Raw genomic sequence first — 72,089 nt, forward strand, 5'->3', positions numbered from 1 at the left:
TTTATGCATCTTTAGGCGTGAGGTCGTAGTTATTTATTCATATACTTGGGCCCGAGGCCGTAGCTTGTGCACATATATATTGTTCCTGAGGCCGTAATTTATCAGATAAACAGGTTGTTCATCATTCAGAAGAGGGAGTATTCATATTCTTACTTCCTTTTTTCAGTTATGAGTTATCAATTATCATTTCAGTTATCAGTTATCAATGAAGTTTCAGTTTCAGCAGTTATAATTTTAGTTAGTTATTTGTTCTCTATTATCAACTTAGTTTCAGTTTCAGTAGTTATCATTCTAGTTAGTTATCTGTTCTCTATTATCAGCTCAATTTCAATTTCAACATTTATAGTTTTTTCTTTCAGTTGCTTTATATACCAGTGCAATTCAAATGTACTGGCGTCCCTTTTGCCCGGGGCCTACATCTCACGATACATGCAATGATTTACAGGTAGTTGATGATTCAGAGCACTAGGATTCTCGTACCAGCCATTTGGTGAGCCTTAGTTCTTTTGGGGCATTATCATTACTTTAGAGTCTTTTAGTATTTTTAGACAGTCAGTGTTTTCAGTACTTTATTAGGAGCTTTATAGACTAGAGTAATAGTTAGACAAAGTCGCATGCTTTTCATATTAAGCTATGTTGGCTACAAATATGTTTCAGAATTGTATTAGTATTTCCACAGTTTGATTTATATCATCCAGATCTTAAGTATATCAATATGTGTTAGTTTATCTTCTGCATTCAGTATGTTATGATATCACATGTTGATTCAGCCAGCCAATTAGTTCGCTCGGTCGCATGTAGTCAGGCACCGAGTGCCGTGTTACATCCTGGCCCAGGTTCGGGGTCTGACACCTATTATTGAGGAGCATGGCAAGGTGCCTTCAGCGGAGCCGACCCCAACGGATTTCATGTCCGCATCAGGATTCCAGGAGGTCATGGGCCATATGTTGCGGTTCATGGATTCTATGACGCAGGCTGGTTTATTTCCAGCAGACCTAGACACATCTCAAGCGAAAGGGGGAGCATAGACCCCGACCCCTCATGCTCCAGGACATCCATCTGTCATATATCAAATCCCGGGTACACTACCCATAGGCGAAGCTCAGCCAATTGTAGCGGCTATACCAGAGCCCAGACCAGCCACGGCCGGCGAGCCATAGAAGCTATTAGATAGATGGACCAGGCTACATCCTCCTACCTTTAGAGGTGAGCGACATGAGGACCTTCAGGACTCAGAGGCGGATCCAGAAATTTAACTTTATGGGTTCAAGATTTAGACTCTAGGATATACCTCAAGGTACTATACAATAATAACTGAATGAAATACGAACAATGATATTTAATATATATGTAACAAGTATCGAACCATCTAACATAATATATATTCAATAAATATCACCATTACAATTGTACCCGACAGGTTGTCATGTTTTAAAAACGATCAATAATCGCATCATTAGGTACACTTTCAAATACTTCATCTTCTATATAATAAACTAAACAGTCATTCAAAAATTCATCACCAATTCTGCTACGCAAGTCATTTTTGATGTACTTTATTGAAGAAAAAGCTCTTTCTACCGTTGCAGTAGCGACATGCAATATCAGACTTAACTTCACAAGCAAAAACACAAGTCTCCAAGTCTTGTACAAATCTATTTCAACTAGTGTTTCTGAAAGATCTCTAAGTCCTTTCAAGTTAGAGAAATCATTGTCTTCTTTCACAAAGAGAATATAGTCTTTCACAAGTTAGAGAAATCATTGTCTTCTTTCACAAAGAGAATATAGTTATCAAGCTCGTAACTGAGATCTTCAAGTTTTGAACCACTAAACTCATGAGGATAAAGTGTAGCAAGTTTCATAATTCTGTCTTTATCATAATTTGCAAAAGAATTATCCGGACTCAAACTAGCTATACCAAGAAGTAGATTACTATTCACTGCATCAAAATGACTGTTAAGCTCCGAAAGTTACAAATCAATAACAGTATTAAAAATTTCGACATGCAAATGATGAGAATATGTAACACTTGAACTCCTACGCTTTGACTTTCCAAGATGATAGTTCTTATCCATTTCAGGGATCACAATATCATGCTTGGAACAAAATGAAGAGGCGTTATCTATCAAAGATTCCCATTTAAATTCTCTCATCACTTGCAATTGCCTCTTGGCGAAACCAACAAGCTTCATAGCATTTACAATATCCTGATCTTTTCTTTGCAAAGCTATATTCAAATCATTTATGATTGCTAATAATTTTAACATCAAATGCATCATATGCACAAACTCAAAAGATCTTATGTCATTCACTAGACTTTTTGTCACTGATCTCTCGAGATAATTTGCACCCTCACTTGCAAGAAACTCAAGTACATTAATGATTGACGAGAATAATGCAATAAAGTTACACACTGTCTTAAAATGAGAACCCCATCGGGTATCACCTGGCCTTTGGAGTCCAAGTTCTTGATTTAGTCCACTTCCTGTATGAACTTCACCAAGCACTTGTAGCTCCTCTAGTTGTTTTGCCTGATCCTCTCGTAGCATATCCCTACGCTTAAAAGAACTTCCAATAATATTAAAGACATTAGCAACAATATCAAAAAAATGATCTACATCATAATATTTTTTTGCAACGGCTACAAGAGTCAATTGCAATTGATGGGCAAAGCAATGTATACAATATGCCGAAGGATTATCTTTCAGAACTAAAGTTTTAAGACCACTAATTTCTCCTTACACCATCATAACCTTGTCCCCGTATTTGAGATGGACTCAATGAGTGCTCTAAAAACAAATCATTGATTGCTTTTTGTAATGACGATGAAGTTGTTTTTTTAACATGAACAATACTAAGGAATCGCTCAATAAGTTTTCCCTTTTTGTTGACATACCGCAGAACAAGAGCCATTTGTTCCTTATGAGAGACGTCCTTAGATTCATCAACCAAAATTTCAAAGTAATCTCTATTTAAATCGTCAACTATTGCTTTAATTATTTCTTTCGCACAAGCATTCACGATCTCTTTTTGGATATTTGGAGCAATCATCATGTTATTTTGTGGAGCACTTTGTAGCACAACTTTTTTCACTTCATCATCCCTATCTGCATACCATTGTAAGAGTTCTACAAAGTTTTCTCTTTTAGTAGAAGTTTCACCTTCATCATGGCCCCGGAAAGACATTCCTTGTTTTAAAAGAAATCTTGCCACATCAATCGAAGCATTCAACAGAACTCGATAATCACTTTTAATTTTTTTGGATTGCTTGTCCAAAGAGATTAGAATTGATTGTTCTTGATTAATTAAATCTCTCATCATCTTAAAACACCGATTGTGAAGACTATTCACCTCTCCAATATATGCGTTAAGCCTTTCTGTAGCTTTATTCCAAATTCTAAAACCACTCTTTGTGAAAGAATTCCCAACTTTTCCATGTCCTCCATGCTCATTTTTAAAGAAGTAACAACATAAGCAAAATGCTGCATCAACTTTAACACTATATTCTAACCATCCAGAGTATGAAGTGTTAAACCATTCAAGATTAAATTGACTCATAAATCCACCAAAATCTCTTTTTGGAAAACTATAATTACGAGGTTGACAAGGTCCTTGTTGAATATAATATCTCCTCACTCGGTCAGGTAAATTCGGAGGATACTCTGAAATTTACTTTCTTTCTGCGGGATCAGGTTCAAGATTCAAATTCAATATTTTCTCTTTGTTTGATCCTGCCAAAGGATTGATATTGTCGTGAATAATTGGACTTGGAGAAGAACTCGGCGTAGGAAGACTAGAACCAGAACCAGAACTTTGAGGAGTTGGAATAGCCTTGAAATATTTCGTGATCATATCCACCCTCACTAAAAAAATCCTAAAAATCACAAAAAATAAATTACACTTCAAGGTGTAATTGAAACTTAATCTAACCAAATCGATATTTCAACAACTTAAGTACTTATGAAGTTGGAGTTAATATGATACAATATCTAATTTCTTCAGCACAACAAGAATGGAGTTATTACCTAGGCTTAACTGTCATAGCATGTGCACTCACGAACTTTCTGTTTCAAATTCTTAGAGAGTCGTCCAAAATAAAAGAAAAGAAAAGAAAAGTAAGATTAGTTTAGGAAAGGATTGACTAGTAATTAATATGATATAAAAAGTTAAATTTATCCTTAAAACTCAAATATTGAAGCACAAAACAAATCATAGCAGTTTATCACTAAAATTCACTATCTGTGAGCTAAACATGAGTTTACCAGTTAAAATAAATGAATCCAAAAGAAAGTCTTTAATTAGTGAAGTAATAGAGTAAAACATTTGACCTGTTTCTTATATGGAACCGAAATGCAAGAACCAAGAACACCAGGGGCGAATCTTGTAACTTATAATTAATAAATATTATTGCATTATTATTGAGAAAGAGCAATAGAGGCATACCAGCAAAACTAAAGAAGAGGATTGATTGCAGTTTATGTCCAAGAAGAACTGAAGAAGAGCCTTTGCTTTGATTCTTTTGAAACCCTAGCTTTAAAAATTTGGGAACCGATGAACCTTCTGAAAAGTGGAAGGTTTTGATCTCTTAAAGCTTTGTGAAGACCAACTTTTTTATAATTATTAAAAAGCCCCACAAGTTAATGAAGTACACATTAAAAAATAAAATTAATTAGGTGGGTCCTCGTCTTTTAAGGATAAGAAACGAACCTCTTTAAATGGGAAGGGGCAAAAAAAGCCCATAAGTAACAAAGAAGTCAAATAGTAACTCAAATAAAATTGCAATAAAAATTGTGTACACAGAGATTTGAACTCCAGTCTTCCCTGCAATAAGCGGAACTTTGCCCATCAGTTTTACCACTAAACCCATAGCCTCATTTAGTCTATGGGTTCAAACACTAATATATGATCATATTTTAGTAATTTGCACAGTATATTCCCGGGTTCTGTCGAAAGTTATGGGTTCAATTGAACCCGTATCAATAGCGCTAGATCCGTCCCTGCCAGGCCTTTATTGATTGTTGCAGGGACAGACTGCACAGCATGAGGATATTGGAGTCCCATGGGATGGACTTTACCACCTTTCAGCTGGAGGACAAGGCCCGTAGATGGTGGTAGTCCTATCTTCTCAGTAGACCAACAGGTTCTCCTCCCTTGACTTGGGACCAGTTCATACATCTCTTTCTGGAGAGATATATTCCACCCTCTCAGAGGGAAGAGTTACGGGGTCAGTTCGAGCGGCTCCAACAAGGTCAGATGTTTGTGACCGACTATGAGGCGAGATTCTCTGAGTTATCTCGCCATGTACTTATAATACTCCCCACCGATGCAGAGAGAGTGCGGAGTTTTATTGTGGGTTTGCACTATGGTATCCAGGTCACTATGGCCCGAGAGGTTAAGATGGGGACTCCTTACGAGCAAGTTGTGGAGATAGCTCGGAGGATCGAGGATATTCGTCAGCAGGGCCGAGAGCAGACGCCGAGGGACAAGCGGTTTTGATATTCTTGAGGGTTCAGTGGTGCTCCGTAAGAGGTAAGTTGGTGAAGGGTCAGTTTAGCAGGCCCACATATCCAGACCGAGTGTGTCGCCTTGGGGTGCACCGGTGTTGTTCGTGAAGAAAAAAGATGGGACTATGTGGATGTGCATTGATTACCGCCAGTTGAAAAAAGTTACCATTAAGAACAAGTATCTATTGTCGCATATTGATGATTTATTTGACCAGTTGCAGGGTGCCAGGGTATTCTCTAAGATCGACTTGAGATATAGGTATCATCAGTTGAAGATTCATGATTCGGATGTTCCGAAGACGGCTTTCCGAACTAGATATGGCCACTATGCGTTTCTAGTGATGTCCTTCGGCTTGACCAATGCCCCGAAAACATTTATGGATTTGATGAACCGGGTGTTTAGGTCATATATTGACTCATTTGTCATTGTCTTTATTGATGACATATTGATCTATTTGCGTAGCATGGAGGAGCACGAGTTTGAGAGTTGTGCTCCAGACCTTGCGGGAACATAAGTTATATGTTAAGTTCTCCAAGTGCGAGTTTTGGTTAGATTATGTGGCATTCTTGGGGCATGTTGTATCAGGTGAGGGTATTAAGGTAGATCCCAGGAAGATCGAGGCAGTTCAGAGTTGGCCCCGTCCTACCACAACGACCGAGATCAGGAGATTCTTGGGGTTAGCAGGTTATTATCTCTAGTTTGTGGAGAGTTTCTCATCTATTGCAGCACCTTTGACTAGATTGACTCAGAAGGGTGCTCCGTTTTGATGGTCCGAAGATTGAGAGGCGAGCTTTCAGAAGCTCAAGATCGCATTGACTACAACACCGGTGTTATTGTTGCCTTCCGGTTCAGGGATGTATATTGTGTATTGCAACGCTTCACGCGTTAGCCTGGGTTTTTTATTGATGCAGTAGGGGCGAGTTATTGCATATGCTTCATGTCAGTTGAATCCCCACAAGAAGAATAACCCCGTACACGATTTGGAGTTGGCCGCGATAGTTCATGCTCTCAATATCTGAAGACATTATCTTTATGGGGTGTCCTATGAGGTTTACACTGATCATCGGAGCTTGTAGCATTTGTTCAAGTAGAGGAATCTCAATTTGAGGCAGCACATGTGTCTTGAGTTACTAAAGGACTATGATATTACCATCATTTATCATCCAGGCAAGGCGAATATGGTTGCGGATGCCTTGAGTACAAAGGCTGAGAGTATGGGTAGTTTGGCATTCATTTCAGCAGAGGAGAAGCCATTGGCTTTGGACATTCAGTCCTTGGCTAACAGACTTATGGGTTGGATATTTCCAAGCCCAGTCGAGTTCTTACATGCGTCGTCACTCAGTCTTCATTATTCGAGCATATCAAGGCTCGTCAGTATGACGATCCGTGCTTGTTGGTCCTTAGGGAGACGATACTACAGTGTGGTGCCAAGGAGGTTACTATTAGTAAGGATGATGTTCTGCGACTCCAGGGTCGCCTATGTGTTCCTAATGTCGATGGATTAAGGGAGAAGATTCTGGAAGAGGCACACAGTTTCAGTATTCTATTCATCTAGGTGCTACGAAGATGTATCGCTACCTGAGGCAACTATTGGTGGAGGCGGATGAAAAAGGACATAGTTGAGTATGTAGCGAGGTACCTAAATTTCCAACAAGTTAAGTATGAGCACCAGAGGTTAGGTGGCCTACTTCAGTAAATGGTTACACCTGAGTGGAAATAGGAGCACATTACTATGGACTTCGTAGTTGGGTTGCCGCGAACTTTGAGGTAGTTTGATGCAGTTTGGATCATTATCGACAGGTTGAACAAGTCGGCACACTTTATTCCAGTTGTGACTACATATTCTTCAGAGTGATTGGCCCAGATTTACATTCAAGAGATTGTTCGATTTCATGGTGTGTCTGTTTCTATCATTTCAGATAGAGGCCCTTAGTTCACTTCGCACTTCTGGAGAGCAGTACAAAGCAAGTTGGGTACCCGGGTAGAGCTCAGAGCATGTGTGATTGACTTCGGAGGGCAGTAGGATCGATTCTTGCCTTTGGCCGAGTTTGCTTATAACAACAGTTATCAGTCCAACATTGAGATGGCTCAATTTGAGGCTTTGTATAGTCGGCGATGTCGTTCGTCCATCGGATGGTTTGAGCCCGACGAGGCTAGGTTATATGGTACTGATTTAGTGAAAGATGCCTTGGAGAAAGTAAGTTGATTCATGAGAGATGTTGATACCCAATTTTGCCCTCATATTTTAAAAAAATGTCATATATGCTTCTAAAATATCATTCCTGCATCATCACCAATTTACAAGAGTCATACAAGTATTTTCTATAATTTTTATATTTTTTTAAGCTTTAAAATTAATTTTCTTGCATTTAAATTACTTGAATATATATTAATTACTCTTTCAAATTATTTTGTGATGACTTAATCATCTAAATTTATTATTTTTATCCACATATAGGTTTCATAATATTCTTTACCGTTATATTTATATTTTGGCTATTTACATAATTTTTCAATAATAGCCTATATGTTATGCATAATTATATTTTTTCACATCATTTGTGCAAAATATCATCTTTTTATTTTTATAATGTTAAGCTATTATTTTCAAACACTTTACTGTATGAATAATATTTTATTATGTGTTAATTACTTTTTACAAATTACTTTTGATAAATTGTGTGTACTTAAATTATGGCCTAGCTTTAAAATGAATTTCGGACCAAAATAGGCAGCACATATACCCTAAAACCCTTGGCCCAATTCCCTCTAACCCAGACCAAACGACCCGGTCGGTACCCGTTTAAACGATCCGCCCCGCTTCTCTTCTAATCCTGGTCGTTGATCTCAAATGATCAACAATCCACAACCATTCTCCCATTTTTAATTACCTACCCCAACCCTAATCCTCACATTTCACTCTGCCCAGTCGCCCCTAAACGCTCTCCTCTCCTCTCACACTAAACCCTAGACGCCTCACCCAAATCCTAGCCTGTACCCAAGAGAATATGGAGATCTTCTATACTTCCTTCCCTTTTCTGTACTCACAACGTTTATTTCCCGTTTTCTTGACATTACTCGTTTGGTACTGAGTTATTTATGGAAGCTCATCAACAAGCGTTCATTCGACTCTGATTCTGTATTATTGCCATGTTCTTGACTTGATACATTCACTACCAGGTTATATGGGTTCGATTTACCAAGATCCTCGACCAATCTTTGATTTTCGTCGAACTAGAGTTTGAAATTTCAATTTTTTCTTCTTTATCGGTTCTATTACTGATTGCTTGTGATATGCTTTCCTTATTTTGTGATTGATTAATTATTTTCCATGTTTGCTTGTTCGATTTCCACCACTATATAACCCCTCCCCAATTTTCCCTTTGGACAGACTTTTAATCACCTTAAGAACTACTACTCTCTTATTCCTCCACTCTATATCGTTATGAACTTTGGCTCTTAGCCGCCTGAAATCCAAGGCCACCAGAATTCGACTAATTAACCTTTCTTGGTGCGAGCACTGCCCGGGGTTCATCTGAAACTATTGGGAACTCTAACGCACTAAGACTTTGGATTCTACTTCTCTTTGTTGATGTTTGGAGTATTGTTGATATTGTTCTTCTTATTTTATCTGTTTATCAATTGATAACTGGTAAGTTCCTTGGCCTTTGCAGTTTCATTCTCTTTCGTTTATGTTCATATTCTGTATACTTATGCCACTGAAATTTTTATGAATCAATATGTTCCTATGCCATCTCAGTCGTATTGACCCTAAAATTGTTTTGTGACTCTGAACTTTTCTAGCATTTGAACTTGCTTAAAATTCCCAACTCTGAGATATGTCTATTACATGTGTTTAATATGAAAGATTTTTGGCTCTCTTAAGCTCGTTTAGCCTAGTGCGTTTGTACCTGAATGCTTATATCTGTTGTTTGGCATAAGTTTACTCCCCTACCTTGTTCTGAACTCTTGTGATTAAACCAATTCATGCCTAAAATGTGTTCTAATCCCTATGGAATCATTCATATGTAGCTTGTTATCTTCTTTAATGATCATGTAATTTTTTTATGTCATCACTACTTGAACCTCTAAAAAATAGCATGCCATATTTGCTGTAATTCCATTGTGTGCTCTGCTCGACTCTATGTTGCTATGTGCTGCCCAGGGCTTTCTAGTGTCGATTTTAATGTTTAGCCTCTTCCTATATATGATCAATTAACACTAGGCTTAATAATTACCTATCCTATTAACTTAAGGTTAACTCTTTCATCCATCATGAATCCTAATGTCTGTTTGTCTTGTTAGCTTAAGGTTGACATATTATTTACCTGCTATGAGTTCTTAGAAACTTGTGTTGCAGATAGCATCATCTTGTTAAATATCATGATCAACTAAGTAGGTTTGCCAAATTATGCTACCAGTATGATTGTTATACAAGGCTTTCCTATTAGAATCTTCATAGGAAGATTATATTCCACCTTTTTCATGTGTATGATTCTGTTTGGGCTGTCGTATGCAATTCTTTGAGTAGGTTCTGTTTTGAAACAATATTTGCTGTGGTTTGGTGGTGCCTTATATTGCCCTTATTAATGTTATTTTTTCTGGAATTACTTGCCCGTATGTGTTTTTGGTGCCTGTTAACTTAGCATGGCCCTGTATATTGGCTGAAACTGCAGTTCTTTCAGTTGTGAAAAGTAATTGTTTAAATTACTCCAATGTGTAGTTCTATTGTCTGTTTGGATAATATGGTATCCATTATATTAATTACTGGGATTGTTTGGGCCTGGTATATTGGGCCTACCTTTAGTATTTGGGGGTCTGGAGCACACTGTCTGCACCTGGAGTTTGGCCCACTGTCCGCATAAAGTTCTAAGCATATTTGAAGGCCCAAATATGTTATTGGGTTGTTCTTTATTTGTATTTGAGCCTGTAACCATTCAATATGATATGTAATAATTTGTATAACAAATGATGGGGAGATTAATGAAAGGAGGGGATGGGGCATTCTAATAATTGCATGAAAGGGTAGAAAACTTGCCTAAGGTCTCTGTGTTATATTTGCTATTTCGTTCAGCATGCCTTGTTTGTTATTCCGTTTGGCACGTTGCACACTAATATAAAGCATGCCTATATGTCACGACTCAAACCGATGGGCCGCGACGGGCACCCGGTGCCTTACTCAACCGAGTACCAACGTAACATATCTTTCTTATTACATCATCATATACATGTGACATACGGATCTAATAGGCCAACATGATCATTAATAAACTCAAAACATAGGCCGACAAGGCCGTACAATCCTTCATATACATGACATCTGTCTACAAGCCTCTAAGAATATATAACTGTCATAAAGGTCGGGACAGAGCCCCGCCATACCAAACCATACACATCTAAATCATACTGACCAATCAAGCAACTCCGGAGTGAATGGAGTGCATCAATATCTTCTGCTGAGCTGATCGCCTACTTGGAGGACTCTCGACCTGTCTATCGAGACCTGCGGGCATGAAACATAGCGTCCCCAGGCAAAAGGGATGTCAATACAAATAATGTACCGAGTATGTAAGGAATGAAAACCAGTAAATAATAGACATGAGAGAAACATGGAGTAAAAACTCGACATGTACGTCTGCATAGCTTTGTGAATCATTTAATTTTTTACAATGTCATTCATATGCGTATAAATTTCATACCATGTATAAGTATATGTGTTCATAACATCATCAAGCCTCTGAGGGCATCCCATCATATCATTTCGGCCACTGTGGGCAAATTATTAACGTATACTAGCTGATCGGGTGGTGGTGTGTATATAACGTCGTAACTTTTTTCCACATCCCATATACATATAATATACGCGTATATAACGCCTTCTGGTCATGGGTCAATGTATATGTATAAATGCATGAAATGCATAAGAAATACGTTAATAAGATTTCTCGAATATCATAAAATCAATATGCCTTTCGGACAAACTTTATCAAATACGTATTTTTCTGAGACCCGTGAATAGAGGATATAATAACAATTCACATAGAAAATCAAGAATATAGACACCCCTAGTATTTCTATGAATAGAGTCATTTATGAAAGTTGAGTATTTTTCTCATTTCATTTGTATCATTTGGATCATGCTAAAAAGAAAGAGGGGATAGCCTTAACATACCTGGAGTAGGGAAAACTCAGTATGATATTCTTGAAAAAGGTTGCACCGTACTCCTTTAGAACCGCAAAATTTTACGTTGCTAATAATTCTCGTTGGATATCTTTTGAATGCAAGAATTCACGTTTTTTGTGGGAATTTGCAGAAAATATGTAAGAAGTCACGCTGCTAACATCTCATCTTTTGTGAGTGAGTTTGCTGAATGTTTCTCTGAGCTTTGTAGAGATTTACTAATGAATTAGAGAGGTTTCTTTTTAATAATTGAGTGTGGGACCCACTTAGTAAGACTTTTCCACAAAAATTAATCAAACTTTGGCACTTGCTTTGTGAATAAAGAGTCACTTGCTTGACTATGTCTTGCTGCCACGTTGGGATTCAAGGCTTATCCAAAAGATTTTAATTAATTATCCCTCAACTTCTTAGTTAACTAGGTAATGTCTCATTACCCAATAATTAACCAATTATTCACATAATTACTTAAAATACTATTTACTTTAACACCCCTTATACACCTTACTATCATGGTCATGTGGTACCTTGTATAGCATTAGTCCATAAATACGGGGTATTATAGCTTAAAACCGTATTTTACCCCAAAATGTCAAATTTTGACAAAACTCATTTTCTTTGCTTCTATTACTTTGGTGTACTGCCCATCTAAATATGAGGACTATAGAATTCTAATCTTTAATCAACTATTTCTGTTGTTTTTATTACATTGCCCCGCCTAGAAGATATGTCTATAGGAATAAAGTGTTATAAAATCAAGCTTAATTGTCAATTGTTTGAAATCATGTATATATGATGTTATTGCACGCAGAAGAACTTGTTTATGAGATCAACATTGTTAGTACTAGACTCTCAAAGCTGTCTCACTGCCTAATTATGTAACTGTTAGAGACCATGTCTATAGGACATTAACGTCTGCCTAAGGAGCATGCTTATAAAATCAGCATCAATAATCTGGTAACTCGTATCGCTTTATTACCTCACCAACAATTAGAAAATATGCCTATAGGACTTGCGATGTTTTAACCTGCCTATATACTGCTTGTACAATGCTTGAAATCAGAATCACCTAGAAATTATGCCTACAGGATCTAACAACTCTAATGCGTCTTAACTCTCTAGAATATGTACTGCCTAAACGGCCTGCGTGCATTTGTTGTTTATGTGTGGAGGCTAAACTTGGGCCTTTAATTGTCTTTATGTGAAGTCCTATTTGTTTTGAATGTCGTCTAGTTTTATTATTTTGAGCAACCTAAGCTGAGTCTAGAATTGCATAGTAGTAGGTCCAAAGCCTTTTGGACCATAGGCATGGGACGAGTAGTGAACGCATAGGGTATGATTTAGAATTGAATGAGAGCGCCATTTAAGTAACAACCTCAATATAGTAATTGGGTAGCATGAGATGATAGTCTGTGCCCGCTGAATAATATGAGCAACCTCTACCTTAAGGGAGTTGTGAAGTATTATATATCTTGCACGGGGTGATCCTTTAGGCTAAAAAACTTAGGACCCACCCCCCTTTCTTTATATACTTGTTATTTACACTTAGTCATTTAACATAAATCAATGTAGTTGTATCGTTGTAGTCATTAAGATTTGTACTGATTCTCATGTGTTATAATAAGACTCTTCGACTTCTAAATTTTCCTTTGTTCATTTGATCACCTAACCTAATCACGTAATCCACATAGTTTAAAGTTCGCCCGGGACCCACAGTTGTGGACCTCGAAGAGTGCCTAACACCTTCTCTTTGAGGTAATTTGAGTCCCTACACGATCTTTGGTGGCACAGACTAGTCAAACAGAGTTATTTGCAAATAGGTGCCCTAACGCACCTTAAATTCGTTCGGTGGCGACTCTTATTTTTTAATACCTCCTTTAAAAGATTTGTCATACGTCAAAACCCGGTTTCACAAGAAAATGGGGTGCGACAAGAGACTTCGCACAATACAGTCCAGACAGAAGAGTTACGCGGATTAGAAGGCGCGTGATATAATATTTATGGTGGGCGAGAAGGTTCTCTTGAAGGTCTCGCCGATGAAGGAAATCATAAGGTTCGGGAAGAAGGGCAAGTTGAGCCCAAGGTTTATAGGTCCATTTGAGGTGTTGAGGTGAGTTGGGGAGGTTGCTTATGAGCTTGCTTTACCGCCCAGTCTATCAGGAGTTCATTCGGTTTTCCACGTGTCTATGATCCAGAAGTATAATGCCGACAGGTCGCATGTGTTAGACTACAACACGGTTCAGCTAGATGAGAGTCTAGGTTATGAGGAGGAGCCAGTTGTCATTGTTGACAAGCAGAGTCGCCAGTTGAGGTCAAAGAAAATTTTTGTGAAAAAGGTTCAGTGGAGGGGTCAACTAGTCGAGGAGGCGACTTGGGAGACCAAGTAGGACATGTAGAGCAGATTCCACACCTATTCAGCACTCCAAGTATGATTCTAGACCAATTCGAGGACAAACGTTTGTTTAAGAGGTGGAGAATGTAACGACCCGACCAATCGTTTTGCTTTCTAGATCCCCGTTCCCCTAATTAAAACTCCCCATATGTGCTTTTACTGTTTTATGACTTGCGGGGATGGTTATTTCGGGTTTGAAAGGGTTCGGGTTGAAATTAGAACACTTAGTTCCTTAATAATGGCTTAAAATAGTTAAGTTTGACTTGAATCAACGTTTTGAGTAAACGACCTCGGAACCGGGATTTGACGGTCCCAATAGGTTTGTATGATGATTTTGGACTTGGGCGTATGTTCGGATCAGGTTTCGGATGACCCAGGAGAATTTCGGCTATTATGTTACACTACGCAGTATTACGACGATGTTACACCCCTTAGTAGTGTACGTTGAAATTGCCGTAAGATAATTGACATCAGTTTAAGGACAAGATTATTTTGAGATTATAAGTATTATGTGTTACATTTCGCATTTTCGTACGTTAAAGTTTCATCGTAAGTTAATCGACATAGACTCGGGAATGAGATTATTTTTAAGGTTATAAGTATTTATGCTATTTATAACAGGCGATAAGTAAGTGCCGTAAAGGTTAGAGGGTAAACGAATTAAAGAAAATGAGTTTCGTCGAAGTTTGACATTTTGAGGTAAAATACGGTCCAAGCTATAATACCCGTATTTATGGACTAGTGCCATACAAAGTACCACATGACCATGATAGTAAAGTATATAAAGTGTGTTAAAGATGATTAGTATTTTAAGTAATTTGAGATAATTCTTAATTATGTGGATAATTGGGTAATTATTAATTTTTAGTGGGAGATTAACTAGTTAATTAAAATCTTTGGATAAAGTTTAATGAACCTCACGTGGCAGCAAATGCCTTAGGTAATAGTGACTTTTAGTTCATTAGATTAGGTGTCATAATTAGGGGCTTTTAGGCAAAACTTAACCACATAGTGGGGCCCACAAACCAACAATTGTAAGAGATGTCCTTACCTCATTAAGGTTTGATGCTAAGCTTGCTAAGTAACGAATGACTCAAATAATTCATTTGAAACTTCATAATGCTATAACAGCGTTAATTTGCAAATTCCAAGGGAGCCTGGTACAATCTTTCATACGGATTTTTCCCTCCTTCGATCTCGCCATTACATGTTTTAAAGTGGTATTAGTGTGTTAGAGGGATTGTCAAGAGTTTCGGCTCAGGTATGTTAAGGCTATCCCTTCTTTCATTTTGGCATGATCCATATGATACAACAAAATGAGCAAACGCACAACTTTCACAAATGCCTCTATTCTTAGAAGTACTAGTGATGCCTATGTTCTTGATTTTCCATGTGTCTTATTATTATATCTTCTGTTAATGGGTCTCAGAAAAATATGTAGTTGATAAAATTTATCCTAAGGCATATTGATCTTATGACATGCCGAGAAGTCTTATAAACTTACTTCTTATGCATTTCATTCATTTATACATATACATTGACCCATGACCAAATAACATTATATACATGTATATTATATGTATATGGGATATGGGAAAAGGTTACAACGTTATATACGAACCACCACCTGATCAGCTAGTATACGTTGATGATTTGCCCACAGTGGCCGAGATGATATGATGGGATGCCCTCAGAGGCTTGATGATGTTATGTACGCATATACCTATGCATGGTATGACATTTATACGCATATGCATGACATTATAAATATAAAATGATTCACAGAGCGATTCAGACTTACATGTTGAGTCTTTTACACCATGTTTCTCTCATGTCTTTTATTTACTGATTTTCATTCCTTACATACTCGATACATTATTTGTATTGACGTCCCTTTTGCTGGAGGACGCTGCGTTTCATGCCCGCAGGTCCTGATAGTCGGGTTGAAAGTCCTCCAAGTAGGCTATCAGCTCAGCGGAAGGTGTTAGTGTGCTCCATTTGCTCCGGAGTTGCTTATTTGGTCAGTATGATTTGGATATGTATTGATTAGTATGACGGGGCCCTGTCCCGACCTTTATGGTATTTATCTACTCTTAGAGGCTTGTAGGCATATGTCATGTATATGAAATATTGTATGGCCTTATCGGCCTATGTTCAGTGTACGAGTGATTATTTTGGTCTTATTGGCCCGGACGTCATATGCATAAGTCGGTATATCATGTTGGGTCATCCTATATCGAGTATTCCCTCATGCTTTATTCTAGTCATCTCATGACAGCCTTTTCGGTTCAGTTACCTATAATAGTATAATACTAAAGATACGTTACGTTGGTACTTGGTTGAGTAAGGCACCGAGTGCCCGTCGCGGCCTATTGGTTCGGGTCGTGACAGATTAATATTGAAAGTTGGCGCATTGAAGGTTTTCAAATTCTTTAAATTTGGTTTGGTGTAGGCTTTAGTATTATCAAGGTCCGTTTGGGATTCTAAGCCTAGGAATAGTTTCGTATGGTAATTTATGACTCGCATGCAAAATTTGGTATTATTCTGAGTAGTTTAAGTATGATTCGACGCGTTCAGAGTAAGTTGCAAGAACTTGAAGTTCATAAGTTGATTCGATTCGGTTTGGGGAGCAATTCTTAGTTTTGATGTTGTTTTACGTGTTATGAGGGTTCGAGCGAGCCCGCTTTATGTTTACGAACTTGTTTGTATGTTTGGATGGGGTCCCGGGGGCCTCGGATGCTATTCAGACAATGTGCGGAACATGTTTGAACTTGGAAGAATGGTTGAAGCAGCAGGGGTTCTGGTGCGTTCGCACATACGAAGAATTGGCCGCAGGTGCAAGCTCTCAGAACTCAGAAGTGAGACAATGACCGCAGAAGCGGCCTGGCGTGGGTTGGCCAGTGATAGCAGAAGAGGAGAAGGTACCGCACCAGCGAACTCGCAGGTGCGAGGAATGCAATTGCAGAAGCGGAAAGATGCCAACCAGCTTGGGTTCGCAGGTGCGACCTACTTTTCCATAGAAAGAGAGAATGGCTGGACTGGGAAAGGTCCGCACCTGCGACGATTTGTCCATAGAAGCGGAGCCACAAGTGCGACTGTTTTGTCGCAGGCGCAAAAATCGCTGGGGCAGTGAGGTGCATTTATATCGGACTTAGGTGGGTTTTTATCTCATTTTCATTTGGAGTGGTCGATTGAGGAGCTATTGGAGAGAGATTTTTCACCTATCATCGTGAGGTAAGTAATTACTACTTAATGTGAGTTTAATACACGATTTTTGGTAGATTCTTAACATGTAAATTGTAGAAATTATGGGTTAGTTGAAAAACCTAGGTTTTAATAAAAATGGGATTAAACCACGAAAATGATTATGGTAATTGGGTAGAAATTACATATCTGAGTTCGTGAGGTTATGTGTAACATTTATCTTTGAAACTTTTTAGAATCCGAGCATGTGGTCCCGGAGGGTGAATCTTTAGAATCTTCCACTTTGGGTTGGGTAATTACTCTAGGGGCTAAATTATGAAATTTTGAGCATATATTGATTAATTTATATAATATATGGCTAGTTTCGGATTATTCACCGACTTGAGGCTTTAGAGTGAACTTGTGGGCCGGAAGGCGAGTTACTTGACCATTAATAGAAATTGTGCCTCTTTGTGTTCAGTCTTGTGATAATCGTTAGATTGGATGTTCGTAGAGTATTCTCTCTTCTTGTGGAGTGGGCTGAATGCCTTAGCAGTATAATAGATGCATCTATGGTTCATGCCGGTCGAACCTCGGCAGTGTACACATTATTTTAGATCGGCCGTACGACCTCGACATAAATCGTGCGCGATAATACTCGAAGTCCGATTACAATTGATATTATTTTTATGACTTGATAAATTATAATTTACTTGATGACCCGTAATTGTTGAAGTTAGTATGTGTTAGTGGAGATTTTAAATTTACTTTTAGGTAAAGAATCACTTATTTATTATTTGTTATTGTGATATTATTATTATTATTGATGTATTCCATGCCTATTTAGAATTTTTGTATTTTATTTATTGGCCCATTTTCATGACCCAAATTTCCCTTTGTAGGATGTCGTGACGGCACCTAGTCTTTAAGACTAGGTAAGCCTAACACATACCGAATTAATGGAAGACTGTGACCAACAATTAATAATTATGAAATAGAACCTTATTACACAACTTATGATTCCCAAAATCGGTAGTACAAGTCATAAGCTCTACTGAGTTTACTACAAAAACCCTCTAAATTTAACTGTTTTGAAATAAAGATAAACAGGGCAAATACAATATAGAAGGTGACTCTGAGGCTTGTGAACGTAACAACAGGTTTACTTGAGTTTCCACAGCAAGATCCGTGCAGCTAGCTAGCGATCGACTGACTCCGAATTACCTGGGTCTGCACAAAATGTGCAAAAGTATAGCATGAGTATACAATAGCGGTACCCAGTAAGTATCAAAACTAACCTCAGAGGAGTAGTGACGAGGGACGGTCAAGACACCTACTGGACTAGATAACCTGAACAAGTATAGGTATAGGACTAACATAGTATAATATATCTACAGAACTACGCATAATGACAACAATAATACGGTGCTTGCAATAGGAAATAGAAGCAACAATTTGCAGCGGGACACCATAAGTAATAACATAGTAGAGTAAGCTGGGTATAGTTTAAATCCGGTGAAAAACAAACAAAGGAAAGACAAGTAGCAACTTGATAAGAATAACCGCTTTCGCACCAGGTTTATTCAATAATCACCACGAGGTACCAAACCTCAAAACTCACACAATTCACGAGTCTCAATTCATGAACCCTAATCACTTGGCTTCTTGTGCTCTTATTACAATTGATAACTGCACAGACGACTCACATGTCAATAGAACAAATCTCACATATAAGACAAGTAGATGGGGTACGTACAAATGATCGATAGCTTCAGTATTCATCTTCTTAAAGCGATAGGGTGATAAAGTACGTGTATGCTTGTGCAAGTGTTCTATCACAGTTCGAGCCAACGAATAAGAGTAGAGAAAAAAAATGAACGACACAAAAGGGACGATCCCCACAATTTGCACCAAGTAAAAATCACACAGGTTAGGCATGCCACTACACAAATATCAACAAAAATAATGTCCCCAGGCCATCACAAGTCATCACAAATTAATCCCCGACATAGCCCACCTTGTCTCACCATGTGCGCTATAATAAAGTAAATGCCTGCCTTGTCTCGCCGCACACGCATAATAATGTTTCCACCTTGTCTCGCCATATGCGCAAACCCACATATATAGCCCGCCTTGTCATACCGCATGTGCATATATCAATAGTAACAACAGCACAACAGAAACCTCGTGCAAACGCCAGAACAAAACCTCCCAACAATATCACTTGCCAAAAACACAACATCACAATAGAATGACTTTCACAACACGTGCCCATATTCCTCAACATTTCATCCTAGCAGTGTCAGTACCACAACCGCGCATAGCCCTCGGCTCAACAAACTGAGTACAACAGCAACAACAACAACAATAGCACGAGAATACGACAAGTAAATTAACTCAAGAGCTTTGGATCACAAAGAAGTGGTAGAACAAGCTCACAAAGAATAAACACAATAGGGAATACTAGCCTCAATAAGAATGGCTCAAAAAGGGAAAAATAATATGTGACAAATTATTCTAAATAAGGATGAGGCAACTACGACAAAAGGATAACTAAACTTCATTTATGGTTGAGCAATTACGAAGAGATGCAACAAATTCAATTAAGGATAAGCAACATAAAGATAATCATAACCTCAATTAAGGATAGACAACTACAGAAGAGATAATAATAATTTCAATTAAGGATCAACAATTAGCAAAGGCTAGCATGGCAATCGAAAAAGCAACAACTTCAGTTAAGGCACACAATAGTCAAATAGGCAATAAAGGTTGAACATGAAGCAATTAATTCCAATTAAGACACGTAGAGTGAAACTAGTAAATGGGGAACTTAACATAACAAAACAATTTCATATCTAATGAACATAAGAACTTAAGAGCCCTAAAGGTAAACTTTCCATAAATAAGCCCGAGTACATACTCGTCACCTCGCGTACACGGACTTCACATGACACAATTAGCACCAGAGACTCAATACCTAAGGGGTAGTTTCCCCCACACAAAGTTAGGTAAGATATTTATCTCAAATCACGCTCAGTTAATCAATTATACGGACTTAACCCTTGATTTCTAACTCCGAACGACTTGAATCTAGCCAAAATAATTTCATACTATAATTATAACTATAAGAAACTAATTTAAATAATAAAATAATGATCTTAACTAAGAATTGAAAAATCGCTCCAAAGAGTTGACCCGGGCCCGCATCTCGGAACCCGATAAAATTTATAAAACCCGAACACCTATTCTGATACGAGTTCAACCATACCAAAATTATCAATTTCCGACATCAATTCGTCCTTCAAATCATCATTTGACATTTTGAAAGGTTTCTACAAATTTCCCAAATTTCCAACTTAATTCACTAATTAAATGATGAAAATATCAATGGGTTCATGAAATATAACACGATTCGGGTAAAGAACACTTAACCCAATGAGTTGCTTGAAAAACCCACGAAATATCTCCCAAAACCGAAGTGTCGAACTTAAAGTATGTTAAAAATATCAAACCCTCGACATAAATGGGATTCTGCCCAAGCTTTTCGCATTTGCGAACAGGGATGTCGCATATGCGGCCTCGCATTTGCGAGAAAAGGTCCGCATCTGCGAACACAACTAGCTAGCCCAGTGGTCGCACCTGCGACTTCGTAGAAGCACACAAGAAGCCGCAGATGCGGAGATTTTTGCATTTGTGATCTCTAAGCCGCAAAAGCAACAATCGCACCTGCATTCCCAAACTACGCAAAAGCGAGTTCCCCCAGGCCACAATGATCGTAGAAGCAACCAGGCTCACACAGAAGCGGAGCCGCACCTGCACTCCAAGCACCAAAACCAAACCTGATCACAAACATGAAAATCATCTGAAACTCGTCCGAAACACATCCGGGGACCCCATCCAAGCATACCAACAAGTTCCAAAACACAATGCAGACCTACTCGAGGACTTGAATCACATCAAACAATGCCGAAACTATGAATCGCACCACGAATCAAACTCATAAATTTCCAAGTCTTCTAACTCCCAAAACTCGTGCCGAAACACACAAAATCAACTCAGAATGACGTCAAATTTTACATGCAAGTCCCAAATGAAACAACGGAGCTAATCAAACTCTCAGAATTGAAATCCGTTCCCAATATCAGCAAGGTCAACTCTCGGTCAAACCTTCAATCTTCCAAAAACTTCAACTTTTCAATTTTCACCGAAATGCTTCAAATTACCCTACGGAACTCCAAATCCAAATCCGGACGCACGCCTAAGTCCAAAATCACCATACGAAACTATTGGAACCATAAAACTTCCATTCCGGAGTAGTCTACACAAAAGTCGAATTCCGGTCAACACTTGCTGTTTAAGCTTCTAAAACATGAATCCTTCTTCCACATCAATCCCGAATCATCCGAAGTCCGAAGTCCGAACTCGACTACGCACGCACATCATAACACATAATATGAAGCTGCTCGAGTCCTTCAGCCACGGAACAGAGCGCTAACAATCAAAATAACCGGTTGGGTCGTTACACACATAGTGTTGATGTCGACTCCTCGTCACTGCTTCTTCGAGATTAGACTAGATACTTACTGGGTACATGTTGTTTATGTACTCATGCTATACTTCTGCTCTAATCGTGCAGGATCTGAGACAGGTTTATCTGGCAGTCATTCAGGCGCGCACCCTCGTTACCCCGAGGCATAGTGGTGAGCTGCTCTCTAAATCCGTTCTGTAGCACCCACAGTCTCTCTTTTGTATTTACTTTCTGGCTATCTTATTTCATACAGTAGCATATGTGTTTTGTATTCTTTACTAGTTACTCATACACTTGTGACACTGATTTTTAGGAACATTCTAGTAGACACTTTATGGTTTGAGTATTTATTTCACTGTATTTACCCTCTCATTAGTTTATGCTTCACCTTACTATAATTTCTTACTATAAATTATTAAAAAGGAACAAATACATGAATAGTTCAACGTTGAGCGCCATCATGGCCTATTGGAAAAATTGAGTCGTGACATAAAATCCATGGAATATAATAAAGTCTGGGATCTTGTTGAATTGCCAAAAAATTCTAAAAGAATCGGGTATAGATGGGTCTTTAAGACCAAACGCAATTCAATTGGCAATATTAAACGATATAAAGCTAGACTTATTGCCAAGGGTTATACTCAGAAAGGAAGCATTGATTATAAAAAGACCTTTTCAGTGGCAAAGCCACATGCACCAAAGGGGTGTCAACCGACACCCCTGCGCCGGACAATTACACTGTATAGCTCGGTATTTTTTTTAAAATAGGTATATATACTATATAATGACACCCCTTGACTTCTTGGTTAGTTTAGTTCTTTATATTTTGACTCCCCTTAATGAAAATCCTAGCTCCGCCACTGGACCTTTTCACCAGTCTCAAAGATAAGACTCGTTAAAAATTATTATGGCTTTAGTGGCTTATTATGATTTAGAGTTACACCAAATGGATGTGAAAACTGCCTTTCTTATTGGAGACCTCGAGGAGGAAGTTTATATGGACCAACCAGAGGGTTTCGAAACTAAAGGAATGGTGTGTAAGCTAAAGAAGTCAATATAAGGATTCAAACAAGCCTCACGACAATAGTATATAAAGTTTAATGATACCATAACATCTTTTGGATTTGTGAAAAGTACCGTTGATCAGTGTATATACCAAAAAATCAGTAGGAGCAAGTTTATATTTTTAGTCTTATAAGTTGACGATATTCTACTTGCTGCTAATGATTTAGGCATATTGTGTTTGACTAAAGATTTTCTCTCTAAGAATTTTGAAATGAAAGATATGGGTGAGTCATCCTATGTGATAGGAATAGAAATATTCCGTGATAGATCACAAGGATTATTGGGATTGTTTAAGAAAGTCTATATCGAAAGAGTTCTAAAGTGATTTAATATGAACAATTGTTCAGCAGGAATTGTTCCAATTCAAAAAGGGGACAAATTTAGTCTCACACAATGCCCTAAGAATGGTGTAGAATGAAAAAAAATGGAATCAATTTCTTACTCTTCAATTTTTGGTAGTCTGATGTATGCTCAGACTTGTACAAGACCGGATCTTAGTTTTGCGATCGGAATGCTGGGAAGATATCAGAGTAACCCAGGAATTGATAATTGAAAACAACAACAACAACAATCCAGTAAAATCCCACTAATGGGGTCTAGGAAGGGTAGTGTGTATGCAGACCTTACCCCAACCCCTAAGGAGTAAAGAGGTTATTTCCGAAAGACCTCGGCTCAAGAAAACAAAAAGACAAAAGGACAAAATGAGACAATATTAGTATCACCACAACAATCATAGAAAAAATAAGAATACCATAAAATCCAAAAGAAAGATGCAAGGCAAAAGCGATAGCTAGTAAATAGGTCATGCACTGAAAAGCGAAATAGTAAGACACAACATTGCCACTAGCTATCTTAGATAAAAATCCTACCTGGCTAGTCCCACAATGGTACGAAGTAAGGCAAGATTCAACTACCTCCTAACCTACAACCCTAATACTCGACCTCCACATCTTCCTATTAAGTATGATGTCCTCAAAAATTTGGAGCCTCGCCATATCCTGCCTGATCACCTCTCCCTAATATTTCTTAGGCCGCACTCTACCTCTTCTCGTACCCTCTATAACCAGCCTCTCACACCTCCGTACCAAAGCATCTGGGCTTCTCCTCTGAACATCTCCAAACCATCTAATCCTCGCTTCCCGCATCTTATCATCAATGGGAGCCACGTACACCTTCTCCCGAATATCATCATTCCTAATCTTATCTATCCTAGTGTGCCCGCACATCCACCTCAACATCCTCATTTCTATTACTTTTATCTTTTGGATATGTGAGTTCTTAATGGGCCAACACTTAGTCCCATACATAATGGCCGGTCTAATCACTGCTTTATAGAACTTACCTTTGAGTATCAGTGGCACTCTCTTATCAAACAGGACTCCAGATGCTAACCTCCACTTCATCCATCCTACACCAATACGGTGTGTGACATCCTCGTCGATCTTCCCTCCCCCCTGGATAACCGAACCAAGGTACTTGAAGCTGCCTCTACTCGGGATGACCTGTGATTCAAGCCTCACATCCACGCCCACTTCCACTAGCTCAGCGCTGAACTTACACTCCAAGTATTCAGTCTTCGTCCTGCTCAGCTTGAAACCCTTAGACTCAAGAGCCTGTCTCCAAACCTCCAGCCTCTTGTTAACACAGGCTCGCGACTCATCAATCCGAACTATGTCATCGGCGAATAGCATGCACCATGGCACCTCCCATTGAATATGGTGTGTCAGCGCGTCCATCACCAGGGCGAATAAGAACGGACTGAGCGCAGAACCTTAGTGTAACCCCATTACAACTGAAAAATGCTCAGAGTCGCCTCCTATTATTCTAACTCGAGTCTTAGCCCCATCATACATGTCCTTAATCGGCATAATGTAGGGAACCGACACACCTTTTGCCTCCGGGCATCTCTAGAGAACTTCTATAGGTACCTTGTCATACGCTTTCTCTAGGTCAATAAACACCATATGCAGATCCTTCTTCTTCTCTCTGTACAATTCCACCAACCTCCTAACAAGGTGTATAGCTTCTGTAGTCGAACGACCCGGCATGAACCCAAACTGGTTGTTGGATACAGACATTGTCATCCTTATCCTCGCTTCAACTACCCACTCCCATACTTTCATGGTATGACTCAGTAATTTGATCCCCCTATAATTATTACAACTCTGGATATCACCCTTGTTCTTATGCAATGGAACCACCGTACTCCACCTCTACTCATCCGGCATCCTTTTCGTCTTAAAAATAACATTAAACAACCTAGTCAACCACTCCAAACCTGCTCCCCCCCACACTTCCAAAATTTCACCAGAATCTCGTCTGGCCCGGTCGCTCTTCCCCTGCTCATCTTACACATAACTCCCACTACCTCCTCGACCTCGATATGCCTGTAGTACCCAAAGTCACGGTGACTCTCGGAATGCTCCAATTCGCCTAGCACAATATCCCGATCCCCTTCTTCATTCAGAAGGTTATGAAAGTAAGACTGCCATCTCCTCTTAATCTGGGCATCTTCCATCAATACTATACCATCTTCGTCCTTGATGCATCTCACGTGATCATTGAAAAGCTGCAAAGAAAGTCTTGAGGTACCTGAAAGGAACGAAGGATTACATGCTCATGTATAGGAGATTCAAGCATTTGGAAGTTGTTGGATACTCGGATTCAGATTTCGCTGATGTATTGATACTAGAAAGTTCACGTTTGGTTATTTGTTCCAATTAGCTGAAGGAGCAATATCATGGAAGAGTGCCAAACATTCTGGCATTGCTACATCCACGATGGAAGCAGAATTTGTGGCATGTTTTGAAGCCACAATTCATGCATTATGGCTGCGCAATTTTATTTTAGGACTTGGGGTTATCGATACCATTGCCAAGCTGCTGAAAATTTACTGTGATAATTCTGCAGCAATATTCTTCTCCAAGAATGATAAGTACTCCAAAGGTGCCAAGCATATGGAATTAAAATACTTTACCGTCAAGGAGGAAGCTGAGAAACAAAGCGTGTCACTTGAGCATATTAGAACTGATCTCATGATTGCAGATCCGTTAACGAAAGGTTTACAACCAAACATATTTAAAGAACATGTACATAGAATGGGTCTTGGTTGTATTTATGATTGATGTATTTATGATGTTTTGACACTCTAAGCTCATTTATGTGTTTATGATATACATTAATGATTTCATGTTTCTCATAATGGTGTACACATTATTGTTTTGAGATATTACATGATAATTCTCGATGAGACATTATTGTGGACCATATATTTTATAGTTTATGGACCTGGTACGATGAATTGCTAATATTGTAGTATATGGAAGGGGGTATGTAGATAAAATGTGTATGACTGCCATAACTCACATTTAGTAGCTTATCGTATTATGGTATTTATGATGGACATTATAGAAGAGATTTGTTTATGCGCAACTAATGTTTATATAATTAAATATTAATGTTATGTGATTATAGGGTCAAGTGGGAGAATATTAGATTTCCTAATTATTTTTGTGAACCAATAAATTTAAGGCCCATAATTAATATTTAATGAAAGACAAATCTCGTCCGTCCGATCGATTACTTGATGGACATACCGAATTAAGTGAGAACCTCTGTATATTGGTCTTCCCGTTAAAAAAATGATACGAGACTTGATGTTTTCTTCTTTACACATATCTAAAAAAGACTAACACGTAAACAATTTGGACACTGTTTTCCCAACATTAAAATATTTCGCGGACTTGTATGAAATGAAATCCCTCTGATATTTTAGACTTCCAAATTTTCTTTAAATAAAAAAAAAAATTCGATCGTGACAAAGTTCCCAAAGAAGTTTATAGAAGGCAAGTATTACATAATCCAACAAATACTACTAAAAAATATCCTAAAATATTAAATCATAAAATTCACACAAATAGCAGAATCGAATTCATTGTTTACTTTTACGGTTAGTATACATAGATTGTACAGTGATTAAACATGATTATATATATATATATATATTATACCCGAAATATATATATATATATGTGTATTGTCGGCTATTTTAAGTTTAAGCCACTTGAATAGACGGCTATTTAAGTTAATTAACGGTAAATTAGATTTAAAATAGACAAAGATGATGAAAAATTCCAGACATTACCGTTAGTAATTGGCGCCACTGTTTTCTCGTTCCTTCCATATCCTCCCACTTGCGTACACGCATTCTCATTTTAGTAAACCATCTCATACGTTGATATGGAGAGAAATGTTTTCACATAAAATTACCAATCTAAAGAAATTGTTTTGTTGGGACAAATTCAGTAGCAAAAAATAATTTCCAGTAACAAAATACATAAAATGATTTAATTAAAGAAAAATATTTTATAATACTTTTGCTATGCCAAAACACAAAACAAAGTCATGTTTATCCACTAGTTCCTAGTGACATGCTAGTGTTGTCAAAATATTATATTTACAAATAAAAAAATATTTTTGTCTCATAAATATTGTGAGAGATTTATTTTATACTCTATTACAAATATTACTTTAATTATATAATTTTTTTTAAATAGCGTACAAATATATAAAAAAATATGAAGATTTAAGGGGAATGTTTTTTCTCTTCAAATTTAGATCACTTCCACTTCCAATCTCAAAAGATTCTCTCCTAAATTCTCTGTCTTAACACTGGACAATTTTTTCTTCCCAAAATATCCTCATTTCCACCCAACTGCCACTTCATGGCTACTCTGCAACCTCATCTCCACTTTCCCATTTTTTCTTCACCAAGATTGCTTCTTTTCAAGAACCCCAATTCTGTTTCCTTTTCCAAAAAACTTTTTTTCTCCAAAAGAATTAATGGGTTTTTGAATTATCCAAAATTTGGTGCAAAAGAATTGTTGTGTTGTAATTGTCAAGCTAGTGGTGAGATTATTCCGTTTTCATCAGCTGAAAAGGAGAATGAAAGACCTCCTTTTGATATTAATTTGGCTGTCATTCTTGCTGGTTTTGCTTTTGAAGCTTACACTAATCTTCCAGTAAATTCTCCATCTTTATTTATATATATGTATATTCATTTTTCTATTTATTTATTCAAAAATTGGAAATGGACTAGAATAGTAAGAATGGATGTTGTGAATTCATATAGCGGAATCCAACTATTTTGAAATTGAGGTGTAGTTGATTGATTGGCTGGTTGGTTATGTAAATTTGTGTAAATAAGAATGTTAATATGTATGTAGTTGTTCATTTTTCTGTTTCATTCTTTATTTATAAATTGAAAATGGACTCAAATAGAGTGTATGGATATTGAGAATTAATATAGCAGACTCCAACTAGTTTGGGATTGAGGTGAAGTTTATTGATTGGTTGGTTAATTTATTTTTGTAAATATAGCTATGTGACTGTTGATTGGAAAAGAAAAATGGCTTTTAAAAGTATCTTTCATTGTGGGTTCTTTTCATATTTGGTGTTGTAGAAGTTATAGATGTCATGCTTGTGATGTGTGAATTTTGTGTTGCATTGACCTGCAATTTGAAGGGGTGTGTTGGCGCAACGGTAAGAGTTGACGCCGTGTGACCAGGAGCTCACGAGTTTAAGTCATGGAAACAACTTCTTATAGAAAATGCAAGTTAAGGCTGTATACAGTAGACCCAATGTGGTTTGGCCCTTCCCCTGACAACGGAGCATAGCGAGAGTTTAGTGTACCGGGCTGCCCTTTTTTGTAGCTTGCAATATGTACACCTAAAGTTGTGATCTTTGAGTCTCATTAAATATTTTTTCATTCATATTATTGTTTAAGCATCTTGTTAGGCTGTTGCAATTCTAGTTTGGGAAATAAACATAAATGTTCTTTTCTTGTAGTAGTCTTAACCCCCAAAACTCATGAAAATGAATGAAGGAAATAGTTTTGTCATAACCATATGTAACTTGTAAGGCCATCACTTGTCTAAGTGGATTTTCTTTATATTTGATTTTACTTAGAAGGAAATTAATCTTGCAAGTATACTACAAATCTTGAAATGTTTATGGAGCAAAAAGAAATTAAGCAATTGGATTGTTTTTCTAGTATGATCCATTTTGCTTCTTTTGATATCACTTGAACAGGATAATGTCGGAAAGCGTGAGGTGGATGCAGCTAACTGCAAAACCATATTTCTTTCAGAGTATGTTGTTGGTTCTTATTCAGCTTAGTTTTGCTAATTTTATCCAAATCATCTTAGACAAGACTTCAGTTTATCCAAAATTGCTAATGAGCGTAATATGTCTGTTTCTTTTAAAGGAAGTTGGATTTGGCATGGATCATGATTGGAAGTTCTATCTCATATTTGACAACTATCTTGCAGGTCATTTGTGCGTGAAATTTATGATGGCCAGTTGTTCATAAAGTTAAAGAAAGGTTTCAGTTTTCCTGCTATGGATCCTTGGGTAAGGTATCTGCCTTCTAATATTAGCACATTATCAAAATTCAATTGGGACGTGCCTTACTCTTCTTTCCTTATTAACGGGCTAATTATGCATTTATTTACTTTTCTAACTCCAGCTTTGATTTAATTGCTTAATTTTCTTTCTAAATTTCAGGGAACGAGTGATCCGTACGTGGTGTTACAATTAGATAGTCAAGTTCTGAAAAGCAAGGTGAAATGGGGGTAGGTAGTTGGTCATGTGTTAATGCTGCAATTTTTTCTCTTTTCTATTGAAACTTCTCTAGATCTTCTAGGTTTACTTAACAATGAATCAGGATGCTTTGCTTGTTGTCAATATGTTATTGCCCAAATATTGCATGCATAAGCCGAATGGTAAAGCAGCCAATAAGAGAGTCTAGAAATTGTCTTCTCTTCGGTTTGAGGAACTTGTCAAATCCTTAGTAAAGAGTTATGCTGGATTAAGTAGAATTCAATTGTTTTTCATCCTTAACTCACATTCTTTATTATCTTGAGTCGATCATTCCATCAATCTCTTATTTGATGTTCCATTACAATTAATCCTCTTAATTTGTTATCAAGAAGGCGAAAGGTCTACAATTGCTATTGTTTGTTGGAGAATAAAGCTATCTTTTTTCTTTATTTCAGATTATACACTGTTTGAATCTTGAAACATCATCCAAGAACGGCAACATTGTTAATATTGTGAATTACATTTGCAGGACAAAAGAGCCAACATGGAATGAGGAGTTTGCTTTAAATATTAAGCAGCCGCCCCTGAACGATCTTCAGGTTGATAAATTGAGTTCATCTTTCCTCTCTAATGGTTAATTAAGTAAAGGATAGAATTCCAGAAACTGTAACATTTTGCTTTCGAAATACGACCTCAATTTGCTGCAACTTAGCGCTTTCACATTAAACGACAAAACTTTAATACACAGTATGTGGACTATATGTCAACAGATGAACTATAATCACATATTGCAACACTGAATCTCCTGATGAAAAGCAAGCAGCTATTCTAAGATATGCAATTTGAAAAGCTTTAAGCTTTCTAGATATACCAAGTGGTCTTAGTGTCATTTACAGGTGCTTGCTATGGACACTGCTAAATTAACTGAATCTTCTGATGAAAAGTGAGCAGCTATAGAAGCTTTGTAGGTTTCTCGGTGTTCTTATTTCTCAACTCTGGATCTAATTACTTATTCATAACTATTGTCAGCTTGCAGCTTGGGATGCAAATCTTGTGGCTCCACATAAACGCATGGGGAATGCAGCAGTTAATGTGAAACACCTCTGTGATGGTATGAGCCCAAGAAATGGCTATCATGAAATTGTACTTTAAATAATTGTCTAGATTTCATGCGATCTAAAATATCATTCATGTAAAATAAGGTCCGACTTCCTTTTCAACTTATCCCACCAAAATAGGGAAGTTCTGAGTGCTTCTTCAATATGCATATTGGTTGTGTTTTGATGACTATATTGAAAGTGTCTCGTTGCTCATCAAACAAATTGATAAAGGAAGAAATCCTCTTAAAGGGACAAATTAGTTTTCTATAATTATACCTATGAATTATATCATAACCGATATAAGTGCTGATATAAGGATTAGGCTGGTATACAGATTCCGTTGATGTTTAAATTTGTGAAAATAACAGACATGTGCTTTTCTAGGAGATTCTCATGAACTGCTGGTTGATTTGGAAGGAATGGGCGGTGGTGGGAAGATAGAGATAGAGGTAAGTTGATTTGAATCTGGAGGCACATTCAAGGTTCAAGAGCACTACGACCTTGCTTATGCAATAGGAAGCTACCTAATTTTCAGTTGGTTCATTTTCTTTTGGTTCTTCCCAATTTATCTTCTGTCTCTAGAATTTCTAACTGAATAGGTGGTTTTCTGGATGAACTTGTTGGGACAAAGTAATATCGTTATTTTTCTATTTAATGTTCTCAAAAGTCGGTTCAGCTTAACAGCCACTGCAGAAAGAACAAACTGAATGCTGCTTTTGTAGATTTCTAGCTGGACCTGAAGATTTTCGATTTAGCTGGAATTTCAGATCTTCATTTTCTGAAAATCCATCTAATTATTTTGACAACAGTGGTACTCTAGCTGAATAGTATGTTGGACTAAATTGGATTTACGTAACACTGACTTCAGAATCCTTCTTATATGATACCCGATTTGACCATTGTTGATTCAATTCTCTATTTAACTAGTTGTCCTATTAACATATTACAGATACAGTACAAGAGTTTTGAGAAAATTGAAGAAGAAAAGAAGTGGTGGAGAATCCCAATCATTACAGAATTTTTAAAGAAAAACGGGTTTGAGTCTGCTTTGAAGACAATTCTGGGTTCGGAGACTGTGCAAGCTCGACAATTTGTACAGTTTGCTTTTGGGCAGCTGAAGCTACTAAATGATGAATATAATGATTTGAATAGCAGCATTGAGAATTCTGATGGCCCTATTGCGGAATCAGATGTACTGCCGGGGTCGCAGAAATCACCCAACATTGATGACTCGAGCATGCGTCAAGAATCAGAACGCCCAAATAATTCGGAAGACACCAAAGTTGGTGGTGAGATGGAGATTAATTGTGATGAAAATGGCATGTCCGATGAGCATAATTCTGCTGGCACTAAGGTTTTTCAGAGCTCTCAATCAGATAAGCATTTCTGGAAGAATTTTGCTGACATCGTCAATCAAAATGTTGTTCAAAGACTCGGTCTCCCCGCTCCTGAGAAAATAAAGTGGGATAATCTTGACTTGTTAAATAAGATTGGGTTGCAATCGCGGAAAGTTGCAGATGCAGGCTATGTTGAATCTGGTCTTGCAACTCCTGAAAAGCAGGAAGCTGCTAATGGTAGTGCATCAACTGAACCACCTGTTCTTAACAATATTCAGTCATCCCTTCCAGATATCAAGAAGGTGACACAAGACTTGTTACGTCAAACCGATTCCATTTTGGGAGCATTGATGGTCCTAAACGCCACAGTTTCCCAATTCAACAAAGGCGCAGGTCTTTTCGGAAAGGGTGATGCTAAAGAAGATTCTTCAACCGGAGTGGAAAATGATATCCTTGGATATCCCATGAACAAAGATGGATTAGTGTTGGACGAGAAGAAAGCCGAGGAGATGAGGTCTCTTTTCTCAACAGCAGAGACAGCCATGGAAGCTTGGGCACTGCTAGCTACTTCTTTGGGACATCCGACTTTCATCAAATCTGAATTTGACAAATTGTGCTTCTTAGATAACGAGTCAACTGATACACAGGCATGTTAATATCTGACTGTCTAGGAGCTCTTAGTTTAATATATATATACAATAAAACTTTAATAATGTGAAAATAGAATAGTTTAATCAGGTTTCTTAGATTTCATTTATTTAATCTAAGGAGAAGACTATTCAACTGATTATGGACTCTGTCAGGGCTGCAGGTAGCACTTTGGCGTGATTCAGCAAGGAAACGGTTAGTTGTTGCTTTCAGGGGAACAGAACAAGTAGGTTTTGGTTGGTATTATGCACATCTGTAGAACTTATTGATTTTGCTCGCGCTTGGGGATAACTGGTTGTTCTTTAATCCAGACTAAATGGAAGGATCTTCTGACAGACTTGATGCTAGTTCCTGCAGGGTAATATCCTTACAAGAACAGGCTGGCTTGAGTTTCTTTTTTCTCTACCTTCAACTTCTGGTTCTCTTTACTACTACTATGTTTTTTTTCCTATTACAGTAAACAAAGTATTTTCATCCTTGTCTAAGTTCTCTGAAAGTGTACTTCCATTGAAATACAACTGTCTACTCTGTGGCCCACTTAAAGAAACAATTCATTTTCTTATAAGAATACAGTTGGAAGATAACTATCTGTCCGACACTGTGGAAATAAGTTTGAAATTCATACAGTACTTAAAACAATAAAAAGAATAGCCCAAGCACTTCGTTAATATTGAAAATGAATTATATGTTGCCTCCTTTTCATTATTTGTATGCGGCTAACCTTAAATGGTTGAGAGATCGCCATTTATTTATTTTGTTATCCTTAGTTGCTTCTATGCTGCAGGTTCAATCCTGAAAGGATAGGTGGTGACTTCAAGCAAGAAGTTCAGGTGGCACTCAAATTCTTACTTTACCATCTTAGTGTCTGATTTATGAATGCGCACTTATGTTTAGAATATATCTCATTATCCGAATGACTAGAGTTTGTTTTTGTAGGTTCACAGTGGTTTCCTAAGTGCGTATGACTCAGTTAGGATTAGGCTTATCTCGCTGGTCAAACAAGCAATTGGCTATAGGTAGGTGGCCTGTCAAACGAGATTGTACAATGCTGCATTTTCCTTTATCTCCTCGGATATTGTGAATGAGAGATGAGATGACACAGCTCCTATTTTTGAATGAGGATATTGATCTGATATTTTTGTTATCTCAAGCCATAGACATTTACCTTTAGAATCAGCTCCTTTTCTCCTGCTTTACTTCATAGGTCCTCTCTATTAGCTCTTTATCAGTACAGTGAAGTAAGAATTTGGCAAATATTTGTTTCAAGTCTTTACTAAGTGGACTGGTGGTGTGTGCTTAGTATTACAGTCCGATTCTTAAAATTTGTAAATTCACTTTTGCTTTACCTGAGATGTCTGGGACTGCCTTAATCTTTTCTTCTGTTCTTTCCTTCCTTTCCCCTGGATTTTGTTACTGTTGTTGTACATCTTCCTCTTTGTCTTCTTGATGTTTTCTTCTCTGTTTTTGATGTTCTTGCTTCACTGCTAATCATTGATGTCATTTCACCTATTAAACTGTAAATGTATTTTCCAGAGATGATGATCTTGACCCACCAAATGAATGGAGTGTTTACGTTACTGGTCATAGTCTTGGTGGTGCATTGGCTACTCTTCTCGCTCTTGAACTATCATCAAGTCAACTAGCTAAGTAAGCTCCTTTTTCTTCTTATTTCTGTAGCTTGCTTTCCATCTATTTTGCATTATTTACCACTTACCAACATCTATCCAACGACTTTTATCTTTTTTGTTTGCCGTTGTGTTAGGCGGGGAGCTATCTCTGTGACCATGTACAACTTTGGATCTCCAAGAGTTGGAAACAAAAAGTTCGCTGAAGTTTATAATGAGGTATAATTTACCCTCTCCAGATGTGAAATACTTATGTCGAGACTGTCTATATTCTATATTGCCAATATGGTTTCACCATACGTTTATGGCATCTTTTACCATTCTTTTCTTTTTCTTTTAAAGCTACTCTTACCGGCAACATATAAAGTAAAGAAAAAGAGAAAGTATCACGTATTTGTTGATCAGCTACCTTGAGCTCTTAATGAATCTAAACCATTCTATGTGAAAGAAACATGAAATTTCAGAACTTTTCCTTGATGAATTTTAATTTTTTCATCAATATGGCCCATAGTAAATGTGCTCTCTCTCACTTTTTATTCTGCAAAATGAACATGTTCCTTAATCTTTATATTGTGACCAAAATTTTACATGAAGTTCTCATCAGTCTCGATGCAGAGAACATAGTCCAAATTTTCCTCCAGCGCCAATTGGCAACAAAATTTTCTGATATGGATACAGCAGTTCAGCAATCAAACTTCTTCAGAATTCTCTCTATATGTAGCTGAAACTTTCTGCAGTACATGCAGTTTATATAGAAAGGGAGAGAAAGTGAAAGGGAGAGAAAATGAGCTTTAATAAGTGGATCACCTCTTTGGAGGTTTTCTTCTCAGCTTCTAATATGGCATTATATTCTGGTGTAAACCACTGTCTCGAGAGAGGTGTAATGTCAGGGGTTGGTGTTCATCTAACCTAAAAATTTAACAAGAACCCAAAAGAAAAAAAATTAACATACCAAACCAAGAAGCTGGTTGACATACTCACCTTAACCTAAAAAATAGTGTTTGCCTATAGTTCATGAGAATATTTGCCTGTTTTTCTAATGTAATATGGTGAACTGCTGTAAGTACATTGTTGTAGCACCAAAAACAATTTGACCTTACAAAATCACTTTCCCATGCTTCGGAAATGTACCGAGTTTAATTTTGTTAAAATATTGAGCGACTCTATGTAACCCAGTTTTTTCTTCTACTGCAGAAAGTTAAAGACAGCTGGAGGGTTGTAAATCACAGAGATATAATACCAACAGTTCCTCGGTTGATGGGCTACTGCCATGTTGCTCAACCTATTTATTTGACCGCTGGAGATATGAAAAAGACAATGGTGGGTTGATTCTTTTTCAATCTTTTTAATCTGTCATTTTTACACTATAAAACATCAAAGTTTGTTCGTAATCGATCAACTTCAACCTCAATCGCATCGACAGAATGTTGCCACTGGTAAAGGAGTTATGTTTGTTTTTCCTTTTGTGTCTCAGAAGGTTAGCTTTGTCCTGATAAAATTTATATTTAAGAGAAATGACCAGTGTCACTGTTCAGTATAATATTTACTCAATTACTTGAAGTAATTTTTTGAGAATTCTTCATAGAAAGGTAGTCACTATTGAGAAGTCCTGCGTCATTCTTATTGATTATGTATTGGAACCTACTTTCTCAGGAAGCAGATATGACATATTTGACATCATTTGACCTTTTATCAATTTAAAGGAGTTTATTGTTTGTTGTTTAACTTCTTATGTCTCGGGAACAAAACGTTTCAGGATAATGTAGAACCCTTGGACGATGGTTACCAAGGTGATGTTATTGGAGAGGCCACTCCTGATGTTATTGTCAGTGAATTTGTAAGCTTCTCCGCCTTTAATCCTTCTCAACTTTTATTTCTTTTTTATTTGTGTTCCATTTCATCCATTGACAATATGCTTTATTAAGATCTTACACTGTCGATTTCTGAAAGAACTGCTTACTTGCAATATATTGGAATACCCTAGAACATTTTTTTTTCATTTTATTACATAATTTAGCATACTGGAGTTCTATTTCTTATGTATTTGGCTGTACAAGTTGCACTTTTGAATCTTCTGATCCCTTCAATCTCATGATAAATTTATGGATTTTGACTTCATACTGATATGGAGTAAAAAAGCTGGAAAAGTTTACTGTTCAAAAATTATATATTTAAAGTTACTCTTGTAGTTATACTAGTTTGTTATGATAGTTTGATTCAGAAAAGAAACTCATTGAATAAATGAGGGAAGGTGTCCTTGAGGTATAAGCCTATCCGTTCAAAACATTAGGTTGAAGTTTCAAGTCACTAAGGAAGGAAAGTGGGAGGTGAGGGGGTTTGAAGTTGGAGGGAAAAAAGTTACCTAATTAAAAAGAAGAAAAATGGTATTGATTGGCGATATACTGCTAGCATGTTTCCATACTTTCGGCTTGAGACTTGTCCATTATAGTCAAAGTAACTTTATCATGTGTCAAGTCCTACATTGGTTGAGCGAATAAGTTGTGGTCTCCTTGTATGGTCTTAAGCAATTCTCTCCTCATGAGCTAGCTTTTGGGGTTGAGTTAGACCCAATTTTCATTTCATCACATGGTATCAGAGTCGGACACATCGATCCCTCCTGTTGTATTTCTCAGTGTTGGGCCCCCCTATTATGTTATCCACACTCTAGTTGTCCAGTCCTATACGTACAGGGAAGGAGGATGTGAAGTCCCTAATTGGTTGAGGGAATGGGTTGTGGTCTCCTTATAGGGTCTATGATAATCCTCACCTCATGAGCTTTGGAGTTGAGTTAGACCTAAAGTACATTTCTTCATACTATGAATTTTTTTTCCCTCTTTATTGAAGGTAAAAGAACTCCTGAGAAAAGCATTCTCACTATTTACTGATTGGTACATTTTGTGCAGATGAAAGGTGAAAAAGAATTGATTGAGAAAATATTGAACACAGAGATTAACATTTTTCTCGCAATCAGAGATGGCAGTGCACTTATGCAGCACATGGAGGACTTCTATTACATTACTCTGTTAGAGGTACTTGCATTTTCCACTAGCCATTTTGAGAAGTATTGCATGTACGGAATTGATACGTATACATTTTTATGGTTTCCAATTCTTCTTCAGAATGTGAGATCAAACTACAAAACTGTTCCAAGGTCACAACTGGCAGAAGAGAGGAACATATCAATTGGCTAAAAATGGAAATCATCAAAATTTTGCCAATGTTGGTACTCCATAGGTCAGAGTAATTGTTGTAAATAACAATCATACCACAGAAATGGCTGCATTTATTGTATCTCTGCATGATTTTTGTTCAGCAAGTGTACATGTCCTGCTCATTTTTTAACTTAATAATTTATAGCCATCTGTTACTATAGCTTTGTCGGCTCGTGCTTTATACAAATTGTCTGTACTTTTGGTCAACCAAGTGGGAGAAAAATGCTCGGCAGTTCTATAATGTGAGGTAGTAGTTTATGGCCATCAAATAAGAGCTGCCCACAATATTTTAGGTTAGAATTCTAATATCTGGAAATATATTCTACACTTAGTATGCTCTCTAGGAAACTCCAGAAAAGATATCCAGATCATCATAATATGTAAGTAGCTATAACTCTTAACATTAATTATAATCTCAAGAATAAAAGATCATTCAAAATAACAATGAAAAAATGACTCACATCCAAAAACTGAAAGAATTTGAAAAGGCACCATCTATTTTAGGGTGCAAGTTACAAATTAAGCATAACTCACTAGACTGCTATCTGAAACTAGCTATGTTCTTGAGGAGGAGAACATATTAGAAGAAAAACTTTTATGTGAAGCCCCTCAATCTAGAGGACCACCACTTATTCTATATTATAGCTCTCAGTTTTCTGTAATGACTGAATTTTACAGATGCAAGCTTTTCGATAAATTCTTAGAAATGCTGGTTGCCTTCATCTTGTAGCTCATTATCTTCAAGCTTTGCCTCAAAATGTCTACCTCCCTCTCCCTCTTGAGTTCTTGTTGCTCCATCAAAGATATTCGCTCTTTTAAAAGCGCAATGGTTTGCTCCTTTTCTTTCAGCTCCCTATGCAGCTCCTCTAGTAATTCCATTTGCTCTATTTTCCAGCAGAGTCCTTCTCCTGGTGAAACAAATTAAACACATTGGAAAAAGGTATTAACATCCCACAATATTAGTAAAATACTTTCTTTTCTAGGAAATCTTTGTCAGCTTCAGCTTATTCCAAGCAGTTTACCCAAGTCTTGTAACCACATCTTTAGAACAAAGGGATGGGGGAGAGTATTAGTTACGAGCTCAGACGAACCCAATAGCTTTTGCTTGGAGCCTGTATTTGTATTAGGAAATTCATTAATTATGTATAAATAACTGCGAACCGAATAATTAAGACGAACTATGAGTTCAATGACAAATTCAGAACTCATAAACTTCAAATACTGGCTCTGCCTATGTTAGAACGCTTGAATGGGGACGATAAGAAATTAAATGGCAGCCCGGTGCACTAAGTTTCCGCTATGCGCGGGGTCCGGGGAAGGGCCGGACCAGAGGGGTCTATTATACGCAGTCTTGCCCTACATTTCTGCAAGAGGTTGTTTCCGAGATGATAAGAAATTAATTGAAGTAAATTACCTTGATTTGTCCTCTGGATAAGATCATCAAGCTCAATTTTGATGGCAAAATAAAGTTGTTTCCACTTCTCGATCGCGACATCTCTTCTAGCTTGTTCATCCCTAATTTGCTCCAACAAGTAGCTTGATCCCAAGTGATGCCACTCCTTCTCCCCTTTCACACTACTTAACATGTCATGATTTTCTACTCCTTTGGACTTCTCTTCTTCTCCTCCTCCTTTATCTTCCAATTTCTTCCTCAACTTCTTCACTTCCTCTCTTAGCTTCCTCCTTTCCTTCTTCCACTCAGCTTCTTTCAGTGCAAATATGATCATCTCTTGAGCGTAAGCTTGACTCTCATGTTCCCTCATGCACATTATTTCATTCACCTCAGCTTGAAGAAATCTTACATTATACTTCAACCTTTCAACCACTTTGGCATTTGGATAGCTTTTGACTTTGGTTTGAAAACTTCCCATTTCTGATATTCCTAAACTTTCCTACTTTTAGTAGTAAACTAGTTTTCTGTGTATATATTTAGAAAAGTCTGTGGGCATAGGTGTGAGTGAGGTAAAAGAGGGTGTAGGTAGACTAAAATAGTCAACAAAAACTAAACTTAGGTAGGAGGAGGCTTCTAAAATTAGAACTTAGAAGATCTATTTATAACACTAACAGTTGGGTATAAGGTACAAGCAACACAGCACCCGGTACAACAGATTAAAGGGTGGATGGATCTTTGGATTGGTGGAAGAAAATAACAATATGCATTAAAGGGTGTCTTGGATCAATAAGAAAAGAGTGTGGGAGAACATGAATTCTTGAAAAAAGGAGGCTCCAAAACATGTAATGTGAAGTGAGAGCACTAAATGCAAAGAGGTTTGTAATAGTATTTTTTGGCTCTAGCATGAGTTCAATTATTAATGCATACTGTGAAAGATGCCTTTGTGAAAGAGAATGAATGGAGAAGTCATATTTCAAGATATTGACATGAATGAATGACAGCAGCGTAGCCTGCTCTACGATTTCAAGTTTATGAGTTCTTGATTATATAAAGGCCGACTTATTTATACGTATTAAATTGATTGAGTTTTGGATAAATTATTTATACATATTAAGTAAATTTTTTTAACAAAATATCTGGTTTGAATCAAAATTAGTAGGTTCGGCGGAACCAGTATGCAGTACACTAGCTCAGCCACTGTCAGTCTGCCCATGGAATAAATTCACATATTCCAAAAATCACATGTACATCATTTGGGAGCCTGTGAGGGTGGGGGATGTTTCTTTTTTAAATTTACTTATAAAAAGTAGGTTTCTTTTTAAAATTTTTTGGGATGTTGGGGGTAGGGGTGTGTGTGTGTGTGTGTGGATTTTAGCATGGGGAAGGGCTATTGTGTTTTACATCAATATTTGCACATATTTTGCCAGCTTTTAAGGGCCCTACAATCTCTGCTGAAAACATGAGATACATAATTGACAACGAATCTTTGTTTGAATATTATACCTTTGCATTGCACCTGAAATTCTGAACTGAATAGACAGATATGACCAGAAATTGGAGCATGGAACTAATGGGTTTAACTAAACAAGCATAAAAAAAAATAAAAAAATGAACAAGCATCTTTGATACTGAGTATACATATTTCTGTGAAATTATTAATATTTCAATAAATATTATTTTTTTAACCTTTGTTTCAAAAGCTTATAGGTTATGTGGGTGAACAATCTTGAAAATAAGTTCTTGAATCACACATAGACAAAAAAAAACTAAGTGATTTCTTTCCAAATGCCTTAGTAGACAGTAGAGTTATCTGTCAACAACGATGATAGTTAGAGATAGTAGGTGCTAGGTGAAATAATTGAGGTGCGCATAAATTGTGTCGGACACCTAAGAAATTTGTTTATAGCACCATTAAACTATCTTACCTTTTACTATTTTGTGTTTTCCTAACAAAAAATAACTCATTAAAGTAAATTTCTCATAGTAGCATATAGGAACAGAACAAAAGAAGGATATATTATTCAGCATTTAGAAATTCTAAATAAGAAGATAGTTTACAAAGAAAAATATATTCATTCTTTAACTTTTGTGTTGAAGTCATAATTTCCAATCCAATTTTATTAGTTTTCAAAAGGAGGAGCTCTATTATTTCATTATTTGGAGGGCAAAAACTAACATTACATTTATAAAATCATCCGTTAAGAGCTAGGTGTTTAATCAACTATTGTCTAAAGTTCAAGGAGATTTGATTTTTCACGTATCCAATTCTAAAATGTTAAAAAGATTAACAAGAATTTACTCAAAAATGGAACAACAAAAAGGAAAAATTATAGCTTTTTGATAGAATTCCACATATACTAATATAATGTCACACCTTAAAATAGTTCCCTGATTTGATATATCATATCTTAAATTACATAAACTATAGGATGAACTAGCGATCTTAATATTTATTTATTAATTAACCTAGGCAATTCTTCAAACATTTAGGTATTTGTAGGTAGAAAAAATGTGCCTCGACCAAGATTGATGCTTACCAAAAACTGAAGACTCTTGTTAGTCAAGTCAACATATCTGGTGTCTAAACGAGAATAAAAGAAGACGACGAAAAAAGAAGAGAAAAAAGGAGAGTAGATTAACTTAATTAAGAAACAAATAGCACTTTAATTCTCCTTGAGAAATACCTACCATAGACTAGGGAAAGATGATTAATCCAATGTTAACAACTTCAGAAAGTTAGAATTTATAGCCGTCAAAAACAGGAGTCCTTTGTTAAAAGAATGAAATTAGTATTATAGACGTTAAATAATATGGAGAAATTGGGTGTATTTGGTAGGACGGAAAATATTTTTCAATTTTTATATGTGTGATTGGTTTAAATATTTTGGAAAATATTTCCTCATGAACTCATTCTAATGGAAGGGAAAATATTTTCCAAAACCTCTTCTCCACCTTTCCCACCCTATTCCCCATCCCACCAACCCACCCCATACCCCCACACCCCCAAACCCACCCACCCAACCCCACCCTCACCCATCCCATCCCTCACCCCCACTCTCAATCTAAATAAAATATTATTAATAGTACTTTCTTTTCATATTATGGATATTTTTTTTTTTGTATTTCAACAAATGAATATTGTTTTACATGATATAAAAAAATACTTTTTTCATTTCAACAAAAAAAAGTAATTTCTTTTCATAGAAAATGTATTTTCTTTCATTTCAACAAAAAAAAAAATTCTTTTCATGATTAAAAAAAGATTTTTTTTTTTTCATTTTAACAAAATGAGTATTTTCTTTTATTTCAATAAAATGAGTACTTTATTTTCATGTTGTAAAATAGTACTTTCTTTTTCAACCAAAAAAAGTGTATTTTTTTTTAGTTATGGAGCACAAATTTTAACATTTTTTGCGTAAAAAAGTAAAGCCAACACATTAGTTCCTTTGGGTTGGTGTTAATTTTTAGAAGAATAATTAAATTCCTTGAAGAAAATAAAGTCCTGAAAATATTGGGTATTTAGGGAGGGGGGAGAGCAAGGGAACATGGGGACTTGGGGGAAGAGGGGTGAGGAAAGTAGCATAAATAAATATTTTTTGCTCTCTAACCAAACATTAGAAAATATTTTTTGGAAAATATTTTTCACTCGCCAACCAAATAAGGAAAAATAAGTGATAAAACCACTCATTTTGCATGAAAATATTTTCCAACACACCCATTGTTTCAAAGACATTCAATCTCTTAAAAATAATATGAATTTAGTTAAAGAACATCACGTGATAGAAGCAAACGATCTATATAAGTATTACTAAGGGGAAAAGGCTAAATATACCCCTCTACTTTCATATATTCTTTATATATAACCTCTGTTATACTATTAGGCCTTACAATCAGTAAATTTTTAAAAATACCTCTGGATCTGTCAAGTAATCCAAAATCTCCATCACTTATTGTTCTTCTTGGTCCACTATTTTTGAAATAATTGGCATTTACCTACTTTCTGAATTAGAGAAAAAAAATATTAAATAATACAACTGAATAAACAAAGTATATTAAATTAAAAAATCTAAATTAGGTAGCTTTTCTAAATTCTAAAAGTATTTACAATATCTCAATTTTAATGAATTCGTTGCACCAAATGTATGGAGAGTTTACAAGTATTAGTGATTGAAGTTGAAGTTCCTTGGAGACTTTACATTGTCCAATTCAACTTTGCTTTAATTAAATGCCTACACATTGTGCACTCTTAAGTTAGTCGATCGAACTCTATACTAACCAGGCAATGATAAAATATATTTGAATATACATGTACATACATGATGATCAGCTGCATATAATACACAGTAAATAGACCCACTAAATTCTACGGTGTGTATATGATTGAAAAATAAATAAAATTCTAAACCAATTTTATTTATTATAAGAAGAGAAATGGGTGCATTGGTAATTAAAAATAAATTATGAATAATTTGTATAATCTAGTAACTTTAGCATTCACATCAATAGTAATATTTGAAAATAATGGAGCAAGAAGAACAACAAGTGATTTAAATAAAAAGAATTTGGGGGATTTTGGATTACTTAACAGATCAGGGGGTATTTTTAAAAGTTTGTTGATTGTAGGGGTAAATTTGGTCCGATAGTATAACGGTAGGGGTAAATTTGGTCCGATAATATAACGGAGGTTAAATATAGATAATATATGAAAATTTATGTACTTGTTTTGACGTTTATATAAGTTGCAGTAGCTTTTGAGATTCTTTTTAGTCCTTCGAAATACTTGTATATATTAATATAAGGATATACAAGTGTTAGGATAGTGTAACGATTTTAATCTTTCATACATTGACATTTACATCAATTAATAAATGCATAATATATATGACTATATCACTTTATCGTGATTAATTGATACATATTCTTATCTTAATATATCACAATAATAATTAACTAATATGATACAATGTTGTCAGGATCCAAAATTCAACTAGTCGTGATGTCACCTAACCCAATCCGCTAGGTAAGCCAATTAATAACTATCCAATTTAATGAGATCTATTTAGACAAATGAATGATAAAATAACTGAACCTTTATACATTTCTGAAGGACTGGTAGCACAAATCATGAGTTTCTAATATTTAGAATTTTCAAAGCTGCTATGAAATAAAATACATCATTTGTTTGAAATATATATGAACAAATTTAAATTCTAAAGCTATCAAGATCAAGAGGCAGCTATGACCGGAACACAGGTACATCTTCAAATCCAGCTCCCGTCATACACAGCTACATCAGCATCTAACATCTGCACGCAAGGTGCAGAAGTACAGTATGAGTACAACCGACCCCATGCACTCAATAAGTAACAAACCTAATCTTAGGTTCAAAGTAGTGACGAGTTTGGACAAAGGTCGGAGTCCAACACCAATAGCCAACAATATTTCATAACAATATAATAAAAGTGTTAAAAGAAATATCTTGGAGATGTGATGCTCAACTCATTAACAGTTACGAAAAATAGTCATGCTTTTCAGGTATAACAAATCTAAATCCTTCACTGAAATCACCAAAATATGAGTGAGTCAGTAAAACTGTGATTTTTCCCAAAACTTATCAACAATAAATAAGATGTTTCATTATCAAATAGCATGAGAAAAATACTTCTCTATGCCTACATATCAGTGTGCACGTGAAATCATGAACGTCACCAAAACCGTGTAACATGAGGAAGTGCATCTCTATACATGTATGTCAAGTATGCATGTCAAAATAAATGCATCACAGTGATGAACTCATGTACTCACATTCTCAGAGTACTAAATCTCATTGTCTCACACTTCCCCCTCATCACGCTCAATCACTCAACACACTCACTCACTCAGCACTAAGCAGGGCAGATCCAACCCTCAACACTCTCAGTCACTCAGCACTGTACAAGGCAGATCCGGCTCAAATGAATCAATAACAACTGCGCTCACTGTAGGTGTGCAGACTCTGTAGGGGCAGATCCAACCCAAGCACTATTATAAGCCAATCATGGCATGAATTAATAATGCCTGCTGCGGCGTGCAACCCAATTCTATCATAAATTAATAATACCTGCTGCGGCGTGCAGCCCGATCCCTTCAATATCAGTCACAAACATGCCCTCAACCTCACTCAGTCATTAATCTCTCCAGTCTCTCGGGCTTACAATGTCATAAAAATCAACCCAAAAATGATGATATGATGTATCAATAAATGGCAACAGAGACTAAGATATGATATGCAAATGAATGAGTATGTAACTGCAATTTAAGCAAATAACTCAACAGCAGAAATGACCTCAGTGAGTCCTAACAGGATAAGCACATAGCCTAGACATAATTTCTAACATGGATCACAACTCAATTACTCTAGCACGTAGAGATTTCATAGATACAAATAAGGTTAAGTAACTACACAGTACCACAGAAACAACCGAGTCGAAATTCACACGGTGCATGCCCATACGCCCATCACCCCAACACCAACACATAACACGTATATTCAGGGGTTCATACCCTCATCACCAAGTTTAGAAGTGTTACTTACCTCGAACAAGCCGAATTCAATACTGAACAAGCCAAACGATACTCCAAAAATGCCATCCCGCTCGTACCGACCTCCGAATGGCTCGAAACTAGCCAAAAGCAACTTAAATATATCAAATAATGCCTAAGGGAACAATTCCAAATGATAAAGGTCGAATCTTTAATCAAAAGCCCAAAGTCAACCAAAACGTCAAACCCGGGCCTGCACCTCGAAATCCGACAAAACTCATAAAATTCGACAACCCATTCAATTACAAGTCCAACCATACTAGTTTCGCTCAAATCCGACTCCGTATCGATGTTCAAAACTCAAAAATTCACTGTATGAAACTTTAGACAAAACTCCCCAATTTTCCTCTTGAAATCCTCAATCAAATGCCAAAAACAAAGATAGATTCATGAAATAAAATCAAAACCGAGTAGAGAACACTTACCCCAATCCATGTGGTGGAAATCACCTCAAAAATCGCTTCAATCCAAGTTCTATAGCTCCAAATATGATAAAATGGCCGAAACTTTCGAAATAGAGTACTTTATATTAACTGGACAAAAATACCCTATACGATCGGGGGATATTCTTCACGATCGCGAAGAACAAACTCAGCAGCCTCCCAAAATACCCTACGTATTCGCGAAACATCACATACGAACGCAATGAACACATGTACCTGCACTACGCGGTCGCGACATGATCAATGCGAACGCGACGAAGAATCTTCTGCCCCAGCTTCTCAACTCATCACTACGCAAACACGGGCTGACTCATGCGAACACGAACAGTATCCAGCTCCAAGCTACACGATCACGGCCTTCCAATCGCGACCGCTATTAAGAAACTACCCAGCTCCAGGTTTTCCTCTATGCAATCGCATCACATACTTCGCGATCGCGAAGACCAATCGAGGCACCAGAAACCAGAACACACCAGCAATCAAACATGAAGGGAAATGCTCTGATTCCACTCCGAAACACGCCCGAGCTGTTCGGGGTCACGTCCGAACATTCCAACAAGTCCCATAACATAGCACGAACCTACTCGAGGCCTCAAATCACGCATAACATTAGAACTACGAATCGTACCCCAAATCGAATTTAATGAACTATGAATCTTTCAACTTCCAAAATGCGTGCCGAAACATATCAAATCAACCCGGAATGAACTCAAATTTTACACACAAGTCCCAAATGACTTAACAAAGCTATTTTAATTCCCGAAACCACAATCCGAATCTGATATCCTCAAAGTCAACTCTCGGTCAATATGAACATTCCAAACCTTCAAATTTTCGACTTTCGTCAATTTGTGCCGAAACCTTCTAGAAATATCCAAATGCAAATCTGAGCAAACGCCCTAGTCCAAAATCACCATACGGACCTAACGGAACCTTCAAAACTCCAATCCGAGGTCAAATACTTAAAAGTCAAATTTGGTCAACTCTTCCAACTCTAAAGCTTCAATCATGAAATTCATTCTTCCAAATCAATTCCAAATAACCTGAAAACCAAACCGACGGTTAATAATACATCATTCGATACTGCTCAAGACTTAAAATAGCTTAACGGAATGTATATGCTCAAAACGACCGGTCGAATCGTTACAGATGTATCATCAGGTATGTATAATTTTTTTCTTTCTAAAGGGTATTGTTTATCCTAACTAATTTGGGATGGTATATATATGCGTACATAGCTAATATTAGATGTAAGATAAAATTCATATATATATATATATATTCGATTATTCCTATCGCTAAATCGTGTATGAACTTCTTTAAATAATATATTCCCTTGAAGTTCTTCTCCTTTTGCCTCTCCATTTAAGAAAATCCTATATTAAACTAAGAAAGAGCTTAGTCCAAGGACACTAACCATCTTTCATACAACTTCAATTACCATTTGGGTTCCTATTAATGTATTATCAACATTTAAGGTACTTTAATTGTTATTACAATCTTCAATTATTTTAAGATGCGTAAATTTTGACAGATAACCTATAATATAGTCTAATGTTAATGTAATTTACACTCTATAGTTGGTATAATTTCGTTTTTCATTTTTTTCGTTGCTCTTCCCACAGGGGCGGCTCTACATAATATGGGGCCTAAGGCAAAAATAAAAAGTGATCTTAAATTAATTATTTTCTTTATTCTTATAATTAATCAAAATCTAAAGAAGTTATAATCAATTTTAATCATTGTTAATGTCTAACCAATTTATTTAATCTCTCTTGTGTTATCATGTTGAACTTTATTGATTTTGTTTTGAAATTTTTTTCAACCGAGGCAACTGGTATAGAAATTGTTAACAATAAATGAATTAACACTTTTTACCCGATTGAGTTTGCCCAATAAAATATCCTTCTACTAATACAATTTCTCATAGTACTTTTAATTCGAAATATAAGTTGCAACAAATAATACTGTAGTAACTACTATATTTCAAAAGTTATTCAAGGTTAATGGGGAAATTTTAATAGTTACTTATCAAAGTAGCTTGAAAACTGTCTACAAAGGCACTCAAAAAATTAAGAAAATTATTCTAAACTAACATTGTAAAAAGATCGATTTAAGTTGGGATGAATTAAAGACAAGAAAATACTAGTAACTACAATTTAAGATGTGTAAAACTTTTAGCTATAACTATATTAACCAAATAATTTAAAAATTCAATCAATAGTGCATAATTATTAAATATTACCTATATTATTTATAGATTTTGGAGCCCTAAGTATTTTGGGGGCTTAGGCTCCAGCCGGCCCTGTTCCGAGAAGATTTTAAAAATTATTCTCTAGCTTTGTGTGTGTGTATTGTCTATTATAAAGTTTTAACATTACAACCATCTAGAGTTTGTAACATAATTTTCTCCTAAAATGAGACTTGAATAAAAAATGTCTAACTCTTTCTACAATTCGATAATTAGACCAGCCAATAACCCCCAAAAAAACACGTCGCTCTCTTCTAAAGTATTATGTGCAAATTATTATCATCATTTTTCTAGGCGTTTGATCGAATTATCAAATCATACCTTAAAATTGTCAAATAAAAAGTCATTGATCAACAACACCACAAGTGGGGTCCTGGGAGAATAGTATGTACGCAGACCTTATGTCTACCCTGGAGGTAGAGAGACTGTTTCCGATAGACCCTCGACATAAGAAGATAAATGCGACAAAAGAATAGTAACAACAACATAACCAGAAAGATAGTACCAACGAGCTAAGAGTCAGAAAATATACTTGGAAAAGCAATATCAATAATCAGTGCAGTGACAAGCTTATCCACCTTCTCGTGGACAACATCATTGATGGCGGGGTTGGATTTTCATCTGACTTGCCTTGTCGGGGGTAGAATAGATCGACGTTTAATTTGTGTGTGGCGATTTCCTAAGGAATGCCCGGCATATCTGCATGGCTGAAGGCAAATAAATATGCATTAGTTATTAAATATTGGCTAAATTTAACTGGTTCTCGTAGTTTGCTGCCGATGTAGGCATTTTTGCTGGGGTCACTGAGGTCTAATTCAATGGGGTCGAGGTGCTCTATAGTTAAGTTCGCGGCTTTAACCATTTCAGGATCCATGATGACGTCCCTGGTATCTTCTTGCCTCGACCTCGGCCCTATTGATTGCTATGCCTCATTTTCCTTGTCTTTCGTCTGTTGGGTTATCGTGTTATCCAAGGCGATGCGGTAGCATTCCCGAGATGTATGTTGTTCTCCCTGTATGCTAAATATTCCCCAAGGTGTTGGGAACTTGATCACTTGGTACAGGCTAGAAGGGACGACTCTCATGGGATGTATCCATGGTCGTCCTACTATGGCATTGTATGTGGTGGACTGGTCCATGATGTGGAACATTGTCTCTAGAGTTACACCGCCGACAAAGATGGGGAGTGTAATTTCACTCTACGTCCATTCAACTACATTATTAAAATATGTTAGTGTGATACAACGTGGAACTATCTTGTCCTCGAGTCTCATCTGGCCGAGGACTGAGGGATGGACTCCCATCGTCTACCATGATACTTTTGACATCAGTATCTAAAATTTGTAAAGTAAGGACGAGATCATCATTTTGAAGGAAAGTCAAGTCGTCGGCATATGACTCATCGAAGATGATACTTTCTTCGAGTCTGTCATACCATTCGTGGGTGATAAATCTTTTGAGCTTGTGAGTGGCAGTGAATTTGATGTCGTTGATGGAGGCTTCATCGCTACCGCCGATGATCATGTTGATGGTACGAGCCGGTGGCGACTTTGGCGGGACTTGGCATTCACGACCTCTGGCGAAGTTGTTCCCCCCCTTGTCGCTCAATAACTCTTTAAGGTATCCTTGCTGCAATATATTTACAACCTCTTGCCTGAGGGTGATGCAGTCTTCTATTTTGTGTCCGCGTTCTTGGTGGAATTCGCAGAGGGCGTCGGATTTTCTAGTGCTCGGGTCGGACCTCATTTTTGGCGGCTACTTCACTTTCGTTCCGAGTTTCTCCAGGGGCATAGACTATTTCTATAGACGATACACAAAAATTATGAGCAGACAACAAGGGGGACATACCTCTCTTGTTCCGCTGAGTCCCCGTCCTTGGCCTAGATGGGTTATCATCATAGATGAAGGAAGAAGGGACGGTGGTTCTGACGTATGGCTGATGTCGTTCCCGATTTGGCCGCGAGGTTGGGTGATCCCTCCTTATGTTATCTCTCTGTTCTCTTATGGGCTCGACTTGTATTGAGACGAGCCACCGAGTTGGTATGTTACGGTCATCATCATCTGCTCGGACTTCTACGCAATAAGCAATATGGATTTCATCCCAAGTGGTTGGGGGTACTTCATCAGTCGGCTCAGCAACTTTATGGTCCCTCTTGAACCCTCTCTACTCAAATCGTTCTGAAAATCTGCGACTGCCATCCCTTTAGACACATTTGGTAAGGTCATCCTTACCCTGTTAAATCAGGCGAGGAATTCCCTCAGTCCCTCTCCTAGGGATTGCCTGACGGCAAAGATATCGTTTACTCTTGTTTAGGCTTTCTTGGCCCCGGCATGTGCCATCATGAACTTGTTGGCCATTTCTTTGAAGGTTTCTATGGAGCGGGCTAGTAATTGTGAATACCATGTTAACGTCTCTCCAATGAGGGTTTCACCAAATCTCTTTAGCAAAAAAAAGGACACATATTCCTTGGTGAGATCGTTTACCTTTATGGCAGTGACGTAATGAGTCACGTGATCTTCGGTATTGGTTATTTCGTCGTATATCATGAGATACGGTGGCATTTGTAATGTATTTGGTATGGAGTGCGGGGTTGCTCCCTCACTGCACGGTTGCTCGATGAACCTGCCGACATCCCTCTTTGGCAGTAGTTTGGGGGCACCCGATATCTTGTTGACCCATTATTGGTACTCTTTCATTTGGTCTCTGAGAGCTTTGTTTTCACTCTCCATTTCTTCCATTCTCTTCAGAACAGTGGCGAGGATGTCATCACCTGCACTGTTAGTAACATTGTGAGTTATACCTGACGTCGGAGGGCTTAGTTGGTCACCCTGTTTATCTGCTTGTTGTACCGCGTGGGCTCCTACGGTCTCCATGGTCGTGCATGGAGCTTGTTTGTTGAGCACACTCACTAATGTATCAATCAACCACGCTTCGAGGAGCTTTTACATGGCCGGTGGTGTCCCTTCTCCTGTGGATATGGAGGCCCTTTTTCATTTGGTTTTGTTGTGCTACAATGGGGAGAGGCGACCTCCCGCGCTTGGGGGAGGCAGTAGGTGTCATGTCGTCACCAACGTTTCATAACTCTTGTTGATGGTGTTCAAGAGGTTGTTGGGGATGTCACCTGTCACTTTAGTCCTGTCTCCTTGGTTACCTACCATGTAAATTTCTGTACGTGCAGAGAACTAGAAAAACCTTGAGGTTTGTTAGGTTAGCAACTCACGTGAGTTGTAGATCTGAAGGAAACTAAAAGATTAGCTAAGAAGTCCCCACATATGGCGCCAAACTGTTTTGTCACGATCCCAATTTTCCTTCGTAGGATGTCATGATGGGCACTTAGTCTTTAAGACTAGGTAAGCCTAACACTTGCTGATCATTAATGGAATTTAACTAACTTAACTGCAATACGTGTAAATGGTCCATATTTGTAAAGCACGCGAAGAAAGAGTTTGAGTTATAAAACAATTGGTTTAGAAGATGGATGTAATTCTAATAGGTGTTTGTGAAAGTGAGCCTAAGATATACCTTCGTTTGAATATCCTTTAAGAAAAGATTATTTGCCGAAAATCCCCTTAAGGAGATAGTTCTTGAAGTTCTGATTTTCCTTTCGAAGAGGAAGCTGAGGTCTGATTTCTTTTGAAATAGAGCTGTTGTTTTGCATAAGTTCTGCTTTTTTAGAAAATCTTTAAAGGAAAAGAAAGGTGAACGAAAACATAATAATATGTGTGAGTAAATTATAATTAGCGAATTGAGGATCTATTACTAACTAATTTCCCTTTTAAATCCTATATTATTTAAGGCTTGCCTAAGTTTATATGTTATTAAGGCATAAAAGAAAAGCATGTAATCTAATATACGAGTGTTATATACACGAGATATAAAACAACAACAAAGACATAACAAGTGCAACCAACAGTAAACTAAATTAACAAAAAAGAGATAAACTAAATTAACAGGATAGTAAACAGTGATAAAGGAGTTGAGGGAAAGAGGACTGGACTCTGGTGATTGGGCCTCAAGAAGGTAGGCCCAGTAGTAAAGAGACGCGAGTATGGTTGATTTTGGGCTCCTCGACAAAATGCATCAAGGCTGAAAATGGGCCTAAGTTCATCAAGAACTCAGCGGCCCAAGCAGATGTACATGTCCAAAAGAGGAAGAAAGTCATTAGATATATGTTCATTATATTTAGCATACTCTAATAACATATCATACTCTGATGTATATGACAGGTATACAACATATAATTAAAACATGAATGTGATTAATGTAGCAGGAAAATAATATATTAATGTGGTGGCTTCACTTGGCAAATAGTTCACATCTGAAACCTTTTGTTATCATTAAACATTAAACCCTTAAAAGAACTGTAAGTGTCAATGAATTAAAGGCTAAGGAGGGAGCCCCACTCGAGGTCGATGCTCCCTTTGGATTCCCCGACACTTCAAAGTTTCGAAAGGACTCAAGACCCAAGGCAATGCTTGTGCCGGGGATAGCAGCCCAACCTAGAGTCAAACTACACTCTCAATTAACCTTAATACTAACAACATGTTTTCCCTAGGGGTTTAAGTGCCCATAAAGGCCTTTCAATGTAAACTAAATAGTAAAGTATTACTTACCTCAAAATATATACTTTTCCTCTTAATAAAGTAATACAAAAGAACACAGATTACCTTTGACACTAAATAAAGAATACACATCAAGCAAACCTAAAGGGGCTGACTTCATAACACATATAGATAAAAAATAAGTTTTATATCATATTGTTGCAGGAGTAAGTCATTAAGGAAAAACATATTCAAAGAGAAATATGAGCATGCAGAACTCATATAGATAGCAGCACAAGAGATACAGATACCTCTGTCGTGGCAAACTAATTGAAAACTACTTAGTTTGTCATTGACACATGCATGGATTAGTAACATCACTTAACACCTTAAAGATCATCAATACAGATTCATGCCAACAATCATGGTCATCCATTGCTACAGAGGGGTTATCAGGAATAGGATTAAACTCTCAACATGACTACAAATTCACAGATTCAAATATGGGATTCCTAAGGCCTCAACATGGTTATGCCTCGTCCCCGAGCAATCAAACTACACTTTATAAATACATGACCTTTTTAAACAACTCTCCTAACTCATCAGAATATTTAAAATATACTAAGCATTTCAATGTAACATCCTAGCCTCAACATTTGACTCAAAAGTACCATGCATTGTTCACAACTCGCTCACTTACTCCAACATAGAGGTCAACGACATTACCTTTCCTTCATGAATCAAGTGCCCTTACACAACAATAGAGAGTAGTTCCAGAAATAATAAAATTAAGAACAATTAGGAACTTCAAATTGAAAGAATTCACTCTCTCAGAAATAATATTCATATGTCACAAAAGATGAACCATAGGCTTGCCCGTAGCATACTACTATACTAATTGAGTTCATTCAGTCAAGGATCAAGTAGAACTTTCATTGGTTATAATATAGGCTGCGGGACGGGTAGGATACATTTAGAGTGACTACACCTCCCTGACCACTTTAATACATACAATTTAACATTCAAAACCCCAAACTTATGTCAAACCATAGCTCCACCTCCACATCAATATACATTAACTCCCTACTTCTTTAAGCACTTTTACATCAAGAGTTACCACTTTCAAAGAATATTTTTCACAACTTTACAATACATTTTTTTTCTTTTTTTTTCAATTCAAATGGCTTTTACTCTTTTTTTTTTTTAAAAGTGCACCTTTCTCCTTGTTTTAATAGTTACACTCAAAAGCCAAACCAATCATCCACACTTTAAGTTGTGGCACAATTCATAACAATTTCAAGTGCTCATAAGAGGTACAAGGTTCAAATAGATAGTCGATTCAAACAAATGGGTAAGGCTTGTAATGTGGTTGCCTAAGGAACATGATTACAGGCTCAACAAGGTTAACTAAGATACATAACAATTAGGTGGGTGAAAGCATATAACTGGCTCAACAAAGAAATACATGTATCACTTTCAAGACTGAATAAAATTATTATTTCACATTGCAAACACACGGGGCAATTTCTAGACATAAACTGCAGTGCACAGAATTACAGAAAACCTCACACACACATGGCACATAACTCACTCAAGATTAGATTATCAAGACACTCTAGTCAAAGCAGTTAAGCAAAGTTAAGATCATACAGTTTAATGTACTTATACAAGAGTCAAAAACTGAGCCTAAGCGTCACAACTAAAGCGCTCACTATTCTCAAAGCATAATAAAGTTAAGAGATATTGGCTTTCAATTCAAATCACAACACAAGGTTTTTTATTACTAACAAAAAATTAAAAACTAACTACACCCGGTTCAAACAAAACCCTTGGAAAAGAACTGCAACACAAAGAAAAACCAAGGGGAAATTATTACATTACCTACAAAAGAAAATTTTTTTGTCTTTTTCTTTCGACTTTAATCCCTCAAGAAACCTGTCGGTGATATCCATCGTCGGGAGAAATCGAATTTTTTTCAATTTTTTTTCTTTAATCTCTAACTACTACAACTGACAAAAAGAAAACTAATATACAAACATACATACATACATACATACATACAAATATCCCCCACCCCATACTTTAAGTTGTGGCATGTCCCCATGATACATAATTAAAGCAAGAGGTAAAGGAAATTTCCCTGAATTTTCTTCTTTTCCGAGAACTTATAAACTCTACCCCTAATTCTGAATTCATTCCTCGTTTTCGCACCTTGGAATTTTTTGTGGAGCTCATTAAGCTCAATTCTACTGAGGATACCTGCAAGACCAGCTTTTTTCTTTCTTTCTTATCCTCATCTTGAGCAGTGAATTGCTTGTTCATGATGATCCTTAACTTGTTTCTGCATTCTTTCAGAGGATCACTCCATACATATTCCTGTAAATCCCTAAAAATAAAATCCACATGATCAAGGTTAGAATAAAAAAACAAAGAAGAAATGTCATGTGAATATTCATGTGGCATGTCCAAGACCATTTGTTACTCATTCTCTTCTACTAATGGTTGTAAATGTGAAAAGGTGGATAGGGGTTTGAACTCTTCCTCCATTACTTCACAGTCAACCAAAACCTTATTTTCAATCATCTCAGTTGAATTATAGTCCTCTTGCAGAGTGGAAAGCACTCTTTGTAAATGCTCATTCTCTTGGGTAAACTCATTCTCAGGGGACATCTCCTCTATATATTCACTATCACAATGCAATGAACTTTCTGAAAGTATTTACTATTTGACTTAGTTGCGTTGTTAGGTTCTTAATGGCTTCAACAATTTGTATATGTCCTTGATTTTGTATAAATCTTTCTTCAACACTATTCATGAACTTATACATAAGCTCTTCTAAACTACCATTCTCCTCTTGAGGTTGTTGTCTCACTTTGCTTTTATTCCAGTCATAATAATGGTATTCATCACAACCAGAGTCAGAATTGTGCCCATATGAATCCTCATACCTATACGAACTAGAAACAGAGTGAGACTGCTCAAAATACGAATCATAGGAAGAATACCTACCTGCTTGACAATCAACCCATATATGATTTCCACCGCATTTAAAATACATAGCATACCGCTGGCAATGTTCAGCTGCTAACTCTTCAACCATTTTCTTAGGCTGGTTGTACTCCATCTTTACAGCATTTAGAGTTCAAAATCTACAATATCTTCTCCAACCTGTTAGATACTACAAAACAAATCTTGAAAAGAAGTTAACTAATAAAGAAAATAAAATAGAAAAGGAAAAAGAAAATAAAGGAAAAAAAACACTAAAACCTAATTCCTTAATTAGCACCAAAAACTATTTCAAACACTATTGATTTCCAATCCCCAGCAACGGCGCCAAAATTTGGCGAGCGCAAAACACACACTTAAATATGCTCGCTAGTCAAATATAGTATAATATAATATCGTATCCACATGGATTGGAGTTAAACAGTATTATTGTAGTTTGTAGCTAGATTGCTATCCAAGATGATCGACAATTTAGATTTATGTGATTAATACTAAAATTAACTAAGAATCTAAAGCTAATTGACTAATGACAATCACAACAAGGACTAAGCAAAGGAAGATATCAATGGGAGAAAATAGGGTTTTGATAGGATATGTGCCAGATAATTGTCTAGGATTTAACTCTAGATAATTTACTTCTAATGTTCAAGTGATTCTCTCGAATTCACTCAATTATTAGTTTAAACGTTCAGTAGAAACTTCTGTCTCGATTAAGTCTCAGCCTCACAATATGAACCAATTTAAGCTCAGTGAAGATATACAAGAATTCACAGTGGATTGGTCTTTAGGAGAACCTCTCTCGATTATCCTCCTAACTTGGGTTAAACAATAATTCAACTAGCCTATTTCGATTACTAAGAAGAATTAATGAACTCAACCGACAAGATAATGTAACGATATCACAAGTTATCTCTCTCTTGATTACACGAACTAGTGAATATAGATACAACAATTATAACATCCAAAATGATTCAATACATAAAAACTAGAGTTATAATCCACGAACAAATATCAATACACCAAATCCATCAAACCCTAAAGAGAACTACTCCATAGATCTGGAGAAATTCATCACAAGTATGTTTAAAGTAAAGGAAAACATAAAATGATCCAAACTCTTGTCTTGTATGAGGATTGAATGATAAAATCCTTGCGCTTTTGCTTCTCTAACTCCTCCTTAGCCTCCTCCTTAGGTCTTAGATGTGTCAAAAGTCCAGAAAATAATATTTTTCCATGTATATATACCAAGTAGGGTCGGGCCCAAGCGAAAACACCTTTTCCTACGCGAAATAGGACACTTTCCAGTGTTGGACGTGAGCGACCGCGCACCTGGGAGTATGCTCGCGCATTTGGCCGCGCACTTTGGACAACGTTTTGCCTGACTTGCGCGCTCGCGCCCCTGGATGGCATCCTGCTCAATTCTTCGTTTCTCTCATTAAGTACACTATTGTCCATTTATCCCCGAACACGATCCTAACTTAATCCTTGGGATTTTACTCAGATTTCAAAGCTCCAGAATAGCTTGAATTCATTCCAAAATATCTACATAGCTAGGAATCACTCCTACGAGGCATACAACACACAATTAGTGCAAAACACTAGCGATTAAGGCTCAACTCAATCAAAGTGCAGTAAATTAGACTGCAATAAGTGACTAAAACACGAGATTATAGCCTAACATCAGTAATCATGTTCAGATAATATCAATAAGGGGACTTCATAAGATTTGAGAGTCAAGCTCAGTTTCAGATTAACAATAAGGAGAAGAACTGAGCATAATTCAAGACAGAACACGGTGTTACATAGTTAAGCAGGGATACTTGTAACATTCAGTCAACTGTACATAGGCAGGGTAAATGAGGTAGTGAACTCATATAAGTAGAGGGACTTTACACATTACAGAACCAAATTGAACATGTCAATGAAGAAAGGAAATAGAAGCATTGTATCAAAACAAGTTCAACTCAAACATAAGTCTTGCTTAGTATGTAAGTATGAAGTGATCAAGCTTCAGTTTCTAAAAGTCTCACTTAATTATAACATAGTGACTAAGTCCTATTTTCATGGAAGATAAGTAAATGAGAGATGCATGCAAGCTTTACAAAATCAACAGTGGCTCAAAGAGATTGAGGACAAAGATGTACTGCACAAGTTTTGGATTACACGTGTATATGAAGATCTCAACTAATCATGGGATAAACAAACTTAGTTATGCAGCAATTACCAGTTGACTTTATCCAAACAAGATCATGACCTACTCTAAGAAAAATTAAAGTAGCTTAACCTTAACAGAATATGTACAACAAAGATTCATAAAAAGAAAACAACTTAACTCAGATAAGGTAGTCTCCTACAAATGCATCCAACAGTTTGGTGTGATTAAAAGAAGGTCATGGTGATAGCCCAGAAACTACCCTCGAGGCTAACGGATGCAGATATAGAAGGGGAGAGCATCTAAACACATAGGTTCTTTCAACTTAGTTAAGTGATATGAACTTATTAAACTTTTAGGTTTATCTCAGTTTGGATTATCAAATAGTGAACTCAACCATAAGACAAATAAGATGCAGGGGGAGTGAAGATCACGACATAATCATCAGTGAAAGGAAAAAACATGGAGTTGAGATAAGCATGATTGGTTTAACGATAATAATAACTAAACAAAGTAAAGGACTATAGTAGTAACTCAGAAAAATAGTTGGGCAAACACATGCATAGACACTTCAAGTATAGGCTCTGGGTTAAAAGGAAAAGGGATATAAGTCATCTTAGTTATAATTATCAGGTAGTAAACTCAACTTCAAAGCTCACAAAACTACAGATGCGCAACAAGACAGAGATGAGCTTACTGCAAGTCAATGAGAATTATGAAGTTCATATGGAACATAAACATATTAGAGCTTAGGCACGGAGACTGTTGGAAAACTCAGAACAGAGATCTACAGGTATCAATTATGGCTTAATCGATTACCACTTAAAGAATCATAACAGAACAAGCTGACCACAACGAGTCGTCAAACTAACAAAGCATAAATATCAAACATATACAGAATAATTATAATCTACAGAACCTATCTTAGTATACTCATGTCATTCAAAGAGACGAACAAAAGAGAAAAAGTGAGAGAGAGGTCCTGGACTTTTTGAGGGAAGCAGACCAAACGAACCCTTTTTGTTGCTCAAAATCCCAGAACCCTCGAGTGTAAACTCGAAATAAAACCCAGCAAATGAGAGAGAAAACAATGAGAAAACTAAGACTCGAAACCCTAAATTTCTCAGTGTCTTTTGTGTGCTTAGTGTGTGTTAATATCTGTGTCTTAGGTGATAAAGCCTTCAGGATTCAAATTAAGATAGTGGAGAATGACTCATGATAATGACGATAGCAAATCGAAAGAAAATTAGGAGACAAAAGGTGAATTCAGTATTGAGTTTACCTAAGTGGAGAACAGTCGACCACTGAAGGCAAAGAATCAATGGACAAATCCTAAAACCCAGAGGACACTACATTTGACCTCTGGGTACAGAATATTCATGATGAAACTCTAAATTATGCACATGTATGCTCCATTTTGGTAGAATAGGTGGGGAAACCAGATGAAATGAAAACTCATCAATTAGGTCTAGGGTTTTGAATTGAGGTTTTGAATTCTAACAACGAGAATGGAAAACTGGGCTTGCCGGCTTCATCTCCTAGGAACAAAGGATATAAATTTGTGAGTTGATTTGAAAGGACAATGGAATGGTGTTTCGATTTCAAAGAACCAAGTCCTGGCTTTTCTGATTTGGTGAACAAAAGAGGGAAAGCCAGCGAGATTCGTGATAATGAAGGCAAAGAGAATGATTCTCTGTTCGATTTGTGACTTTGCACAAATTTGTGCAAGGTTTGTGACTGATTTGGTCATGGCGAGTTGAGAGAAGTGAGAGAGAAAGAGGAAAGAAGAGCGGCTGGGCAGGGGGCAATGATTTTTAGGGTTTGGGTATTGGGGTTGGTCTTTGAGGTTAAGGATGTGAGATAGGATCTGGGCCGTCGATTATTTAGATCAACAACCGTGATAATTCAGGGATTAAAATATTTTAAAGAGAAAATGTGAGGGCCGTTGGATCTTTTGGTTTCAACGGCTGAGACTAAATACGATGGGGCATTTAAAATTAAAGAAAAATAAAGACAAAACTAAGGTCGTTGATCTGTAGGACGGCCGACCCAGATTGATTATGTTTCTTTTGTGAGTGATATAGTGGGTGACATGGCGCAATTCCATTGGACAAGAATAGGAGACGGGGATTGCCATGGTGGAGAGAAGGGAATTGGGTCAGATTTGGCTTGGGCTTGGGTATTTGGGCTGAAATTGATTTAATGAATAGCCACTTTGTATTTAATTAAGGAATTGCAATTGTTTGCTTTTAGTTTTTAACCCTTTTAAAATTAATTTAAATAAACTTAACAATTTCTATAAAATATGGTAAGGATATAATTATTATATATGTTACTAATTATTTTAATTAATTATCTATAAATATCGCATGTTTATATCACTAATTTCAAAATATTAGCATAGTAACCTAATTCGCTAGAAATTAAGGAGTAAATTTGTCAAATTAATTATAAATCCTATGTAATGTATATATAAAAATTATTGTAATAATCTCAAGATAGTAAATACATTTGTAATTAAATAATATTAATACTACGTGATTAATTTTAAGACTAGTACTTAATTAATTTGTAAAAAAATAGATATTCATTAATAGAAAATACTGTTAAAGTATTTATTGTAAATTATTAAGTATGAATATATTAGTTTTAAAAGGGAGGGTCAAATTGACCATCAACAATGACAACTCAACCAATCAAATCATTCCTCATACACAAATTTCAGCAACCCTATTTCTTGTAATCTCAGATCATAAATCACAACTTCCCAAACGTTACACACATGGCACCTTGTGCCCACATTTTCCATATCACTTTCGCACGACAAAATTCGCGTGCTACCAGGTACATAGTATCCGTGTCAAATGCTAATAAATAATATTCGATGGATCTATTCATATATAATAAAGTAAAATTACAGTTTCTAAACCAAACAGGAAATCAATGAGAAAATGAGTTTATTTTGGAAAATATTTGGGTGAAGAGAATAATATTTTCAAATAAAATAAGGCATCGGATAAGCTATTGATTTGAATATAGAATTTAATAAATTAAAATATAATAGCAATTCCTTTTTAAGTAAAGTAAAAACATCAGATAGGGTAACGAGATTAAGTTGAGAAATCGATTAAAGTGAAATATGACGACTATTAAAAATAGTAAGGTACCGAATGAAACGACGAGTTTTAACTTAAGAGTCACATAAGGTAAGCGTGTTATAAATTCTTTTGTTTAAAACTATTATATTACTAACAACTCGACAGGGTATGAGATAATGACTCAGCGTGGTAAATTCATCTTGAAAATCAATTGTCACGACCCAAAATCCCAACATGTCATGATGGCGCCTATCTCAATACTAGGCAAGCCGATAATCTCCATAAACCATAATTTCTCTTAAGTTCGAAAATACAATAATTTAACACAATACAAAATCCCATAAATACTGACACGAACACTCCCCAAAACCTGGTGTCACTGAGTACATGAGCATCTAATATGAATACAAGTCTGGAAAATACGGTCTATAATAGTCTGAGACCAAATACAGTAAACAAGGAGATAGAGAAGGAGAGACAGGGTCTGCGAAATACGGCAGCTACCTCAAAATCTCCTGAAAATTAGCTGTACGGAAGAATCAACACTCGTTATATCAGGGAACACCTGGATCTGCACACGAAGTGCAAGGGGTAGTATGAGTACAATCAACTCAGTAAGTAACAATAATAAATAAAGAACTGAAGATAGTGACGAGCTACACAGCTACAGTTCATATTCAGTAGTTCCAACAAAGAATAGACATGCTTTCAAATCTGGCAGTTTAATGTCAAATCAATTTTTATACAGTTTATGTTCATGTAATCAGTATATAAAATCTTTCAGAGATTTCACAACAATGACAGAAATCAAGTACAATCTCTCAGGACAACAATCACTCACTGGGCTCCCAGCCCTCATTACTCATTGGGCTCCCAGCCCTCATAACTCACACTCAATGGGTACCCGCACTCACTAGGAGTGTACAGATTCCGGAGGAGCTCCTACAGCCCAAGCGCTATAATCTTCACGGACAACTCACGTGCTGCACGGACAACTCACATGCCATAATATAAATATCTGGATCTGCACGGCTAACTCACGTGCTGCACGGCCAACTCACATGCTATATTATAGTATAAGGATCCGCACGGCCAACTCACGTGCTGCATGAACAACTCGCGTGCTATAGTATAATATAAAGATCTGTACGACCAACTCACGTGCTGCACGGACAACTCACGTGCTATAGTTTCAATATAAGGATCTGCACAGCCAACGCACGTGCTGCACGGACAACTCACGTGCTATAGTTTTAATATCTCACAATCAGGCCCTCGGCCTCACTCAGTCATAAATCTCTCCAGTCTCTCGGGCTCTCAATAATCATGAAATCAGCCCAAACAACAATGATATGATGTATCAATAATAATAACAGAGACTGAGATAAAATGTGCAAGTAAAAACTGAGATTGAGTTCATATAGCATTTAGCATGCAATTCAACAAGTACGTGACCTTTGTGGGTCCCCACAGTACTATTACATAGCCTAAGCATGATTTCTAACATGATTTACATTCAAATTTTATCAACACATAGAGAGCATATAGCTAACAACAAACTATTCAACTTTACAGTTCCCGGGACGGACCAAGTCACAATCCCCTCGGTGCACGCCCACACACCCATCACCTAGCATGTGTGTCACCTCCAAAATAATCACATGATACCAAAATCCGGGGTTTCATAACCTCAGGACCAGATTTATTACTGTTACTTACCTCAGAGCATGAAATTATTTACTCTGTTATGCCTTTGCCTCGCAAATCGACCTCCGAATGCCTCGAATCTAGTTACAAATAATTCGTTTCAGTCAATAAAATTTATTGGACTTAACTCCATAAGAAAATGCTAATTTTCCATAAAAATCCGAATTTTAGCTCAAAAATCGCATGTAGGGCTCACGTCTCGGAACTCGACAAAAGTTACAAAAATTCAGAAGCCCATTCAACCACAAGTCTAACCATACCAATTTTATCAAAATCCGACCCCAATTCGACCCTCAAATCTTCAATTTAAACTAAGAGGGTTTTCAAACCTTTCCAACTTAATTCACTAATTAAATGATAAAAACAACCATGGATTCGGGTAATTTAACAAATATTGAGTTAAGAACACTTACCCCGTTGTTTTCCTTGAAAAACTCCCAAAAAATGCCTCTTCCCGAGCTCAAATCCGTCAAAAACTGAAAATGCGACGAAGTCCCATTTTTAGAACTTAAACTCTCTGTCCAGACCTCTCTTCTTCGCGAACGCGACAGGTCCCTCACGTTCGCGAAGCACAACTCGACTGCCAACAAATTTAACCCTTCGTGAACACGACCGTGGCTTCACGAACGCGAAGATTTACCAGTTCAAACCTTCGTGAACGCGAACGCCACCTCGCAAACGCATAGAACTAGGACCCAGGGTCCCCAATAGCCTCACTCCTCTTCGCGAACGCGACACATCTCACGCGTTCGCGATGCACACATAGACCAAACCTTTGCGTTCGCGTCCTTCCCTTCGCGGAAGCGAAGAAAAAAATCTTACACTCAGAAAACACTCTTTGTGAACGCGAAGGCCCACTCGCAAACGCAAAAGAGAAAATCAGAAAAATGCAGCAGCAGATATCAGCAACTCACCAAGGACAAAAATGATCCGTTAACCATCCAAAACTCACCCGAGCCCCTCGGGACCTCAACCAAATATACCAATAAGTCCTAAAATATCATACGAACTTAGTCGAACCCTCAAATCACCTCAAACAACGCTAAAACCATGAATTACACACCAATTCAAGCCTAATAAAGTTTGAAATTTCTAGCTTCAACAAACGACTCCGCAACCTATTAATTCACGTCCGATTGACCTCATATTTTGCACACAAGTTATAAATGACATAACAGAGGTATTCAAATTTTCATAATCGGATTCCGACCCCGATATCAAAAAGTCAACCCCCCGGTTAAACTTCCCAAAAATTCAACTTTCGGCATTTCAAGCCTAACTCCTCTACGGACCTCCAAATAATATTCCGGACATGATCCTAAGCCTAAATCACCATACGGAGCTATTGAAATCATCAAAATTTAAATCTGAGGTCGTTTACACATAGATCCATATCCGATCCACTTTTCTAACTTAAATTTTTAATTATAAGACTAAGTATCTCATTGCACTCCGAATTTCTTCTGGACCTGAACTCACTAACCCGGTAAGTCATAAAACAACTATAAAGCATAAATTGAGCAGTAAATGGGGGAACGGGGTTATAATACTCAAAACGACCGACCGGGTCGTTACATCAATTTACCAAAATAATAGTAATAGGAAAGAAAAACAGGAAATGACGGAAAAGCAGTAAACTAATGAAAACAAATCAATCCTCAAAAATCAATAAAAGGAAAATAGAAATACCAATACTCAAAGTCTCGTACGAAAGAACCGAAGCCAACACAATACAACAAGGAATTCAAAACACATAAACTGTTGCGGCGCGCAACCTGATCCCACCATACAACATGATCCTCCCTTATTTCACCATGTAAATATCAATAATAATAAGTAAATATATATATGTTGAGGCACGCAACCCGATCCCACCATATAATCAGAGTCAATACCATAATTCTCCCTTATTTCACCATATCAATCCACCCTTATTTTAACTGTTGCGGCGTGCAACCCGATCCCATCGTATCAATATATATCCTTCATTATTCCACCTATTGCGGCGTGCAACCCGATCCATAAATAAATCAATAACATCAACAATCCAATACTCAATCTATAAGAATTTTTACAATCATAGGGTATAAGTGGCAATGAAGGAATCATGTAAAAAGAATCAAGGAACGCAACAAATATTACAAAAGCAACATGACAGGTGAAGCACGAGACAACTAAGGTGTGCAATTACAACAATTAAAATATTTAGCAGATAAGAACGGAGTCATGGGAGAAACGCAACAATTAGGAGGTCACAAGACAATAAGGAAGGCAACAATTTTAACTAAAGCATATAAGTGCAAAATATCAAGTAAGAAGTACAATGAGTGCTAACAACGTCAAATAAAGTATATAAGAGTAGATTAACGATGAGAGACATAACACGTCATGAAAATTCACTCAAAGGCATGGAAAGAGCCTAGATAATCTAAACCGGTCAAATATCACATATTGCCCGTGTACCCACTCGTCACCTTCCGTACACGGATTTCACGTAACACAATTAGCACAATCAACTCAAATCCTAAGTGGTAGTTTCCCCCACACAAAGTTAGGCAAGACACTTACCTCAATTCAGCCAAATCAATACTCAAATTATCTTTTCCTTTACTAATTCACCTTCGCTCGGCTCAATCTAGCCAAAGACGACTTAAATACATCGAACAATGCTAGAGAAAACAATTTAAATTGACAAAGCTATGATCTTTATACAATATCTAAAAAGTCAACAAAAGTCAACCCCAGGCTTGCCCGGTCAAAACTCGGGTTCCAAGGGTAGGTCTTGACTGCTCATAGCCCCACGAGTCCATATACATGTTTTGTTTCTAAATCCGAGTCCAATTCGACTCTCAAATTTCAAATTTTTATTTTTCAAAACTTTGACAAAATCCCCAAATTTCTCCCTTAGATTCTCATGAATTTGATGTTAAATCTAATGTATAATCACAAAATATAATTGAATATTGATTAGAGCCACTTACCCAATGGTTTGGTATGAAAATCCTTCCACAAAATCGCCTACCATCGAGGCTAGGGTTCAAAACATGGTAAACATGAAGCTAAGTCCTAAAATGAAAGTCTTAATACCAGCCTCAGATGTCGCATTTGCTACCTCCGGATTGCAAATGTGATGGTCACAAATGCGACGAAAGCTTCACAAAAGCAAAGGCTGACCAGCTCTGTCAAAGTCGCAAATGCGACACAAGACTCGCAAAAGCGAGCTCAGAGTCTTCGCAAAAGTGACTGTTTGTGTCGCAAATGTAGAAGTTGCCTAATCGCAAAAGCGATGAAACTGTTCGCAAATGCAAACTCCCTTGCCCCAGCCCATTTTTGCAAAAGCGAGAATGATCTCACAAATACGATGAAAACCTCGCAAATGAGAGAAGAGAGACACCAACAAAGCTGAACCTTCTTCCAAACACTTTGAAACGCTCCCGAAACCCATCCGAGCCCTCGGGTGTAATGACTCGACTTGTTGTTTTAAGAATTAACACCCCGTTTAGTGACTTAAGGTCCCGAGAAACTTCGTAATATGTATTATGACCTGCGTGTGTGGTAGAGTTTGGTTTCCGGAAGATTCAGAATTTAATTTAAAGAACAATTCTCATTTTTTGAAGTTTAAATGGAAAGAGTTGACCAGAGAGTTAACTTTTGAGCAAATGACCTTGAAATGGAATTTTGATGATGTCAATAGCTTCGTATGGTGATTTCGGACTTAGGCGTGTGTCCGGATTTGTATTTGGAAGTTCGTAGGTCAATTCGACACATTTTGGCAAAAGTTGGAAATATAAGATTTTTGGAAAGTTCGACCAAAGGTCGAATTCTTGATAATGAGGTTGGATTTCAATTCCATAAATTGGAACAACTCCATTACGTCATTTATGACTCGCGTGCAAAATTTGAAGTCATTCCGGATTGATTTAATACGTTTCGGTGCAAATTATAGAATTTGGAAATTTCATAACTCATAATTCGATTCGAGGCGCGATTCGTAGTTTCGGCATTGTTTGATGTGATTTGAGGCCTTGACTAAGTTCGTATCATGTTTTGGGACTTGTTGGTATGATTTGACGGGGTCCCGAAGGGCTTGGGTGTATTTTCGGATCATTGGTTGAGAGACTAGTAAAGTTAAGAAATTTGAGAGTTTGAGCATGGTCAATATCGGGTTACGACGACATCTTTTCAGTGTTTTGAGTGTAGGAGCAGGTCCGTAGCATGTTTTATGATTGAAATTCATATATGGTTTGTGTCCGGGAGGTTTCAGATGAGTTTCGGGGTGGTTTCAGATCATTTCGGAGAAGTTTGAGTTTGATGGTTTCTGGTGAAGTACTGTTCATTCGCAATTGCGAACAATTTGTCGCAATTGCGAATACTGTTCATTGAAGGTTACTGTTCATTTGCAATTGCGATGATTTTTGGATTTTAGTGTAGTTCGCAATTGCGAACAATGTATCGCAATTGCAAACACTGCTCATGGGAGGTTACTGTTCATTCGCAAATGCGAAGTTTTTTTCCGCAAATGCGAACCTTGGCAGAAACTTAAGGATTGAAAATTTATCATTTCTTCATTTTCGATTGGGATTTTTGGAGCTCGGGTTTTGGGCGATTTTGAGGATTTCTTCACGACTTCGACTGGAGTAAGTGTTCTATATCCAAAAGTGATTATATTTCATGAATCTATGATTATATTCATCGTTTAATTCGAGTTTTAATGGAGGAAATTGGGATTTTTGTAAAACTTTTCAAAAATAAAAATTCAAGATTTGGAGGACGATTTGTTATTAGCATTCGATAAAATTGTCATGGTTGAACTCGTATCGGAATGAGTGTTCGAATTCCGTGAATATTCTGTCGGGTTCCGAGAGACGAGCCCCGCGTTGACTTTGGTTGACTTTTTAGAATAAATTTTTAAGTCGACATTTTACTATTCAGAATTTATTTTCGGTGAATTTTGATGAAGTTATACAATTAATTTGGATAGATTTGAGCTGTCCGGATGTCAATTCAAGCAAGAAGGCGATTTTGGAATATCGGCATAACTTCAAAAAAGTAAGTATCTTGCCTAACATTAAGTGGGGGAATTACCCCTTAGGCATCGAGTCTTATATGCCATTTGAGAAATGTGAAAAGCCGTGTACGCGAGGTGACAAGTACGTACTCGGGCTTATATGTACAAATTATATTGGGTTAAAGTCTTAGACATTACTGTGTAGTAAATTGGATAACTGTTGGCATTTATTAAATCATCTATTTGTCATGCCTCAATCCTTGTTTGTTGAATTTATTTTTACATGACAATTTGATGTGATTGTTACTTGAATATTTATGTAAATTCCGTTAGTTTGTTGATTTGATATTTCCTGGAAATAATTATATTATGGATTTGTTTATCTGCAAATAATTAATAAACTAAGTTTAAACTGAGGCGTTAATATAATTATCAAGAATTTGGATTAATGAAGGCGTTGCCCTATACTAAGTATTTTCTATCTCCGTTGATTGTTTTTGAGGTTTTATATACGTTGTGTGGAGCTTTGGGCTATTTTTGAGAAATTTATTGATTTTACTATATCATTGGAATTGGTTGTGGTTGTTGGGAAAATTGTGATAGGAATTGATTGTGTTATGTTGTCGTGATAATATTCAGTATAAATTGTTGTGTGATTTGAGTTATTATTATGAGGATATAAGGGTGGCATTTCACTATTGATATCATGTGGGTATAAGGGTGGCATTTCACCGTGGTTATGTGTGTTGGGATATTGTCTGGGCGAAGTGATAAGGGTGGCTATTATACGGAGCGATAAGGGTGGCTATAGGAGTGATAAGGGTGGGTATTGATATTGTCAGGGCGAAGGGATAAATGAGGCTATTATAGGAGTGATAAGGGTGTCTATAGGAGAGATAAGGGTGACCATTGTCAGGGATGATATATGATGATGTGGAGTTATTGTGTTGGTAATTTTTATGTGATGATGTGGGGTTATTGCGTTGGTAATTTTCATGTGATGTTGTGATTTTCCTTATGTTTATTTTTATATCTTGTGCAATTTGTCTTGTTGTTGGTAAATTGATAATAGTCTGATCTATGTTGAAATTAGGAGCCTGTGGCTATTTCCAGGCGGATTATGAAATAAAATGTGGGCATGAGGTGCCGTGAGTAAATGATGATGATATTGACACGTGAACTATCTGTGCAGTTGTGATATGAAGCGTAGGCACAAGGTGTCATGAGTAAATGATGATGATATTGGCACGTGAACTGTCCGTGCAGTTGGGATATGAAATATGGGCATGAGGTGTCATGAGTAAATAATGATGATATTGGCACGTGAGTTGTCCGTGCGGTTGTGATAGAGAAATTGGCACGAGGTGCCGTAAAAATATGAAAGTGGGCTGAGACCCGTATTTGTCACACAGTGACTTTTATTCGAAAGATATTTATTTGAAAGTTATATTCGAAAGAGATTTATTTGAAAGAATTATATTTGAAAGAGATTTATTTGAAAAAATTATATTTGAAAGAGATTTATTTTAAAGAATTATATTTGAAAGAATTATATTTGAAAGATATTTATTTGAAGGGAGTATATTCAAAATATATTTATTAGAGAGTATTAAATCCTGAAGATTATTATTTGAAAAAAATATATATAGGCGAAAGCTTTATATTTGAAGGACTTGATTAATTAGTTGTACTTGAATTCATTATTTGTTGAGCAGTATTTATGGTGTTCTTGTTGCCATGCTGTGTATATCATTGGTTGATTATTGTTTCCATCATTGTTATTTGTTTCTTACTATTTTTGTATACTATATTGCACAGGTTATTAGACTAGTGAGTGTCTCGACTGTACCTCGTCACTACTCCACTAAGGTTAGTCTTGATACTTACTGGGTATCGACCGTGGTGTACTCATACTACACTTCTACATATTTTGTGTAAAGCCAGGTATTGGAGCTATCAGACTCGCAAAGAGTTAGAGTGTGATCGCAAGGATTCAAGGTAGAGCTGCTTAGTCATCGCAGTCCCTTGAAGTCTTTCCATTTTATTGTACTGTTAATTATTAATCAAACAGTATTGAGTATTCGATCCTTGAGATCATTTCATGTATTCAGTTAGAGTTCGTGACTCAGTATTACTAGTCTTGGGAGGTTGTTTGTAACTATTTCCGCTGTTAGTTTCTAAAAAGAAATAAAACAAAAATTGCCTTGAAATGTAATTATAATCGGCTTACTTAGTCTTAGAGACTAAGTGCCATCACGATGCCTATGGTGGGATTTTGGTTCGTGACAAGTTAGTATCAGAGCTCTAGGTTCATAGGTTCTACGAGCCACGAATGAGTCTAGTAGAGTCTTGCGGATCTGTATGAAAACGTTTGTACTTATCTTTGAGAGCTACAGAACTATTAGGAAATTTCCACTTTCTTCATTCCTGTCGTGCGGAATTTGTTGAATTTGGATGGTGAGGACACGTGCTACCGGGTCAGCTGAGTAGGCACCCGCGCATTCTGCTAGGGCCGCAAGAGTTCGGGGCCGAGGTAGAGGCCGAGGGAGGGCACGTGCCGCAACTAGAGCACCTGTCATAGCAGCAGTTGAGGAGCCACCAGTAGCTCCAGTTGGGGGACAGGTACCAGAAGCACCTGTTGTTATCCCCGGACTTTAGGAGACTTTAGCACAGTTCTTGAATATGTTTGGTACGTTAACTCAGGCGGGATTGATCTCTGTTGCACCAAATATTTTACAGATTGGGGGAGTAACTCAAACTCCTACCGCCCGTATTCCAGAGCAGCGACTTCATATTGGTGAGGTTCCTGTTGTAGTACCGGTACAACCTATTATTCCGGTTCAGCCTAAGGTCAGGCCAGAGGTATCAGAAGAAGAACAAAAGAGAGTTGAGAGGTTTAAGAGGTATAGCCCACCTACCTTCAGTGGAACAGCTTCAGAGGATGCCCAAGTATTTCTAGAAAAGTGTCACCGTATTCTCCGCACCATGGGTATTGTGGAAGCGAGTGGAGTTGCCTTTACTACATTTCAGCTGTCAGGCGCAGCGTATCAGTGGTGGAAAGTTATGAAGAAGGTAGACCAGCCGATGCAATGCCACCAACTTGGGCTCATTTTTCAAAAATATTTTTGAAAGAGTTTGTTTCCCAAACTCTCTGTGATGCGTGGCGCACAGAGTTTGAACGGTTGCGTCAGGGCACTATGACAGTGTCAGAATATGCTATCAGGTTCAGTGAGTTAGCCCGTCATGCACCTATCTTGGTGCCTACAGTCAGAGATCGGGTTCGCAGATTCATTAATGGGCTCTATTATGATCTTAAAATATGCATGGCTCGAGAGTTGCAAACTGATACTCCATTTCAGCAAGTAGTGGAGATTGCGAGGAGGATTGAGGGTGTTCTAGGTGAGGAAAGGGAGTCTAAGGAGGCCAAAAGGTCTCGAAGCTCTTGAGGGTTCAGTGGATTTTACTCTTCAGCTATGACCTATTATGGCGGAGGCTCGAGCAGTCGGCCAGCTCAGTCCGCACATCAGATTACTCGGGGTGCTCCAGTTAAGTTCTTATAGTGCACCACCGACACAAAATTCTTATAGTGGTTATTCCAGTTATCCTGTACAAACTCAGTTCGAGCAGTCGCAACCTCAGATGGGTTGTTGTGAGTGTGGTGATACTAAGCACATCATGAGAGATTGTCCTAGACTTGGAAGGGGTGGATTCTATCATAAAACTCAGTCTACGAGCCCCAATACAATTACTACCCCACGTGCATAACCAGTTAGGGGTGGAGGGCAGGCGGGTAGAGGGTGCCCTAGAGGGGGAGGCCCAACCCGTTGATATATTTGCTATGGAGTGGCTGAGGCCACTACACTAGATGGCGTCGTTATTGGTATAATCCTGATTTGTTATAAAAGGATAATTTTTTCTTTAATTTGATTTGGTTCTGAATATTGAGGTGAGTCCTCCTATTATGCTCCGCTTATGGGTGAGCTTCGTAATTTTGTGACCCACTTATATATTTATCCCTATTGGGAGATTCGATGATGTTAGCCCGTGTTTATCATTTTTATTTTGTACACTATTGAGGACTATAAGTCCAAAAGTGACTTTCTATTACTCTCTACAGTGGATTTCGATGTGATTTCCGAATAATTGAATTCAATTTTATGAATTATCTACCCTACCGGTATGGGGGTTCATTATGTGTTGTGAAAATTGTTTATGAAATTTTTTAAAAAGAAGAAAGAAAGGAAATGGAAAATTTCAGTTGGTACAATATGCAAAATACTTGTGATTCAGAGTTGAGGACGAGATCCTCGCAATTGTTATATGATGTGAAATATTTGAACTGGGCTACAAGCCACGGTAAAAGTTATATAAGGACGAGATCCTTGCGGTGAAAAACTTATGAGCTTAAATTCTCCCTTTGCGAAATTAAAATTGTATTATAGTATTAATAGGGAGTCATGCCTGCTATGCTTATTTGATAATTCTTTTATATGTTTCTGTGCATATTTAGCCATATTCGTGCTGTAAACATT

General features: G+C 37.1%; 3 protein-coding genes across 5 annotated transcripts; 1 reads left to right on the plus strand and 2 right to left on the minus strand.

Annotated features, from left to right (window-relative positions):
- Positions 1–1,742: 1,742 nt before the first annotated feature.
- Positions 1,743–24,098, minus strand: LOC138898470 (uncharacterized). Its single transcript, XM_070184538.1, has 4 exons — positions 23,909–24,098; positions 2,754–3,506; positions 2,050–2,641; positions 1,743–1,953 (listed from the first exon to the last, which is right to left on the minus strand). Exons 1-4 carry the CDS (start codon positions 24,096–24,098, stop codon positions 1,743–1,745), a joined length of 1,746 nt encoding a protein of 581 aa, XP_070040639.1.
- A 3,365-nt stretch (positions 24,099–27,463) lies between these two features.
- Positions 27,464–37,536, plus strand: LOC104100231 (uncharacterized). 3 transcript variants are annotated; one of them, XM_070185925.1, is made up of 18 exons: positions 27,467–27,875; positions 28,945–29,003; positions 29,184–29,265; positions 29,419–29,486; positions 29,984–30,053; positions 30,484–30,565; positions 30,939–31,003; positions 31,504–32,542; positions 32,707–32,765; positions 32,851–32,897; positions 33,324–33,369; positions 33,476–33,555; positions 34,073–34,186; positions 34,302–34,383; positions 35,359–35,484; positions 35,921–36,001; positions 37,068–37,193; positions 37,284–37,536. In XM_070185925.1, the coding sequence occupies exons 1-18, from the start codon at positions 27,579–27,581 to the stop codon at positions 37,353–37,355; spliced, it is 2,595 nt and encodes an 864-aa protein (XP_070042026.1). In that variant the 5' UTR covers positions 27,467–27,578; the 3' UTR covers positions 37,356–37,536. The 3 variants fall into 3 exon arrangements, with proteins under 3 accessions (XP_070042028.1, XP_070042027.1, XP_070042026.1); XM_070185927.1 differs by lacking the exons at positions 35,359–35,484; positions 35,921–36,001; positions 37,068–37,193; positions 37,284–37,536 and adding an exon at positions 34,902–35,250 and having other exon boundaries at positions 27,464–27,875; XM_070185926.1 differs by lacking the exons at positions 35,359–35,484; positions 35,921–36,001; positions 37,068–37,193; positions 37,284–37,536 and adding an exon at positions 34,769–34,874 and having other exon boundaries at positions 27,464–27,875.
- A 214-nt stretch (positions 37,537–37,750) lies between these two features.
- Positions 37,751–39,699, minus strand: LOC104100232 (uncharacterized). The gene is made up of 2 exons (XM_009607415.4): positions 38,791–39,699; positions 37,751–38,284 (listed from the first exon to the last, which is right to left on the minus strand). The coding sequence occupies exons 1-2, from the start codon at positions 39,245–39,247 to the stop codon at positions 38,049–38,051; spliced, it is 693 nt and encodes a 230-aa protein (XP_009605710.1). The 5' UTR covers positions 39,248–39,699; the 3' UTR covers positions 37,751–38,048.
- Positions 39,700–72,089: the final 32,390 nt, after the last annotated feature.

Source organism: Nicotiana tomentosiformis, chromosome 9 (genome assembly GCF_000390325.3).
Source record: "Nicotiana tomentosiformis chromosome 9, ASM39032v3, whole genome shotgun sequence".
NCBI classification, from domain to species: Eukaryota; Viridiplantae; Streptophyta; class Magnoliopsida; order Solanales; family Solanaceae; genus Nicotiana; species Nicotiana tomentosiformis.

What these genes read in the sequence shown, in the direction of transcription:
- LOC138898470 (XM_070184538.1), bottom strand. Translation starts at nt 24,098, where the DNA reads ATGAGGATGTTGAGGTGGATGTGCGGGCACACTAGGATAGATAAGATT. An exon ending in TGAGAGGCTGGTTATAGAGG is followed by an intron (nt 3,507 to 23,908) that starts GTACGAGAAGAG and finishes CTGGATGGTTAG; the next exon opens with AATATAGTGTTAAAGTTGAT. An exon ending in AAGAACTATCATCTTGGAAA is followed by an intron (nt 1,954 to 2,049) that starts GTCAAAGCGTAG and finishes GGAGCTTAACAG; the next exon opens with TCATTTTGATGCAGTGAATA.
- LOC104100231 (XM_070185925.1), top strand. Translation starts at nt 27,579, where the DNA reads ATGGCTACTCTGCAACCTCATCTCCACTTTCCCATTTTTTCTTCACCA. An exon ending in TTCCTGCTATGGATCCTTGG is followed by an intron (nt 29,266 to 29,418) that starts GTAAGGTATCTG and finishes TCTAAATTTCAG; the next exon opens with GGAACGAGTGATCCGTACGT. An exon ending in GTGGGAAGATAGAGATAGAG is followed by an intron (nt 31,004 to 31,503) that starts GTAAGTTGATTT and finishes AACATATTACAG; the next exon opens with ATACAGTACAAGAGTTTTGA.
- LOC104100232 (XM_009607415.4), bottom strand. Translation starts at nt 39,247, where the DNA reads ATGGGAAGTTTTCAAACCAAAGTCAAAAGCTATCCAAATGCCAAAGTG. An exon ending in TATCCAGAGGACAAATCAAG is followed by an intron (nt 38,285 to 38,790) that starts GTAATTTACTTC and finishes TTGTTTCACCAG; the next exon opens with GAGAAGGACTCTGCTGGAAA.